We start from the raw sequence: 72,089 nt of genomic DNA, 5'->3' as shown, positions 1-72,089 counted from the left end.
GTACATATATAGAAGGGGTTTTTTTCATGGTTTCTAGTCAATTTTAGGAACCTGTTTCGATTCTAGCTAATCCGCTAGTTGAACAAGCAGATGTGAATAGTGTTTATGTTGAAAAGCCAATACATGTTTGCTAAGTCATGATCATGAATTGTGAGAAACGGACTACATCCGCTAGCGGGTCCTCATAAACAATATTCACAAACTAGCGGGGATCACGTAGAACTAAAATAAGTTTCAAAAACTGACTAGAAATCATGTAAGCTTCTTCAAATCAACTACAAATAAAAAAGTTGCTACATTATATCATGGTATGTCTAGGTCTAGCTAATTAACAATACACAACCATTTAATGGTTCAACCCACCAACAGTGGGGACAAGCTTCTAGCCAAAAGTGGGCCTCGCAAAATGGGCCAAACAATCAATGGGAACAAAATCATCCAGTCGCTTTTGGGCACAGCCCTCATCCAAATACACCAGGCCCACCACCAAACTCCACAGCTAATGGTGCTGGCCCAGCATTCCAGTCCAGTGCGCCTGCTCAAGGCCTGGTCAATGGCCCCGGTTTTGACTTTGCCGGCTTTACAGATTCGAATGCTAACGAGTTCGCTAAAGCCAGGGGTCATATTAATATGAACGCAATGGGGCCTAACCACTTCAATCCAATGATCCCGCATGGTAAATGGACTCATGTGCTTCATCCCACCTCACACCGCCATGTAAAATTATTCCCGTTGACTAATTCATCAGTAAATTCTATTTTTGTTAAGAATGGTAATCAAGTTCCAATTTTTAGATTCGACGACACCCTTTACAACACCCAAAACCAATTATATAAGCTTAATAACATTCTTTACACAGCCTCAATTATCAATAATCTTCTTGCCATTCATATATATTAAATATTGATAATTGGACCTCTACAAAATTTGACTGTTTCGGTTTTACTGTGAAGGATATATACTACATATTATCCAATATATTAAAAGATTATCTATGATTTATATTTAATTTATCATTATCTAGTTTCCATACTAGTTTGTATAGGATTGTATATCTTACCCTATATAATGGGTTAGATTGTTAATAATATTCAAGAAAAATAAAATAATTTCACGTAGAGCACAAGACTGAATCAAGAAATTAAATATAAATCGTTGTCAAGGAAGGTAATACGTTACTGTCACCTTCATAATAAAGTTGTGATAAGATGTTAAAACAATTTCAAAAGATGTTACACGTGGTCGGAGAAAAAGGGCGAAAAAAGAATTATTATATTGTCTGATTTAAAATCAAAACAAAACATTAACTGTCATCAAAAAATATCTCCAACTAAAAAAGAAATAATAATATAATAAAATTATCGTTACAAATATATAATTCATTTTTGCTCCCATTAGTCCTCACAACATTCATGGCATACATCCAACTCTCATTTCTTGCTCTCTACATCCTCCCGGTATTCTTCCTATTCTTTCTTAAACTCATTATTCGCCCTCACCCAATCAAAATCCTAATTAAATCCCGCCATGTGTTTATCACTGGCGGATCTAGCGGCATTGGTCTAGCTATAGCTAGGAGAGCTGTAGCCGAAGGTGCTCGTGTCACTATCTTAGCACGTGACCTCAACAAGCTAAAGGAAGCCAAGAACTCTATCCGACTCACCACTGGCATTGATGTTAACATTGTGAGCGTGGATGTACGTGACTATGAAGCAGTTAAAGAAGCAGTTGAAAGTGCTGGCCCGATTGACGTTTTGGTGTGTAATCAAGGTGTGTTTATAGCTCAAGAGATTGTGGATCAGGATATGAAGAATATTAAAAGCATGATTGATACTAATTTGATTGGGACGGTTAATTTGATTAAGGCCGCATTACCAGGGATGAAGAATAGAAGTGACCGGAAGCCAGTTTCAATCGCATTCATGTCATCTCAGGGTGGTCAGGTAATGCGTGCTTTTCAAGTGACTGGTATATTTAATATTGTTTAAATCTGATAAAAATGATAGGTCCAACCATGTAATAAGGCAGGACAAGTTTGAGTCACTTTCAATACTCGAAAACAAAAAAAATATATATAACAAAAATATTGAAGTATGAGTCACTTTCGACACTTGAAGAGTTGGTTTGCAATCCACAATGAAGCCAACCTAAGCAGCTCAAATTGACCTTTAACTTGTTCTAGAGGATCAACTTTTTCCCTTCAATAAATGCAAAAATTATATGGCGTAACTAATGATTCTATAATGATTTTATTTCTTAATTCACTTCCAACTCTAGGTGGGCGTTTATGGTTATGCTGTTTATTGTGCTACTAAATTTGGCCTACGGGGTTTGGCAGAAGCCCTCCAACAAGAAGTTATTGCCGACAACATTCATGTTTCACTTATATTTCCGCTAGAAACGGATACACCCGGAGTGAAAGAAGGTTAATCTTCCCTCTTAGATATATGGGATTCCATGGCCTTCTATTTTGCATTATCGGGAATGTATAGTAAAGATTACCTATGGGTGGGAAACGGGTCAAGTTGTGTACCATGTTAAACCGGTTCAAATAAAACTATTATGATGAATCCATTATGATGTCAAAATACATTTGACAATTTAATAAAAAACCTTACATTAGAAACTCAAACTTAGACAAATTTAATTGTTTAGAACCATAATGTTAAGTGTTGATATAACTAAAAATGGAAACCATCATCAATCCCGCCTAGTCTCTTGTCACCTAGCTTCTTCATTTCTAATAAAAAAAATTTGTGCGATGCAGTGTTGAAAACGCTGCCCCCATTGACAGCCACTTTAATAGCAGCCTCTGGTGGAATGCAAGCTGATGAAGTTGCAAAGAAAACATTGAATGGCATCAAATCTGGAAGTTTCTTTATTTCTTGCAACTTGAAAGGATTCCTTTTATCTATAGTAACGGCAGGTTTCTCTCCTCAAAGATCATACCTCATGGCATTTGTTGAGGTTGTTTTATGTGGCATATTACGTGTTGGGGCATTGTGGGTTCAACGGACTTGGTACGGTATCATTAAAAAGGCGCATGTCCAAGAGAAATAGAAATGATAAGTGTTTAATAAAGTTGATTATGTCTTAGTAAAATTATTATTAACTTATGGCTTTGGTCCATTTGGTTTGTTCAAAATAAGTTGTATAGTCATTTGATGTTCTTTTTTACTCCATATTAAACTTGGTTTCTCTCCATTTTTCTAATATGTCTTTTTGAAATAGAAAAAAAATGCACATGTTGTTGTTGATAACACAAATATAAATGCACTTATGTAATCATTGGTAATCTTAAATATACCTCTTTATAGCCCAACCAAAAAATAAATGCATACGGGTTATTGTTTTTTTTTTTTTTCTAAACTGTGAATTTTTTATAAACAACTAACGTCCAAGGCCAACCAAACACCAAAAACTATTGTTCTTAAACAAATAAAAATATGAGAAAATTACACAAATGGTTCGTGTGGCTTGAACATTTTGTAGATTTGGTCCCTGGATTTTAAACTTCGTAAACTTAGTCCATGCATTGGTGAGAAGTTTGAATGTTTAGTTATCACTCTTAATCGAGATTTGCTTTTAACAAAAACTGATTTAATGTGCAATTCATATGAGGCTATTGTGTTTTTACAAAATTTAACCCCTATTTAGAAAAAGAGGGGGGCGACACCCACCTCATAATCTTCAATCTCAACACAATCACCCACCTTTTGCCGCCACAAGACTACCACCACCCATAATTGTCGCTAACATAGAAAAAATCAAAATAATAAACTAATAAATTCAAATGAAACACTTACCCATTTGATTAAGTGTAATTGAAACTAATGCAAGTTGCAATGGAGATGATCAACCCTCGTTCTTTGCTTGAACATAATTTTCCAAATGAAGTTCGGCGACTGTTGGCCCTTGGGTTTTAATGAACGCCCGATGCCATTTTATAGTGCCACCGTGAAGATATGAATGATCACATAACTTTACTAATTTCATGTCGTATTTCGTTGCTGTTGAAAACTATTCACAACGATAAATCCAAACTTTGACATCTTCCCAAGAAAATATCGGGGACTCGACTTTTCTGTCTCCACTGCGGAGCGAGTGCCGCCCCTTGAGTCGGCTTCGCTGAAGGACCCATTGAGTTTCTTGGAGGTCGTAAATGGCATTTTATTTTTTAAAATTAAAATATGCACTTTGTTCCCATCTATAGCAACATAGTGTCAATTTTTACGGGTTATAGCTACATAATTATGTTCGTAGATAGTAATAGCTATATATTTTGTTTTATGGTGGTAACACTCCTGTTATAAATCAATGGGCCGATGGTTCATTAGTAACAGTAAAGTCTTTAAATTGAAAAAATTTAACTATAACAAACGACAATAGAAATAAGCTTTTATTTAATAAATTAGAAAACTTTTTTTATAAATAGAACAAGAGAAATATCTTCTTAGTTTTTACTTTGTTATTATAAACATCTTATTTATGCGTGTAGAATTTTATATAGACGCCATAGTTTGACTAATTGGCTGGTGCTCGAGCTTATTTAGGCCATTCCTTTAAATCGTTTATAACTCAAGGTACACAAACGCAACATTTTTAGACTCGATGGTAACCCCATTTTGACTTTTAATTGGTGGTTACTATTGCTATCAATAATGAAATTTAGGGTACTTAGATCATATATAGTGGCCTCGTTGTGTGACGAAAACGAGAAAACTACCCCCCCCCCCCCCCCCCTAGTTGTTTGCAATGGCTCATTATGAGAGATAATAGAGACAAAATATAATGATTACAAGAGGGTTTTGGAGCTTTTTGCCACTACATAACTTTTTTGTAAAACTTATGTGAAGAGTTACCAGTACACATGATCTTAACATCATAATTAATTGATTTTAACATTTCTTTGTAAGACCATGTGTAGAAATAACTATCTACATAGAGGCTTTGTGTGACACGTGACGTCCCAAATATCAATGGAAGAGTTTTACAAAAAGGTGTTGTGGTACAAATCCCCTAATAAGTCACAAAGCATAAATGTGCAACTGTGCATAGTAAATAATCCACATTTGAAATATCCATACGTCGTTATGAACTACCATCACTCTATATCTAAGTGTTTTGAATAAATACCCGTTTAGTGAGACAATATAAATAAACAAATTTACACATTTATAGCAAATGAACGTTTATATCATTAACGATAGTCTGATATCATGTACCACTAGAAGAGATGATGTGAGATAATGTCACATACATACATAGCCAATCTTTTTGTTAACTCTCTCTTAAAAAAAAGATGATTTAATTAAAATGCTACATCTGAATTGGGGATGAGCACGGTACGACTGAAAATACCGATCCTGAAAATCACCAATTCTTGGTACCGGTACCGAAATATTCTGTTCGGTACCGGTTCGGGACGGTATCCGTATTGAAGGTCAAATTTCGGGAAATACTCGTACCGCACTGGTACCGGTACCATACCAATCTCAAAACTCAAAACTTTGATACCGATTCGATACCGGTATCAGTGTCAATCGGTGCAGACACCGAATTTGCTCATCCCTAATCTTAATTGGTAGAAATGACGTGAGATCATGTTAGGCTTGCAAAATGTGATATGCAAGTGCTATTAATGTAGATCGTAGACAAAGGGGGAAGTTTGTATTGTGGCCCGAGATGGCTCCGATCATCTCCGTTTTTTTTGCTTAGCAGTGTAAATTTAAGTCTTTTTGTCTGAAAGTTTTTATACGTAATGTAAATTTACTTATTTTCGTTCGATAGCTTTGAGTCCGATCATCCTGCTTTATGAAATTTTAATACATATTGATTTCGACCACCCTATCATTTTCGTCAAAACTTCGCCACTGATCGTAGAAGACACTATAGGTGACCCTATAATGGTTCGGTTATTGCTTTCCACCGAAATTCAGTTTTTGCAAAATACGCACCCAAACCGATAACCAAAACCCATTCGGTTAATTCGTGGGTTTTCGATACGGTTTCGCTTCCTTCTCGAAGACGCATGGAAAGAAAGTATCTTTTAGATATTTCTTTTCGTGGAAGTTAGGTAAAGGGCAAAATGGTCCTCAAAGATAACCGACCTGTATCCTGGATTGGAGGCGATTAAACCGATGTCCTTTTCCTTTAAATCCAAACCCTCAACTCATCTTTAACTTCTTCTTCTTTCTCTGCACGCTACCTTTGTTTTTTTACAGATCTCAGATTCATTACACCATGTCTTCCTACAGAGGAAAGTATGCTGGTATAATCTCCATCTCCATCTCCATCTCTATCTATATGTATTTAATCTATTCATCATCATGTTCTAGCTTTAGTTTATGTTTAGATCTACTGATCTGTTTTACTTCGTTTAGTTAATAGTGTTTTAATTTCATATTATGGATCTATTATGGATCTGATTTGCAGTTTTAATCTGTTTATGTGTTATTAGATCTAGATCGGTTACGTAGACTTAGATATTATTATTATTATTATTATTTATGTGTTGAATGAATTGCGGTTACTGGTTCTGTTGATTAGTTTTTGTGATTTTACGAAGCGGATATTATGTTTACGTTATTAGGGATTTTAATCTGGTTATTGTTATTGTTGTATTGATTGATATGTGGTTACTGGTTTTGATGGCGTGTTTTGTGAGTCATGAAGTTAATATTTGGTTTATGTAGATAGTTTTTGTGGATCTGATGATTTGACTTTTTTAATACTAGTTTTTACTTTTTATGTTTGTAATTGTTGTGTTATATATATTTTTTTGCTGATTTGGTATATGGTTTGTTATGGTGAGATGTGATAAGTAGAGTCAACTGTTTCGGAATGGATCGTTAGGGACGATTGATTGATATGCTTCCAGTTGTTGATATGATGCAGATTTTCATTATATTAGTAAGATTATTTTTAATCAGATTGTATTTTAACTATTTTCAATTAGTTTAGTTGACTTTGAAGTCTAATTTAGATGTTTGACTTTGTGAATGTGATTTATGATTAATTTATTGGTATGATGATTTGAATGCTCATATTGTTTGAAATAGAATAGTTTGTTTGCTTATATGATTTGAATAGATGATAATATTTTACAACATCTTGTATTTTATAATTTTAATCTTACTGGTTCGTTTAGATGATACTGTTTTGGTTTGTGATTTTGTTAGAAGAAAGTTGTTTTTAAACTGATTGTTGTGTACATTTTAAGTTATACCTAAACTTTGTGAGTTGTAACTGTTGTATCATTTTGTTATTACGTAAGTTAATATCAGAAAACATGTAATAAATCTTTTTTCTTTTGTATCAGATGAGCTTATTGCCAATGCTACTTACATTGGGACCCCTGGCAAGGGTATTCTTGCTGCTGATGAGTCAACTGGTACCATCGGAAAACGTCTGTCCAGCATCAATGTTGAGAACATTGAGTCAAACAGGAGGGCTCTTCGCGAGCTTCTGTTTTGCACTCCTGGTGCTCTTCAATACCTCAGTGGAGTCATTCTTTTTGAGGAAACCCTCTACCAAAAGACTGCTGCAGGTATGCACATTTCTTAATGATTTATAGCACTGTTCTCACCATTTTTTTCCAATATGAATGTGTATATATGCTATTCAACATATTTAAACATCAGGTGCTGTTTATTCAGTCGAATTGGACTCTACTTTTGTTCGACTTTTAACATTCATAAATTATTTTCAGGCAAGCCATTTGTGGATGTCATGAAGGAAGCTGGAGTCCTCCCTGGTATCAAGGTCGACAAGGGTACCGTTGAGCTTGCTGGAACAAACGGTGAGACCACAACTCAAGGTCTAGATGGTCTTGCTGCACGGTGCGCCCAATACTACTCTGCTGGAGCCCGGTTCGCCAAATGGCGTGCCGTCCTCAAAATTGGTCCCAACGAGCCATCACAACTAGCTATCAATGAAAACGCAAACGGGCTAGCCCGATATGCCATCATCTGCCAAGAAAACGGTCTGGTCCCAATTGTTGAGCCAGAGATTCTCGTAGACGGGCCCCACGACATCAACAAGTGTGCTGATGTCACCGAGCGTGTGTTGGCCGCTTGCTACAAGGCTCTTAACGACCATCATGTGCTTCTTGAGGGTACACTTTTGAAACCCAACATGGTCACTCCCGGGTCTGATGCCAAAAAGGTTGCACCTGAAGTTGTGGCTGAGTACACTGTTCGTGCCTTGCAAAGAACCATGCCACCAGCAGTTCCAGCTGTGGTGTTCTTGTCAGGTGGTCAGAGTGAGGAGGAGGCTACAGTTAACTTGAATGCCATGAACCAGTACAAGGGTAAGAAACCGTGGTCCTTGTCCTTCTCATTCGGTAGGGCCCTGCAACAGAGCACACTTAAGGCGTGGGCTGGGAAAGAGGAGAATGTGAAGAAGGCTCAGGATGCGTTTTTGGCTAGGTGCAAGGCTAACTCTGAGGCGACTCTTGGAACTTATCAGGGTGGGTCCGGGTTGAGTGAGGGTGCATCTGAAAGTCTCCATGTTAAGGACTACAAGTACTAGACTGTGGTCTTGTGGGCTTTGAGGTTGGTAATTCTTTACTGAATTGTGTTTTATTGACGGTATGGACGAAGTGGGGTTTATGTTTTGAACCTTTTTCTATGGTTGTTTTCGGATTTTGGTTTTAATAAGAATGAGAAACACTTGGTTGTTTTGAGGTTTGGTTTATATTTCAACTGGTCGAGTTTTTGATGCGTATTTTCTGTACATGTGCTGTTTTGTTTCATATTATGTACTGAATTGTTGCCAGTCACATGTGAAGTTGCCAGGGGGTTTTGTTGCAATAGTGACTTGGATCTTGATTATGATATTCGAAACCAAACTATTATGCCAAGAAAATTGTTTTACTAATTATCGTAAATGGCGGTAAGGCTCTAGGTGTTCATAGTACCAAAATATTTCTGTTACCATTTGCTTTTTACATAGGAAACCATCTTAACGTTTTTGTTTAAACCAGCACAACTCTTTGTAAAAGGCTTTTCATTATTTGGTTATCAACAGTTATTGTTGATGAGTGACCTGTTATTGTCTAAGTTGCTGCCAAGTTATACCAACCACTGGATGCTATTGCTCTCGGTTGGTACCTCTCGCAGCAACGGATGGATTCTTGATGATTACAGTTGCTCCTAATTGTTAGTCCCATTGATGATTAGTAAATCAATGATGACTAGTTCTGACTAGTAAATCAAGGGCTCTGTTGTGGTGCCGAGTGCTGACCCTTCAACAACATAGATAACAACCAAACAAGATAATAATTTTATAGCATGTCCTGACTGAAACTAAGAATGACAAATGAAACCGAATCTGATGGACAAATGCAAACATTTGAGTAGAGTATATACGAGTATGAGATCACGTAAGTATTAGTTTTTGCAGGTAACATGGGTATGGTGTCATGAGTGGTCTGATACATGGATCATGTACATTCGTTTACTTAAACCATACCGTAAACATATCCTTTTTATTGTTATTTTTCATTTGCAATTGGGGTGGTAGATTAGGAATATCAATATACGTCGTTTCTATTTACTTAGATAATTATAAATTAAAATTGTAAGTAAAAGAACTTGGAACACCTAATACTTCATATGGACACTAGACGAGCAAATAATATAAGAACATTGTAAGGCTGAGGGGTGTGGGGGGCGCGAGTGGGGGCGCCAGCCAATAATATTGTGACGTGTGGCAGAGAGAGAAACTTGATAAGATGGGTGTTGGTAGTGGTGCTCGCGCCCCGGGACATGGTGTGGAGGGGCGCGAGAGGGGGCGCGAGCGGTTTTTTTTTTATTTTTTTATAAATGTATTAAAAAAACGTATTATTAAAAAAACTCATAAATTATTTAAAAAAACACACATTAATTAAAAAAACACATTAATATCTAAAAAAAAAATTAAAGTACTAAAAAAAACATTATTCTTATTCTTCGGCTTGGTCTTCTTCGATCAACCTCTTCCGGATACGTTCCTTTTGTTTTTCCATCAGCATTTGGTCGACCGGATTTAGGTTACTGAAGTCTCTTGTAAGGAATTCCAAATCTCTCATTCTTTTTTTTTCCTTTTTGTCATTAGAGACCACCTCCATGGTTTTGTTGAATTTATTGAGGGATTCAACAAGATCGTTGATGTTTACGGCTTCTCCCTCAGCCGGTTTTTTCCCCCTGGCGTCCCTTCCCAATAGCTGCCTCCTCGGCGGTGAAGACGTTTCCTCCCCCGCAACGTTTAGGTCGAATCCAACCCGGCAATCCGACCCGGCGGAAGTGCTGTACGCTCCAGACGAACTAGTTTTAGTCCGTTTCGGCCCTACTTCCGCATCAAGGTCCGGCGCCACCAGCTCAACCCACTTAAAACACCTTCTCAACCTCTCCCACACCTTTACATCGTCCCACGTCTTCACCGTCCCATACCTCCGCAGGCACTCCTGCTTCCACTCTTCGACAGTGAAATTATAAACCGCCAAATCGTCACTGCCACTTGGTCTCATACGACCGGCGTTCCTGTTGAACAGATTAGTAAACAAGCCGACAAATTTTCTGATTTCGGTCCACCGACCCGAAATCATATCGGCGTTCCGCTCTGTACTCCCAACGAGCGAATAGAACGTCTCCCTAACCTTTGTCCAAAAGACCTTGCTCTTTTGGTAGTCCGCTGCAAAATGCATAAATAAATTTGTAAGTCATTTAACTTTTTTATTTAACTTTTTTATTAAAAATCATTTTTAAAAACGTTAAAACAATTACCGCAACGCCGATCCTCAGAAATGACTATCCAAGCCCGACACAGGGCTTCCTTCTCATCCGATGACCACGGAGTGATTTTCCGTTTCGTCCTTCCGGTCGAAGCTGAACCCGACCCGTCCGTTGCAACTTGTTTTTTCCGGTGGACGCGTCTTCTTTGTCCCGCAGCTTCACCTTCTGGTTCTTGTGTCTCCGGAACTACAAAGTTAGGAGACGGTTGTATGTTGGATGGTTGAAAGCCGGATGATTGTTGCGACCCCGAATAAAACATCGCTTGGTCCGGTGCCGACCATAAATCGTCGTAACTGTAATCTGAATCTAGGTTTGGGTACCAATTTCCAGCCATGTTTTTAAAAAAAGGTTTCGAAGATATGGTGATTTTGGTATGTGAGAATGGTTTTGGGTGTGGTATGTGAGAATGGTTTTGGGTGTGGTATGTATTGGTTTATATAGAGGAATATATATGTGATATATAGAGTAATATATATAGAGGAAAAAAAAATTTTTTTTTTTTAATACACATTAATATGAGCCAACGGCTCTATTCACGCTTCCCAAGCCTCCTTCACGCTACCCCCAGCCGCTACCCCTCTTGCGCCTGCCTCTTTTTCCGCGCTCGCGCCCCTCTCGCGCCCCTCTCGCGCCTCGGTGGTGTGGTGCTCGCGCCCCGGCTGTCCTCTTGCGCCCTTTCTCGCGCTCCACACCCCTCAGCCTAAGTGCAAGGCGTTAATGCTGTCGTAAACGCATTGTGTTAGCTGTCACATCGGATTGGACATTTTTATATTAATCCTTACATTCAACATTATAACATTTTAAATTTATTTTTGATATTCAAGTTCTTTTTTACTTCATACATTTATTTTATTTTTGCAATTAATTTTTCTAATTAAATGTAAACTAGGATTAAAGACCGTCTGTTAAATCGAACATAACATAAGTAAAAAAACCATAAACTCGCTGCAAGTCGATGCTAAAATACAACAAATTATCATATGTAGAACCGAAAAACCCAGCACGTTATGGCTGCAAACCAACACAAATTCAATTAGTATCAACGGTAGCAACACAAATTTGTAAACATAAATAGTAAGCCAAAAATATATTTTAAAGGGGAGATATCAAACGTCGAAACGCGAATAGAAATTCATGCGATGAGATATTTTCAAATCATGAAAAAAGTTTCGCTTATTGTAATGACGAATTATAAAAAATATGAAAACAAAACTTAAAAAGATCATTTAACTGACAAACAGAACATGTAAAGCAAACAGTTGTTCAAGTTTAATTTTTAAAAATATAGTTTGTTTAATATTTTAATTAGTTGAAATAAAAAGTAAAATAAAAGATATAAATCTCATCATATTTATTTATGGAATTATAGTTATTATTGGTTATAATTAATAATTAACAAAATATAAAAGAATTTAATAGTTAACTGAATAGTGAGTTTGTGAGGAGAATTGACCTTTTAATATATATATATATATATTACTCCGTAATAGATAAAATTAAGGTTAAAATTTAAACTAAAAATAAAACATTGCATAAACTAGAAAATGAAAAAGAAAAATACAATTGAGTAAACGGAGGTTGGTTTTGGTTTGGGTTCATGATTTTAGAGGATCAATATGTAGAGAATTTCGATTCAAGTGGGATTTTAGGTGTGGTATAATACTAAAATATGAAGTTATATGGTTTGTATAATTGTATATAAGTAGTTTGGACATTTGAAAAGTTACTTTTACTTGTCGAGAACTATTATTAATTAGTTTCATAATTTTAACGTTACTTTTCACTTGAAAGTTGAAATTCAATTTTACCGTTAAGTTAGGTTAAATAAGAACTTATAACTTTATTATCATCGTCGAGTTAAGGAGAAAGCAAAAAAAAGGATTCATATCTTTTTGATCGTTTTGAACATTTGAAAAGTTTTTTTTGCCGTTCAAAAAGATATGAATTGAAATGTTTTTGTTTTTAACTCATGTGGCCCAATCACTATACCGCAAATAGGATGGTTCTCCAAATAGGCAAATACTCATGTACTTTGATGCTGATATTTGTGATGCTCATGCTATGTCATCCAAATGCACCATCAAATGCATTGCACCAGGTTTGGTCTAAGACAAGATATAACATGGCATAGCTAGTGAATTTTCTCTTTTTATACACTACTAGAAAACAAGTTATTTAATTTTTCACAAAACTTTTCTACAAATTTCCTACGACAAGTAGTTTCAACAGATTTCCAACAAAAAAAAAATAAGCTGCAACTTTGCTACAATATTATCTAATAAACATTATGTTAAGTCAAAATAGTTTTTGTAGGAAAGTTGTAGGACTTTTACAACCACATGTTTTTGTAGCAACTTTGTAAGAAAAGTCGTTGAAAAACGGTTGAAAACGATTTTCAAGCATGTGTTTTTCTAACGTAACTTTTTGTTGGAAAACTGTTAGAAACTGAATTTTTCAACAAATTTCATATGAATTTAGTTGTAGAAAAACATCTCTTTCTCTAGTAGTGATATATGCGTACTAAATAAAAAAGTTGAACAAAAGTATAATAGAACAAAATGTGAAAAGTTGAACAAAAGTATAATAGAACAAAATGTGAAACCTTATAAGCTAATAAATAAAGAGTTGTACAAGAGGATAATAAAACAAAGATGGAATGTCATAAAATAATTGAATGGTAGTGAAAGTAAAGTGAAAGTTGGCATTGAAATAAAATGTTAGTTTGAAGAAAGAAACAAAGATGGTTTCCAGTTTTAGGATTCAGAGAAGAGTGAGTTTGTAGCAAAAACAGCAGCTTCACGGTTTGGCCTCATTCACTTGTCAAATCATATTGCATCATCAACTAATAGTATAACCTTATTTAAAGATTCCATTAAGAACCTTGGGAAGACCACATCTGTTTTGTGAAAAAATATAAATAAATAAAGTTCATTAAAAAGTTCAGTAAATTTTATAGATTTAAAAAAGTATTGAACATATGTAAAAGTTACGCCCAAGAAATAAATAGAAAAACAAAAAATAAGCCATAGCTAGTCACACCGGGTGGAGTGTTGGAAATGGATCAGAAAGCTCAACAAAAATCAATAAACAGAAGAAAAAAAAAAGATACACTCAAGAAGAATAGTAAAATCAAAACTCAAGTTTGTGTGTTTATCTTTGTTCAAATCATTTTATTTTATATTTCCAACACTCATAGTTTTCAAAATTAAATACATCTGAGTTTACAATTAAGTATTGTTAAATAGTTTTCAAACTACACCTATCATCATTTTATCTTTTTCGCTTACATCTCGCTTGATTCACACAGATTGCAATTTGTGATGCTTATATATATATTTATAAACTAATTATTGGGCCAGATAAATATACTTGCAATATATTTGAATGAATTTAGTGAATGTGTTTTTAATATATGTATAATGTATCCTTATAAGAGACATGACCCAAGAATCCAAAATAAAAGCAGATAGTCATAAAATAGAACAAAATCCAACCACAAATCTCTAAATTAACACATTAATGATAATATGGTAGCACATGATGCCAGATGCAAGTTTAGGTAATGCAGTGAGTGACATTGACGCTTGGCTGCCACAAGCCAGTTATCCCTGTGGTAACTTTTCTGACACCTCTAGCTTCAAATTCCGAAGGTCTAAAGGATCGTTACTGGTGAGCAGGGCTTCTGCTCCTTATCTTATTTGTGGTTTGGTTATGCCACCAAAAAAAGGAAGGTTTTGTATGGAGCTGTGGAGGTGACAGTAGGTTGTCTATCATCCATACATGCATCACACTTCATTTTACATCAATTTGCATGCATTCCCTGCATCACACCTCTTTCAATCTTTCTCCAACCACAATCAATCAATCTCATACATATATATATACATATACAAGTATACATATATATATACACATGTATGCATATATATGTATGTATGTATAATGTATGTATGTATGCATGTGCTTTCAGGCATGTATCATGACATATTCTCCTATATATTAAATTCTTGCCTAACCATATCCTCATTTTCTTGACAATACAGAAAAGTATATTTGTATGGAATTTACACACTTATAAGCTCTCCTTTAATATGGTATATAATGTTAAGAGGAGAGGTTACACTTGTTAAATTAGTTTAGTGCTTATTAATTTGTTTGTGCATAAATTCTAAGACATGTTAGTGTGTTTAGTAGGATAAAAGTCAAAGGTTGTAGCAAATAGAATAAAAATGTGAATTTGAAAAGGCAAAAAAATATGTACTCTTGAATCTAGTCAAAATTAATCAAAGGGACTTCATTTTCCATAGAAAAGACCATAATAGAAGTATGGGGTTTTGCTTGCCTTACATGTTTTAAGATTGTATTGATGAACACTCGACAAATTGAAGCCCATATTTTCATTAGAGCTCTCTTGGCCGTCTTGGGTTAAGAAACTCACATCATTGAGGTTTTCTTTCTTTATTTTTTTAGAATTATACAATTAGTTATACCTATGTATCTGCCACGAATGTTAAACATTAACAAGTCATAGCGACAAATGTCGGTTTACAAACAATGTATAAGATCTTAAACCCAGAAGTGTGTATATACATGTTCATTTTGAGATATGTTGCTTTTCGGTAATATTCAATTTTCTATTATAGTATGAGGGGAAAATATACTTCATGCAAATCTTGCTTAAATTATGATATGGAGTTTAGATTTACCTAGATATGTAACTCTACAATAGAATATTTATCCAAATTGGCATTGCTCTTGGACAATGTAGAAACAAGTATGAAGTGATTTAACCTATTAATAAAAATTTAATGCACTCACTTCTCAAATATGATCAAACATCAACAATATGATCATTTACCAAACCAAATAATAATATCTTTTAAGTTATCACCACACTAACATCTCTTTTAGTCATGAATTTCCATGTAGATGATATGACTATGATATCTCCTTTACATAATCAAGAAAACACCATCAAATATTTTCTTTAATCTTTTCATAGTAATTCCACATCATCTGATCATCAGCATTGATCATGAGGGTCTGTTGATCGTTGAACGTAACAAATCTTCGATCACCTGCCTGATTAATGTTGTAATTATGGTAACTATCATATGAATTGGAACACCCTTTTTGTTTCTTGTTTCTGGCTACAAAGTTAATGTGATCCCACTTAGCCTTGCAAACCAATGCACTCCTGTTGTAACCCAAAGAAGCCATTGTTAAAGCAATTTCCTCCCATAAAACATCATCCATAAACCCACATTTCTCAAATCTTGTTTCCATGCAACTTCGTAGTTCTATTAGTTGTGTAGTCTCATTTTCTCCCCAATTTGAGACAACTTGGTCTTGATCATTACAATGTGCGGTCCTAGACGCGTCAATTGATGTTGATTCATTCTTGGTTAACTTGTGCAAAGCTTCCATCAAAGCCACCTCTCGACACTTCATCCGTTCCCGTTCGTTTGATCGAAATGTTTTCTCTCTCTCAAACCTTGCAACCTCTTCTTTCCTCCATTGTTTCTCTTTTAAAATTCTCTCTCTTTCCCTTTCTTCAATTGTATTCATCGCCTTCTCCATCCATTTGTCTTGTTTCTCCATAATCGTGTTCATTTTCGTCTCGATAAAGTCTGTTATCTTAGTCTTCCACCGCTTCTTTCCCAATATCCCCTCCGTTTTTGGATGATAATTATCATCCAGAAATGGAGGGGATGTTATATTAGCGACTGAAACCACGTTAGCATTAGCGGTTGTTTCACCACATATAGCTTCTAATTGGTGAAAGAACCGGTAATGTTTCTTGTCTTGTCTTCTAGCTTTCCCTTCTTTAATCTTCTTGTAATACTTGTACAAATTCTCAAACTTCTCACTGCATTTTTTCCCACTTCTTTTATACCCATGCTCCACACACATTGTCCTGAAAATTAAAGGGCAAAACTGAACTAATTAGTAAGTAAGAAATGGTAGGAAGTAAAATTTTCAACTGATGGTAAAACTATTAGTAGAACCGGAGTATAAATGACTCTATTCATGATGACCAAGAAAGGTGAGCCATTTTAACCTCTATTTAGGGTTTTCTACCGTCACAACATAAACTGCGATCTACCTGATCTCGTTAGTTAACAGGGTATTAACGGAATCCATGAGTTTACCGGTAACTTCTTGCTGTTAAAAAAAAACAGTAAAGCTTTGATTTATTAAACATTAATAATATATTAGAACTGAAAAGTTTGTCCACTTTACAGGATACTTTAGGAAAAAGCTGTCAAAACATAAAAAGAACAATTAAACTCTTCAACAATAACATCACAGTTTTGAAGTGATTAAGTAAACCTTGTGTTTATAATTAGTATATAAGAACTGAAAAGTTTCTCCACTTTATAGGATATATAGTTTCCAAGAAAGCTGTAAAAACATGAAAAGAACTAATTAAACCTTCAAGCACAACATCACAATTTTGGAATGATTAAGTGATCAAACTTGTGTTTACATCATAAAATCTTTAGAGTTTAAACTAGCTTATAATAAGAGAAAAAAAAAGGAAAATGAAAATAAGTAATTAGCTTATAAGTTAGAAAGTTGTTAAATTAGGGCTCCATGATCTATAGAAACCCTATTCAAGTGTACAATATTGTTTAATTAATATAATAAAAAATGACCCAAATTATGGATCTAAAACCAATAACATGTTAAGATGAAGAAAATGAAACCTGGACACTTCATCCCACAAATGGCCTTTGTGTTTAGCTTCTTTGAACTTAGAATTAAGCTTTACTCTAATGTCAAGAAGTGCTAGGGTTTCTTCCTTTGGCCATCTTCCACCAATCTCCATTTCTAAACCATTACCACCACCACCGCAGCCGCTACCGCTATCGCCGCTAAGACCTGATGTTACTGACCCAATATTCATGGTAGAATCAGATCCAAAAGGATTAATACCACCACCATTACCACCTAACATCACCATGGCATAATGCAAGTGATCATCAGGAGGTTGAGGTATGGTAGAGTAGACTACATCCATCATCCCGTAATTTTCCATCTTGGTTTTGATCAAGTTTATTATTCTATCAATTCTCAATAGTTTTGAGACATGATGAGTATTAGTATGTTAAAGTGAGGTTGGACCCATGTTGTTATTAAAGGATACATAATTGCATACCCTTAAATAGTTATATATAGGCTAGATGTGTACAATATACAGTATATTACTATGTAAATCACCTATATACGATATACTTCAAATGTATATATCACCTCACATGCATCTGAGGAGAGAGAAGGAAATCAGGCAGATGCACAGACTGGTAAATAATAGTGGTTCTTGTGAAAGACAAATGTTAAAAAAAAGGTGAACATTTTGATCCTTGTTTTTTTATTAAAGACAAATAATTTTAGGAATTGCATACACATGAAAGCAAATAAATTAACAAACACGAGAATTTAATTTAGTTCGGTTGACACAAATAAATTAACAAACACGTGAAAGTATTAGCTTAGGGTATTTTGACAAACTCACACAATTAAAAGTTGAAAGATTCAAAAATCCAATTTGTTAAGGGGATAGCGGCGCAACTTGTTTCACGTTTATCCTTTGTCTAGATGTAGCTCGGTTTGTGTTATTTATAATGACCTATCGAAATCAAAAAAAAGAAAAAAAAATTGTTAAGAAAAACCAGTATTTAACTAAAGTTTAAGTCAAAGTTTTATATTGTATATTCAAATGTATATATTTTATCGGATGTTTGTTCATATATTCAGAATTTACAAAACCTATGTAAAATTCAGAGAAAATCTTCAGTGGTCCAAATTCTTTACTTGGGTTCCAAAGTCAAACATTTTTTTTTATTTTCTACAATCTTCAAGTGTTTGTGATATCTTTTCCGTTTAATGCCAAGTCATATCAAATCAAGAATGTCAACAAATAACTTTCTGTCTTTTTAAATAATTATTATTTTATGTTTTAACTTATAAATTTTTTGATAGTACCTCCAAAAGAAAAAAAGAATTATCCTTCTTTCATATTTTAATTTGGTCGAGTTGTCAATTATTTATGCTCAAGTACCCTACATAATACTAAACATCAGAGGGATCGGACAGAAACTGTTTTGCCATGGCTAGCTCCATCTTTTAATCATTTACTTCTATGTCCAACCAAAGTTAACCTTTCACTTACGGCCTTACGGGTTTCTTTTGCTATTTCAAATCTCTTAGAATACCGAATATCGAACAAGATTTACAAACAATAACGAATTTAAATATGAACGAGTAAGAAAACAATAGAAGTGGATTAATCGTAGTGTCTATATATATGTATCGATTAATCTTGGTGAAGAACACCGCGCATATTAGTTAATGTGTCAGTTATTTTTACCGAACTTAATCTTCAGCTAAAGTACTTTGAAGTTGTCTTTCCCGACTAATTACCGTTGAGATTAGATGTCACTGATTTGTTGAATCCTTTTGACCTAGTTATAATAACAACATGTACTCCAATAGCAAAATACTAAGATACAAAAAATACTAACAAACAAGTTATATATGATCAATTGGTTGTATAGACTGATCCAGGAGGATGGCTGTAGCCAAGGTTAGTGCAAACTAATAGTCCGTGCAACGGTTAGAATCAACCAAACAAAAGCTGCCAACAGGCCCAACACCGATAAAAACGACCAGGGAGTGCTAAAATATGTGTACTTTAATTCGCACATTTTACATGCCACCCGCTATGATAATGTCGATTCGTGTCATCAAATAACCTAGCCAAGTAACACACATCGATATCAAAAGATACATCCTTCCCCATATTGTTAAAAAATGTTGCAACTTCATCATCCACACCTATATAGTTCTCGATAATATTTTGGTCGTATAATAGTCCAACAGCTTTAGATGTATTAACCAAAGAATCAATTAAGCAACGTTGAGTACACACGTGGTAAAGATACTTGAGCATCCACTTTGACATTGTTCAAATGCCACAGCGTTTTAACAAAAACATATACATAGTCATCAATTGTTATCTTGGGCATGTGGATTACACCGTGCTTAAAGCTTATAACCATGAGGAAGCATTCAGGTTCCCGTGATTTTAGCTCTATTCCCAGTCGCTGGAGCTTTGAGATGTTGTGGATAATATGTGGTGGTCGGAGTTCGTCGGGTTTGGTAGAGTGTTCGAGTTCCTGTGGAATGAAACTTGACCTAAGAAGGTCCAACAAGCGTTTGGCTTTAACATTTGAGTATTTCTCTGGAACGTTTTAAGGTCTTTGTATAACTTAGCTAGCGTTGGGGTTTTTGGCGTCTTGGTTAATTAACTCGAACAGACGTTTAAGAACATAAAAGGGGTTCTTATTCTCAAACCAAATTAGATCCCGTAACAAGACGTAACGATCCATGGCGTGTTAATTTACCAATGTATCATTATTGTCAACTTCCACTAAACCACCAAACATTCTAAAAAGTTGAGTAATAAAGCAATCGTCGAGCACCATCATTTCTATGAACTCGTCAATGTTGTAAGGGATGACCACATAGTAAGACTCCAAGGCCGTGACCCCTAGCGGTTATACGGCCATCAGAAAATCTTCCCGGACCATCCCTTTGGCTTGTGTTCAGTTTAGTAACTGACGCAAAGCCACCACTTGTATTCCTCGTTAATCTCAAGGTGTGGTTGAGCGTGGTGGAAGGGTCCGATAAAGACTATGTGTGATTAATTCGTAAGATTTACCGTTGATGTCGATTAGGGTTTGTGGGATTTTGAAAATTGAGCAAGTGGTTAGCATGGTCGTGAGTCTGTCTCGGTTGACTTCCCAAATTGTGATGGTATGTTGATCTTCACAGGTTCGAGAAATGTTAGTTTCCGTCTTTGTTTACCTTTGTTCGTCTACTAAATGAACGAGCATGAACAACTATTTCTATTTGATTAATCAATTGAGTGAAAATGAACAGAGGTTGCCTTCATTTAGTTACGGCGTTCTTAAACGTTTGCCAATGATCTTCAAAGACTTCACAGAGATGGAGTTCTCTGTGAACATATAAGTCTTAATTAGTCTATACATATAGTTTTGTAATTTTTCATTTTGATGAAATATATTTTTTCTTGGTTCTTTTCTTTTCTTTTCTTTTTATTACATCATATTTATATTCACCTAGCATGCCAATGAGAGTAGTTGTATACGTTGGGTAACAAATAAGATAAAACAAAATAAAAGTAAAATTTAAATGCAAAATTATTAAAATTATCAATATATATGGAGACAATACTTCCTAGTTCCTAACTAAAACATTGTTTAGGAAATCGCCCACCCATATTGTTTTGGATTTTGGAAAGCAGTACTTTAGTTATTATAAAATCAATGACTTGGTCAGATGTCTTAAACCAAAAAAAGATAATAAATAAATAAAAATCCTTGCACACATCACTTGTAGCTCCATTTTTATATTAGCTTATTTAGAAAACGTGTTAATGTCATTTGTCGCCATGAAACTTAATAGCCTAAAACAGCCTGCCAACGTCCATGTGATGATAACCACGACTCATACATCAAGGGACCAGAAATCGCAACATTATCCTGCAACTGTGTGGTTCAATTAATTTGCTCGCATTATAGTTATAAACAATTAAATTCTGTGGCAATTATATACCAACAGCCTCATATTAAGTTTACAAACAATTTAATAGCACAATATTTAGCATAAACAAAGCAGAAAATAAACAAGAAACAATCAACTACACAAAAATTAACTAAGTTTATAAATAAAAGTGAAATTGTTCAAACTTCAATCAAACTAACTATTGTTAAGATTGAATATTTATTTATCGTACGGGGCTTGCCCAGTCCTGTAAGATTGGATCCGCCCATGCATGAACCAATCAAGAAGATCGGATATAACTGAGGATAGTGTATACTGTCTGTGCAACGGTTAGAACCAACAAAACGAATGCTGCCAACGCCGATATAAATGACCACGTTGTGTTGAAGTATGTGTATCTAAAACTCGCCCATTGCACATGGAACCCGCTATGATAATGGCGGTTCACATTATCAAATAACCGAGCCAAGTAACAGTCATCGATATCGAAAGAAACATCCTTTCCCATATTGTTAAAAAAAGTTGCAACTTCGGCCTCGGTACCTAAATAATTCTCTATAATGTTCCAGTCACATAATAGCCCCACGTCTCTAGATGTATTAATCAAGCAATCAAGCAATGTAGCATATGTTGTAAAGACTTTTGAGCATCCACTGTGACATTGTTCATATGCAACCGAGTTTAATAAAAACACGCACATGAAATCGTCTATTGTTATAGACGGCATGTGGATTACCCCGTGCTTGAAGTTAACCACGAGGAAGGTTTCGGCTTCCCACGGCTTTAATTTGATTCCCGATCGCCGGAGCTTTGAGATGTTATGAATTATATGTGGTGGAGGGCGGTTGTCGGGTTTTGTAAATTGTTCAAGTTCGGGTGGAAGAAAACTTGACCGGAGAAGGTCGAGCAAGTGTTTAGGTTTATCGTTGGAGTATTTCTCTAGAACGTGTTCGGGTCTTTGTACCGCCTTATTAAAAAAGCGCAACGCTAGTGTAACTAACGTTGGACTATTTGGAGTTTTCGTTAACTCGAACAAATGTTCGAGAACGAAAAATGGGATTTGATTCTCCAGACGAATCAGATCCCGTAAGAAAAAGGAAAAGACCCACGGCATGTTAAAAAGTGGGTCAAAGTCGTCAGCTTTAACCACTTCACTAATCTTTCTAAAAAGCTCAATTATAAAGCAACCGTCGAGTACCATCATCTCGATGAACTCGTCGGTGCTGTAAGGGATGGTCGTGGAGTAACACTCTCGAGCCATGACCTCAAGTGGTTGCACGGCCCTCAGTAGATCCTCCAGGACCATCCCTTTGTCCTCTGTCCGGTCTAGTAACTCACGCAAAAACCTCCACTTGTGCTCCTCAATCATCTCAAGGTGCAGTTGACCGTGGTGAAATGGTCCGATGGAGACGATGGTGGGTTGGTACGATTTACCATTAACATTCATTAGTGTTTGTGGGACTTTGAAGATCGAACATGTGGTTCGGCCAGCCGCAACGCTTAGGAGTTTCGGTGTGTCGGAAAGTTTGTGTTGCATAGCGGTGAGTCTGTCTCGGTTGACTTCCCATATTGTGATGGCATGTTGTTTTTCATGACTTTGAGAATTGATATCCATCTTTGTATTTTGAGGAACCAAAGTTTGATTGGTTTAATGTTATGTAGAATAGAATGGTGTGATAAGAATGTAGGGATAGAGGGAGCCAACACGATAACATGATATTGGTTGATAATTAAGTGTTAACGTGCAACGAAGTATTTAGCTAACGTCATCTCATATCCTGGCCACTATTTTTATTTTATTTTATTTTTTATTATATATTTCATTTCTATGTATGTTTATATTTAATTTTTTGGTTTCAAGATCAAATACAAATTATTCTTAACAGTTAACATGAAAACACTGAGAACCAATTGTTATTATTATTAGGTTTGTTTTGATAAGTGTGTACTGTTAAATTTTTGTTTGTATTGTTTATTTCTGATTATAAAACGTTATAAGTATTTGTTGATTTACATTTTTTTTAGTTATAAGTATTTGTTTTATTATTAGTGTTTTTTTTTTGTTATTATAAAGCAATGTTTAGATAGATTGGTATTATAGTTATTGTTTCTTTTCTTGTTTGTGGTAGATTTGTATTGTTTCATACATTCTCATGTCAAGATTATTTTCTACATAAATTTTCTTTCAAATTAACTTAACTTCTGTATTTTTATAACTTATACACATATTCATGTTTTTAAAATTGCGAATAAAAAATTGTAACGTATTTATCAGTTAAACTTAAACCCATATGACACGCAAAAATTTATTTTCAAAGTATTAACTATTAACATAACCAACCCTTGAAAGCATACACGTGTGTGGATATATAACCACGTACGTAACCAATCTATCGAAAAGTCCACGAGACTAGAGTTTGCTTGACAAAAATGTGCATCATTTATAAATTATAATGTTATTTTATCCAATCCATGAATCCAACATAAATTACTTTTTTATTTAGCCATTTAGGTGAAACTAGTTGATTATTCTCACATTTTGGTGTTTATGAAAAACAAGAAGATATGATATTTTGTTTAATGAAACGCGAGTATTAATAAATAGACTAAAAGATTATATGAAGAGATCGATTCTTGTATTTATGGGTGAAGAATAGATGAAAAATAAAGGGTCATGACTAAAAAATTAGTGTAGTTTTTCATTTTGATTATTAGAATATTCGTAGTCAAAATGCCCTACCTCCAGATATTTCAAGTCATATGATGCTCAAACAGTATTTAAACATTTTGTAAAAAATGGGTTTAGTCATAACTCTCCTCATAACTTTGAAGCAATCATTACTCAAACATTTTATTCTTTTTTGATTTTTTTAATTTTTTAATTAAAACTAAACAAATAAAAATAGATTAATATTCAATTTAATGAATAAAAATTAGATAAAAACGCATAAATTATAAATTTAAAAATACATAAATACTAGAAACAACTCTTTATTAAATAAACGAAATAGATAATAATACTATTCAAGTTCCAACGGCGTTTGACTTTCGTTATGACTTCATACGTGATGTTACGGCGAAAATTAATTTGTCTCGTCATATTTTATCATTTCGAGCACACTTGGTCCTCTGTACAATCACTTTTGAATAAATATTTATGCTGTACGATCACTTTTGAATAAAATATTTTGTACATGTTTATGACTTGGCACGTAAATTGTTAGTATGACTATCCCTTTTGAATAAAATTATTGGCCGTTCAAAAAAAAAAAATAGGTGCAACCAATTATTTTAAATAAATAAAATGACAACTTTAAATGGTTAAGACTTTTCTTCAGAGATGGAGGACTCTAACATATTATATTGAACTTCGTTAGATTACATTCGCTTTATATGACCTAACATATTATACCCTTCCTTGTCCACTTAGACTATGTTGTGACAATATCGACACCACATATTTAAAAAAGACAACATGTGTTTCATTAGTGTACTTTGATTTGCTTTTCATTTGATATATGCTTAGCCTCTTATTGTTCGTTATGTGCTTCATATTGCTTAGATTGTTGATATTTTGATCCCAAGGTTGTCTACTTGTATTTTGAACTTTTTAGGACCAAGCTTCACATTGTTTAGTTCGTTTAGCTTGAGCGGGGAATTTTGTGTAAATATATTGTATTGCATTGGCTATGTAGTTTGTCGTAGTCTCTTAGATTTCCTATCATATTAATTTTTTTAACAACAAATGTTATTATCATTTTTGTCCATATGAGACTCAAACTCTTAACATTTTGTGGTCTCTATCTTATCAAACTCTTATCATACTATAACTAGGGGTTTGCCCCTCGCGCGCTGCGGCGAGGACGCGTATGGATCTCGTCGTTAACTATTGTAACGATAGCAAATATATTTATTTGTTTTCACAATCAACACAGTACGCTCGATGATAACTAAATTATATAAAATCAGCAGAAAAAATATTATTTCTTACGAAATTCATCACCTCTCCGACAAACCTAGGTTTATCATCACCGAGTTATTATGGTTAAGGAGGCTCAGATATGTTCAAAAATATCATCATAGCCAACATACCAAAACTTAAAAAACTTATAATCATCAGCATACACACATGGCAGCTGACACCATCTATGACCAAAGTCGCCGGTAACGACTGTACAACACCCAGTCAGATTGTCATCATCACGTCGTTGTTAACTATGCTCGGGTGTTTGAAACAGTAGCAAATATATTTATTTGTTTTCATAATCAACACAATACGCTCAATGATCAATAAATTATATAAAATCAACAGAAAACATATTATTTCTTACGAAATCCATCACCTCTCCGACGAACCTAGGTTCATCATCACCGAGTTATTATGGCTAAGGAGGCTCAGATATGTTCAAAAATATCATCATAACCAACATACCAAAACTTAAAAAACTTATAATCATCAACATATACACATGGCAGCCGCCACCATAGACGACCAAAGTCGTCGGCAACGGCCGGAAAAATCATCATCGGGTCATAGAAAAGGGTTTAAGCATCTCTCTAGAACCCAATATATTCTCAGATACACCGTCGCTACTAATCATCTGTAACATCACGGGAATTTTGGGCCAAAAACGACAACTCTCCAAAGTTAAGGGACTAATTCTGCCAAATTCAAACTCCAAAGTTAAAAATGAAAATCTGTTTTCTTGTGCTATCGCGCTACGCGATGGGGACAAGGGACAAGCCATCGCGTATCGCGAAGGGGCTTGGTCAAACCTTCTGGAAGGGTCAATAACGATACACGATCGCTGGTTGGACCTACGTCATCGCGTATCGCGATGACGTGTCCTGACACCTCTGGCACAAGACTGCCACGCGTCCACACGTGGCACACCTCTCGCCACGTGTCCCGACACGTGGCAACTCGTGGCACATCGTCCGCCACGTGTTAACACGTGGCACACCGTCTGCCATGTAGCAACACGTGGCAGACCTACGTTGTGACTGTGCGTAGCTACACGCGCTATGCGATGGGTGACTAGGAGCCTATCGCGTATCGCGATAGGATCCAAGATTTTGCCTATAAATAGCAGGTCCGGGGTCTTCATAAACCACATCCAAAATCAGTTCTCAATCATCTCTCTACTCTCTAACTACACCTCGAAATTCGTGCCAATGATCCACCTCGAAAACCGTGCCCCGATTCCTCGATAAACGTGCCATACCTCGATATTCGTACCACTCCCCGACGACGTTCCGAGCAAGAAGGTGGTGTAGTTATTACAACCCGACGACCACCTCGAAGTGTGTGCCGAGAAGAAAGTTAGTGTCTCGAGAAGCGTGCCGAAGTGAAGTGGTGATCAAAGCGAGTGTTGAAAAGACTAAGCAGCGTAGAAGTGCTGCTCGAGTATCTAGGAAATATTAAGCCGAGGAAAGGTAAGGCTTACTACCCGACAAAAATAATAATAAAATATTCTAAAAGGCTTAATGCCCAAAATCGGAATTATACTCGATGTTTATGAAAAGAAGTTATATAACAAAGAAAAGAAAAGAAAAGGGAAATTTAAAAATGTAAGTATATATATGTGTGTGTATGATTATATATATACATAGTTCTTTGTTATAATTATTAATTAAGTATAATGTGTATTCTTAAATAATAAAGAAAAGAATATGTTTCTTAAAGAAGAAGAAACGTCGGGTTTTTATAATAAACTAAAGGTTTATAAATATTGCTTTTAAAACTAAAGGTTTTAAAGTAAAAGAAATGAACTAAAGGTTCATCGAGGTAATAAGACTAAAGGTCTTAAGCCGGATTGTATATCCGACTAATAAAAGTTATACTCGTACTATAGGTGCGAGATAGCAAGAAATATTACGCAAGGACGGTGTTGGAAACCGATCCCGATCAAAGGTGAATACGCCACACTTTTACAAGCTTGTTTTCAAATAAATAAACGTGTTATGTGTAAAACTTTACATGAGACAAAGTGTCTCTAAAAACATTATTAATAAGAGTAAAAGCCTAGCCCTCAGGCTATAGTATACGTTCGTCTGGATCCTTACATATGTGGTAAAATGCGGTGGGCACATCGCACCACGCCTGGTCACGACCTCCAGCCACGATGGGCCGAACCAAAGTATGTTCGAGTGAGAATGACCTTGTGTATATTTATGATACCTAAGTACGTCGGGACGCTGCGGTGTCTTGCTGGGGTGATCTAGGTAGAGGCTCGAGTTTATAATGATGTTTTTTTAACTTTGTTATTCCTAAGCCAAGATGGGCCGAGGCACGCGTAACCCTCGAGGGGTAACAAAGTAAAAGAAAATGTTTTTGCGTTAGCATATTCACCAGCATTCGTTGCTGATGTATTTTTATAACATTTTGCAAGTAACCAAGATTAGAGCTATGGGACAAAGGCTCAAGAATCCGATGGCTCGGATAATTTTTGTTAAATGTTAATATAACTAAAATGGTGGTTTTGTAAACTTAAAACAAGTAAACACAAATGGAACTTGTTTCCATCTTTTGTAATGTAAATATTTTATAACTTTGATCCTTATATTTTATAAGTCTTCCGCTAATTAACCGTAAATATGATTTATTTAAAAATGTGGTACCAACTATCGAGTCACACGCCTAGGCCTAGTATGGGGGTGTGACATCATCCACGGCAGCCGTGGAGTCACCGGAGAAGGAGTGCAGAGAAAGCAATAGGCGTCGCACAATCCGCCGCTACCACAGACAGCCGGAGCCGCCGGCAACAGTGGGGCAACTCCCGTCTCTTTGTTTCCCTCTCTAAAACCACCCTTCATCCCTCTTTCTCTCTCTAGATAAACAACCCTATATCCGTAGTCGTCAACAATATACTCGACAACCATGGACTCGCCTCCACCGCCGGCAAGTAAACGGCAACAGTTGCCGGAAAAGGTGGACCAGAGAGTTTGATGTTTAGAGAGAGAGAAAATGGTTGACAAAAAGTGAAGATAAGATCTAAATGGGTTACAGAAAAAATGGATATCAGCAAATAACACGTATCACAAACGTGTCAACATCTTGATGCATATAATGGTTGTAACCTGTGCATTAAAAACTGTAGCACTAAAACAATAGCCAAATGTGAGTGTAGGTGAACTTCCAAATTAATATATGACAGAATTACAAATTTTGTCCTTTAAAAAAAGCCAAATTACGGTTCGTGTTCTTTTTTTAGTTTCTTTGCAGGCGGTCTACTTTAAACATTTTTTTTCTACACGTTATGTCCTTTACGCTAACTAGGTTAGAAAAACTAGTTAAATACCCTCACGTGAGGCGCATGTGAGGGCAATTTTGTCTTTTCGTCTATACATAATAAAAAAATATAAAACTCTTTCTCTCTCTTCTATCAAACTCTACTCTCTCTCTCCCTGCTTCTCTTTCTTTCTTAATCACCCACCACCACCACCAACTCACCACCACCAGCCACCCCCACACCTGCCCCCATCCAATCTCCGGCAACCACTACCGGAATCAAGATTTGGAGCTCGCCGGAAAATCAAGATCTCCGAGCTTAAAGAATCAGATCTGGAGCTTAAAACCAATAATTGATTAAAAAAAATCCCAAAATAGAAAGCCCAAAACGAAAAAAACCCAGATTTACATTTTTCCCAAAAAAAGATTCAAATTTCAAGAAGTCAAAATTGAAGACTGTAACCACTGAATCCTTCAAGGGTGTTTTTAATTTCAATTTTTTAATGAAAAAAAACCAACACCCACACAAAAAAACCCCAAATTCCACCCCCAAAAAACCCCAATTAAAAACCCACAAAAATTAATCAAATTAACGTAAAACCCAGAAACCAAACCTCACGAATCGTAGCCATTCGCCTCGTTTCCTCTTCAATTCGACCCAATTGAGCTTGAACCCGTTCCCTAACCGCCAATTTCTTCTTCTCAATCTCTTCTTCTTTCGCCTTGAAAGTAGACAAAGCAGACCTAGACATCTCTTCATCTTCCTTGGTAATCAACCAGTTAAAGCTCAAGCTGCAGGAGATTTGACCGGCTTGCATCAGGGTCTGCAGCTGCTCGCTTGATTGCCCCAGATCCATCAAGAATCTGATCCACTACCGGAATCAAGATCTGAAGCTCGACGGAAAATCAAGATCTCCGGCTCGCCGATAGTGGTTGCCGGAGGTTGGATGGGGGCAGGTGTGGGGGTGGCTGGTGGTGGTGAGTTGGTGGTGGTGGTGGGTGATTAAGAAAGAAAGAGAAGCAGGGAGAGAGAGAGTGGAGTTTGATAGAAGAGAGAGAAAGAGTTTTATATTTTTTTATTATGTATAGAAGAAAAGACAAAAATGCCCTCACATGCGCCTCATGTGAGGGTATTTAACTGAGTTTTTCTAACCCAGTTAGCATAAAAGACATAACGTGTAGAAAAAAATGTTTAAAGTACACCATCTATAAAGAAACTAAAAAAAGACACGAACCGTAGTTTGACTTTTTTAAAGGACAAAATTTATAATTCTGTCTTAATATATATATAACTAGTAGACTATGATTGGAATTTTGATCTAGACAGTTATCAACCTGTATCACTTCATAAAAAATATATATTGGGCTCTTAATGTTGTGAATCCCGTTCATATAATCAAAACTCCTTTCAATACGACTACATTACAAGCTTAAAGTTTTACAAAAAGAACCCCAAAATAAACTATTGTCCCAGGCCTGACCCAACACTGTGTTTGGGCTTTTGACTAAGGCTTATGTACCGAAACTAGCTTTGTTTTTTAAGAGCCTCGTATAGTCGTATACTTCTTCCAAGTTCCAGCCTATTAAATGATGTGAACATAACATAACCGAGAACTAGGCCGTTGCAATAACCTTTGATCAATTTGATTCATGAACGTGCGTATATTAGAATGAGTCTTCTACTTTTCTAGGGTAGCATACTATGATACTAGCATCTACTCCTCATCAATTTGGTTGATGAAGCGTAAAAAAGTTTTTAAAACATTTTGTTAAGGAATTAATGGAAGGGCTAGCTTGTAAACTGGTTAGGATCGTGTCAAACAAAGAGTAAATCAATTTGGTTGATATAATGCTAAATATTTATGTTTCCCGTGTATATTTTAATTAATATTTTAATAGTTTTTGTTCGTTTTTAGTCGAGATTTGTATACTACTAAAGTTTTTATGTTTCGTAGGTTCCGGGGTTTGATCGTGATGAAAAAGGGTGAAAAACGAGCTAAAACGAGCCAAAACGGAGATCTGGAACGCGTCAGGAAGAACCGGAACAGAGAACCGGTCAGACCGGGCCGGTCTGACTGGCCCCCATGGAGGAGCACGCCGCGCTGCGCCTAGGGGAAAGGCAAAAAGCCCTAGGCGCGGCGCCTAGGCACAACTGGGCTAAAATTATTTTGTTTTTGCTTATTGTCGGGCCTTGTTTTCACTATTTAAACACTTTAACTTAAACCTGACATATCCTGAAGCCACCAGACGATTTTGGAGAGTTCTTGGAGCTATTTTACGAGTTTGTTGGTGATTATGAAGGCACGAGAACAGCCGGTGAAGAGCTTTACGTTCAAGATCGAAGACTACGGGTTTTATTGCCTTTAATCTTTCGTTTCTCATTATTTCACCATGTTTTCAGTTTGATTTAGACTATATGATGCTAGGCTAAACTTCATAAACTACCTAGGACGTGATGAACCTTTGTTCGGTTTGATTTTATTTGGATTTTTGTTTCGTTATGGATATTATGTTCTAAGTAAACGGTTGAGTTTTATTTAGTTGATGCGTATGATTGCTTGGTTTTGTTTACTTGAATTTATTGTTTCACATTGCCCTTGTTGATTGTTTCATAGGATAGAGCTTTGTTAGGTCATTTACTGTGTGTTCTTGACTAGTTTATGATTGATATGCATTAAAATCATAGAAATAATAAAATCAATTAAATAGATAAAAGTGAGCTGCTAGCCTAGAAAGCTGTAAGGTGATAGGTTATTGATAGATCTTTGTTGGTCAGGATTGCTAGATTTAGTTCTTCGTAAGGAGTCCGTCTAGGTTTGATTGTCAGCTTAGTCTATTAAGTCAATTGAGTCTTCTTAACTATCTTTTGAATTCCGCGCTGTAAGGTAGGTTTTCATCAAAAAAGATACTTAGACATAAGCAATTAAATAACCGTAAGGAAGTTTAATATAAACTGGTGAGTCTTAAAACTTGTTAGAAATCCATAGGCGTCTTCTTGAAGTTCAAGGGTCCTGTTCGGGTTTTCTGCCAAGAGTCTATCTTATGATCCCGGTTCCATAACTTGCGTTTTTCCATTTAAATTAATAACCGTAACTTTGGGGATTCCGGCCTGGGTAGTTATTTTAATCATCTGAATTAATCCAAGTTTTCTAAATTGTTTATTAGTTAAAATTAATTAGGTTTAAGTTTTATTAATTAATTAATAAGTAATGATTATGTTTTATTATTATTTAAATAATTTGGGTTTATTTATTATTTTATTAATTAGTTTATTAATAGTTTAATTAAAGTAATCATTAGTTAATTATCATTAGAGTTTTAATTAATTAGTTTTAAAATCCCCCTCAAATATTATTAATAAATAGTCGTGTCTTGTATTTGAGTCTAATTTGCTAATTTTGTAATTTAAAGAGTCTCATGGGTTCGATATCCGGACTTACTTAGCTGTACTAGAGTCGACCGGTTCACTTGACGGTTAGTAGTTTAAGTTAAGTTTAAGGGTCTATAGTATTACTTAGTGTTTAGATTAGTATAATTTTAGTTATTTATTTTATAACTACTTTTAGCACATCAATGTTGCAGGTACAGCAGCTTGTCAGAATAATAAGTGGGAAGATATAAACACGTGTCAACTCGCGCTCACCATGATGGAGCCTACCAACTTTAATGAAGCAATTCAACATAAAGAGTGGTTAAAGGCCATGAAAGAGGAGTTAAGATCGTTGGAAAGTCACAAGACCTGGTCATTAGCAAGTCTACCTGATGGGAAAAAGGTTATTGGCCTGAATTGGGTTTATAAATTAAAGGTTGGAGCATATGGTAATATTCAAAAGTATAAGGCAAGATTAGTGGCCAAAGGGTATTCTCAGGAATATGGAATCGATTATGAGGAGACGTTCTGTCCGGTAACTCGATTTGAAACCATTCGGGTAATACTTTCAATAGCAGCCCAACAAGGATGGAATATACATCAACTGGATGTGAAGTCGGCCTTTCTTAATGGCCCACTTCAGGAGGAGGTTTATGTCGTTCAACCTCCTGGATTTGAAATCGAGGATCAAGAAGATAAAGTATACAAGCTGCATAAGGCTTTGTATGGGTTGAAGCAGGCCCCTCGTGCATGGTATGAACGGATTGATGGGTATTTACAAACGCATATGTATTTGAGGACTCAAAGTGAACCAACAGTATATATCAAGAAAGCTGGTAAAGAAATCATAATCGTATGCATATATGTCGATGACATAATCTATACGAGTTCGTCTGAAACCCTACTGTTGGAGTTCAAAACCCTAATGCAAAAGGAGTTTGAGATGTCTGATCTAGGTAATATGTCATATTTCCTTGGCCTAGAAGTAATACCAAGAAACGGTGGGATGTTGGTATCTCAAAGACAGTATGCTATGGGCCTGCTTACCAAGTTTGGAATGAACAATTGCACACCATCGCTAACTCCAATGAATTGTGGTGAAAAGTTCAAGGTAAATGATGTTGATGATTTAGCATATCCTCGGGTATTCAGAAGTATTGTTGGTGGACTATTGTATCTTTCACACACAAGGCCTGATCTCGCATTTGCAGTTGGTATAATTTCTCGGTATATGCAGAACCCTACTGTATATCATCTCGGTGCAGCAAAGCGAATACTCAGGTATGTAGCTGGTACAATGGAGTATGGACTATGGTATGAGTATGGAAAGAATATAAAGCTAGAAGGATATACAGATAGCGACTGGGCTAGCTCGTTAGAAGATAGAAAAAGTGTTTCTGCAAGTGTGTTCTCATTGGGTTCGGGGGCTGTATCGTGGAGTTCAAAGAAGCAACCGATTGTTGCTCTTTCCTCAACTGAGGCTGAATATGTGGCTTTAAACGCTGCTGGCTGTCAAGCGGTATGGCTAAGAAAGTTGCTTGGAGAATTGGGATATGAACAAAGGGAGCCAACGACAATTTTTTGTGATAATAAATCTGCAGTATTTCTTTCTAAAAATGCTGCTTTACACAATAGGAGTAAGCATATAGATGTTAAGTATAATTATCTTAAAATTTTGGTGGAAACAAAACAAGTGGAGGTGTTGTCATGTTACACTGAGGAGCAAGTTGCTGATATACTTACAAAGGCTTTGGGCAATGAGCAATTTTGTTATTTGAGAAATCTGATGGGAGTTACAAAGCTTTGAATTAAGTGGGGGTATTGAGATATTAATTCAAAGTATTATTAATTATCTTTTTATTATCTTGTCCCGTAAGTTAAGGTAGTTTGATATTTATCTTGTTATTAGAATTAAGGTTTTTTGTGTCTTTGTATTTGAGTCGGTTTGGTATTGGCTTCCCTATTTAAAGGGTTTATTGATTAATGAAAGTTAAGATTTGTTTTGTTATTCTCCTCGTATTCTTGATTTCCATATTCCAATATGTTGTTCTAGTTCATTGTGTGCATGCATGAATTTGGACCGAATTCACGGTGGTAACCCACAAAAACTACCACTTATCAACGTCAAAATGAATAATGGCATTATGATAAGTAAGAAATCAATGAAGAATTGAGGGTAACGATGGGGTCGTGGGGTATGGTCAATTCTTAAAAGGTGCTTCGTCATGATGTTTGGTATCAAAACTTATGATGAATTGATTATACGAGTTTAATAGTTTATCATGATAACGAGAGAAAAAAATTTGATTTAAGACGGTATGTTTGGCTCAAGCCATAACCATTTTTTTAATCTTACTTCATCTGCTGTTGATTGAACACTGTCTGAACATCAGATAAAGCCACCGCTTTCATATGTAATGGTAATGGTGATGTATAAGTTTAGTAAGAAGTTTTATTTAAAAAAGATAATACAAAACAAGCAACAATCTGGAATTCGCTAGTTGTTTGTGCTTTTGTAATGGTTGATATCAAATCTTGGGGCGCCCAGCAAATTTGACTAATCAAAGTTCTCCTCTTTTGACTCGTGTTATATATCACTTTTTTCTACTTTAAAAGACTTGGCAGCCACAAGAAGGCTTCTCACTAGTCGCTACTAGTGTTAAAAATAAATTCTATAATAGGTGAGTCTTAATTACCTATTTAATTCACATGGAGATATTTGTAACAGTAGGGCCAAAAATATGTCCTTGGGTCACTAAAATCAACTATGTAACTTAATAATATTAAGAGAGTTTATATAGTGTCTAAGGTTGAAGTAAAGTAATACATTTAGGTAAAAAGATTTTAAAGTAACAAATTTGAGTTTTAAGTTTTAATTTTGTAACGAGTTTGGGTATTAACATTACCTTAAGTTAACATTTCTGTTAAGATAAAGACATTTTAGTCTTTTCAGTTTTATAGGACTAATCATGTATAATTGGGTGAGGAACTGATTATATAATTTACTTAAAAAGGATAATATTTGTATATCATCATTTATTTTTGTTTTATATTTATAAGGTATTATAAAAAAATAACATATTTAATACAATATTTATTCAGTCAGGAAAGCCGAAGGTTGGTAAAACCCGAGCACTGGATTGATTGGAAAGTCTACACGAATTCGAGAGAGTCAGCACGATCTATTTGTGTTTATTTTTTTTGTAATAGAAAAAAACAATAACAAAAAAAATTAAATGTTTAAAGCAAAATACAAAAGACAACGTACACTTTAAATAACCAAAAAGGACATTTACAGCCTAGCCAACTTGCCAAGTTGTGTTGTGTTATATGTTGTTTGTCGGACAGTTTCGGCCTTTTTTTGAAAACGAGTATATGTCATGATAACCACGACTCATACATCAATGTACCAGTACCCATGCGTGAACCATACCATTCAGGAAGACCTGGTGTAGCTAAGGACAGTGTAAACTGTTTGTATAACAGTTAGAATCAACAAAACGGAAGCTGCCAATGTGGATATATAAAACCAATTGGCATTAGGTAGCCAGAGTTTTAAACCAGCCCATTGTACGTGCCACCCGCTACAATAATAGCGGTTCACATTATCGAAAAACCGAGCCAAGTAACACTCGTCGATAGCGAAAGAAACATCCTTTCCCATATTGTTGAAAAGAGTCGCAACTTCGGCCATGGTGCCTATATAATTCTCTATAATGTTCATATCACATAAGAACTCCACGTCTGTAGTCGTATTAATCAAGCAATCAAGCAATGTAGTATACGTTGTAAAGGCGTTGGAGCTTCCACTGTGACATTGTTCAAATGCAACTGAGTTTAATAAAAACGCGCACATGAAATCGTCGATTGTTATAGACGGGATGTAGATTACACTGGGTTTGAAGTTAACCATGAGGAAGCTTTCGGCTTCTTGTGGCTTTAATTTGATTCCCGATCGGTAAAGCTTTGAGATGTTATAAATTATATGTGGAGGGGGATGGTAGTCGAGTTTCGTGAGGTGTTCGAGTTCGGGTGGAATAAAACTTGACCGGAGAAGGTCGAGCAAGTGTTTGCGGTTAACGTTGGAGTATTTTTCTAGGACGTGTTTGGGTCGTTGTACGCTTAAATTGAAAAAACTCAACGCTAGTGTAACTAGTGTTGGGCTATTCGACGTTTTTGTTAACTCGAATAATTGCTCGAGAATGAAAAACGGGATCTGATTCTCCAAACGAATCAGATCCCGTAAGAGAAATGAAAAGATCCACGGCATTTTGAAAAGTGGGTCAAAGTCGTCAGCTTTGACCCCTTCACTAATCTTTCTAAAAAGCTCAATTATAAAGCAACCATCGAGTACCATCATCTCGATGAACTCGTCAGTGCTGTAAGGGATGGTCGTGGAGTAACACCCTCGGGCCGTGACCTCGAGCGTTTGCACGGCCCTCAGTAGATCCTCCAAGACGATCCCTTTAGCCAATGTTCGGTTTAGTAACTGATGTAGGAACCGCCACTTGTGCTCCTCGATCATTTGAAGGTGCGGTTGACCATGGTGGAAGGGTCCGATGGAGACGATGGTTGGTTCGTATGATTTACCGTTGATGTTTACTAGGGTTTGTGGGACTTTGAAGATCGAACATGTGGTTCGACCAGCTGCCACGCTTAGTAGCTTCGGCGTGTCTGAAAGTTTGTGTTGCATAGCCGTGAGCAGGGGCGGACCCACATAGTGGGGATCGGGGTCCCGGGACACCAATGTTTTTTAAAAATTTATTAGAAGCGGTATATTAAATTTTTTGAGGACCCCATAAGATTTAATACCTGGAACCCATACTATTAATGTTGATGTGGTCTGGTGGAAAGTCCATTGTTTTATCTTTGAAAGGTCATGGGTTCAAGTCTTACAAGGCTCAGTTTTTGGTTTTTTGTGTTAATTTTTAGTGTTAATCAATCATTTGATTGCTAATGTTGCAATGATAACTTTGAAACATTCAAACACCTCTAAAATACATATCATTGTTTTCAACTTTATGCATGGTTTTCTTTAGAAACATTTAAACACTTTAAAATATCAGTTTTATTTTTCACTAGTTTAAGTTAATGGTTTTCAACACATGCTTATGAAAGGGTGGATCTAGGTTCTATTTCAAAAATGTTTAAGAAAGGGAAAACAAAGTGTTTATGTGTCAACCCGACCCATTTTGACCCGTTCAGGTAGTGATGATTGAAAAGAAAGTTTTATTATGATATTGTTTTTTATTATGTTCTTCGCCTCGACCCGACCTGAACAATGACCGACCCGAAAAATTTGAACACCGAAAATATGGGACCCCATTGGCAAAAAATCCTGGGTCCGCCACTGGCCGTGAGTCGGTCTCTGTTGACTTCCCATATTGTGATGGCATGTTGTCTTTCATGACTTTGAGAATTGATTAGGGATGGCAAAAAAACCCAAACCCGATGGGGAAAACCGAAACCCGCCCCGTTCGGGGCGGGTTCGGGGACACTTAATCGGGGACGGGTCCGGGTTCGGGTTTTCCCCGTTTAAGTTAATCGGGTTCGGGGCGGGTATGGTATAGCCTGTACCCGCCCCGTATACCCGCCCCGTATACCCGTTTAAAACCCGTTTAATTAAATATAATTTTTATATTTATATATAATATATTATTTATTATTTATTTTCCCAATAAGGCTGCCTAACCCATTTTCCCGTATACCCGTTTAAAACCAGTTTCCTACTTTCCCATTTGGCCATTTACCCTAACCCTAGAACAACCTCCGAGGCATATTGCCAAACTATTGAATATGATTGTGACGATGGTATTGAGGTAATACATATATATATGGTTTATCGTTTACATTTTAATATGGTTTAACATTGATTCTTATATAGTTTCCAATTAATATGTTAATGTTTGATTATCATAGCAATCCGGCGTGACAAGTGTTTGAATGGTTGAATGGGTGCGGTATGGACGTGTAAGAAGGATCAATCATGAAGTTAATTTCCGTTGTGATGGGAGAAATAAACATTTTTATGTATTAATAATGTCTTTTGTATGTGTAATGTGTTTGGATATTGAACTTTTTGTGTATTAATATTGTATTGTAATTTTGTATCATTTTCTTACAATCGGGTTTTAAACGGTGAACCCGACGGTTAAATGGGGATCCCCACGGGGAATTTAGCCCGTTTAAAAACCATTTATGCTAGACGGGTTCCCCGAATACCCGCGGTTTTCCCCGAATCCCCGATGGGGATTCCCCGTTTAGTCCCCGCGGGTTTTTAGACGGTTTTGGTAATGGGTTTTATAAACCGGGGCGGGTATGGGATTGGCATTCCCCGCCCCGAAACCGCCCCGTTGCCATCCCTAGAATTGATATCCATCTTTGTATTTTGAGGTACCAAAGTTTGATTGGTTTAATGTTATGTAGAATAGAATGGTGTGATAATTAAGAACGCAGAGGTAACGTGCAACGATCCTTATATACATTGTATCCAATATAACGAACGAAGCTTCGGATTTTTATTAATTTACACTCAATATGTTACAATTTCAAAGATGCTTGACACAAGTGTTATTTTTAATGTTATTTTAACCTATCCAACTTGTATCACTTTTTTATTTAGACATCTTGGTGCAACCAATTAATTAAAATGAAACAAAAATGACAGGTTTAAAATTTAAACGGTTTAAGACATTTGCAGATATGGGTGCCTCTCATAAAGTCATAATTAAGTAGTTTTAAGTAACATGTAGATGGTATTATAATTTTATTTAAGCAATATACACACGGTACATACCCAACAAGGCAACAAATCACTCGGGTCGTGTTCAGAAAACGAAGTAATTTAAGTTTACTGGAGAGAAATGTATATGTAGTAAACCTATATGACATACTCTACATAGTGTCACTCTTTATGTTCAATCTTCTAGAAAACTAGTTGAAGTTATGGAGGCTACAATTTCTTTGTTGTCGCCACCTTGGTGAACATTTTTTTTTACAAGACAACTGTAAATAATAATTTCTTTATATTTCTTGCCTAACTATGATTAGAAGTATTTCTGGTTATCAACAATTTAAGCTGTTTGCTAGCGTATGCAAATGCAATACAGCAATAACCTTTTACAAGACATATTGCGTATGGCCGGCCCACTTCATAAGAACATATATGTTGGGCTACTAAAGTAATTGAGGCCTGCTTAAAAAAATATATACATATTTAAAAAAGCCCAAAACCAACTATTGGCCCAGGTCTGAATTCAAATTCAATGTAACTGGGCTTTTGACTCAGGCTTATGTACCTAAACCGAAACTTCGGATGATAATTGCTTTCTTTCTTAAGAGCCTCGTATACTTCTTCCAACCCATGAAATGATGAGAACACAAAGACATAACCAGAATTGGCGACATACGACTGAATGTAGTAACCTATGAGCGATTTGATTGATGAACTTGCATCTATTAGAATGAATCTAGGATAGCATGTGCTCCTCATCAATTTGGTTGATGAAGCGTAAAAACTTTTACGTGTTGTTCTTTAATGAATTAATGAGCTTTAGAAGGACTAGCAAGTACGGGTTTTGAAGAAAGTGTCCATGTTTTAAACATGGGATCCATAGATCGGGGTTGTTAATTGAAGCCTTGTGTGATGCAACATTGGCCAGCGGGGCGTAAAAAATACAAACACTTCTGTTGTACAGCTTTACTTTGCATCATTGAAAGATTTTCAAGGATTAACCAGTACACCCAAACAATTCAACATAAGTTGCATAAATGCAGTCTTCAAAACACTTGACATGTTACACATAGATAATGAATTGTTTTTTCTTCCTGATAAAATCATTTTACATTTTATTTAGTAATCTAAAGCAATGAAAAAAGATAAGCCTTTACCCAATTAACCACAATCATTTTGGTTATAAAGCCCTATCATAACTTTGTTATTAATAAGATTTAGTAAGTACGACGATGAATGTCTTATTAGCTTTTTACTTGTTTTATATTTTCTTAATATTACCGTAGTGATTCCTAATCTGAATTTGACTCAAAAGATCCACCATATCTTACTATATTAATAAAAGAAAATGTTGAAGGTTAAGTGTCAAACATATATTTCTTCTAATTTCTAATCTCTCATCTCATTCTTTCTAGCTATTCATGGCTCATGGGTCAAAACCATTTTGTCAAGTGAGTTATAATATAGTGTGGATTTTATTCATTATGGAATTAAGTATCAATTTCATACTTGAGATTTGCTCAACTACGCAACTTTAGTACATTTTTTAAACTTCTTGCAAATCAACACTTTGACGTTTTCATTGAAATCAAGCTATTTTAGTACTTTTCGTTAACCCCGTTTGTTTTTTCCATTAAATTAATTTATAAATATTTTGAAAATCACAATTGAAATAACGAACCTTATTTATTTGTATCATTTGACATATCTTGTGTAATACACGGGTTCAAAAGCTAGTATACATTAGACCTTTTAAGTAATAGATCTAATTAAAAACTTAATAATAAATAAATAAGCCAAAACATAGTATGTTTTGTTTCTTAACACTTTTCAGAATTAACAATTTCGAATTAACTTTATATTTATTGGTATTTGGTGTCATATTTTCTAGGTGGTGTAAAAAACCGGTTCATGATCTTGTCAAAAAAGTAAAAATCAGTTCGGTCCAAACCAAATAAAATCGATCATACCCGAGCGGATCAGTTTTGAAACGATTTCCACTTCAAACCGGTTTTAATATCTGATCTTATGTATACATATACAAAATGAGTTTGAACCAGCTGATCTGATCTAAACGGGTTTCACCTATACCGGCTCCGGATCATTTTTTGATCCGATTGGTTGTGCACCACTATCTTTTCTGCAATTGTATTCATACTTTCTTTTTCGAAATTTATATTTGTTCACACTCATATATGCAATAATTTACACATGCTTAAGTCTGAAAATAGTCAAATACCCAAAGTAGATATATATATATATTTATACTACGGAATTCAAATATTTGTGGTAGTGGTCTATTTTCAAGCTAAGAACTATACATGAGTTTTGGATGGTTTTCTCTTTAAATATTTGATGAGTCCCGAGGTTAAACGATATTTTCAACTAGCGTAATTTAAATTACAAATTAATAATAATAATAAAATAAATTAAATTAATAATGCCTCTATTAATGAAGTTTTTGATGAGCTGTACTTTATAATTTTTTGATATTTTCTTCATATTTTTTTTAACAACATTTGAATCTATTTCTTAATACTTAAGTCTTTCTGATAAAGGATGTTAATCTTTCATATTAATTTAGACATCAAAGGCACACACTCACCCGATAACATTATCAAGAAGGAAATCCACCACAATGAGAAAAGCCACTAAGTCATGTTTCGAACCACAGACTTCAAGTAATTCTAAGTCTTAACTATCAGTCTCATGCAATTAAACCAGAAGGCCTATTGCTATTTTTTTTTTTTCATTCTAGTTCAGTTAACTTTAAATAAACAGATTCAATCCTAATTAAAATCCGAGTATTATTATTTTCAAATTATTAGAATACTCCTTTAATACTTAACCAATTTTGAAAGAAACCCAACCTAAAGGAAAGCTGGAAATATGGACCCACGTTGCACTAAATTCATAATAACTACTACCACCACCACTTATATCTTTTTAACACGTACACACAGATTCACTCGTTTGTTATCAAACACTCATGATACATTACGTCTAGCATTCAAATTTTAATAATGTAGGTGATTAATAAACGGGTGGGTTGATGTATAGTAATGATGACTAGTCGTACATAGCAAACCGCTCGGTTAATTTGATTCATTTAAGACATATGTTTATTTTATCTATTTAATATTAACTTTTACTCTTTTGGAATGTTATTCTTGTTCTCTCTTATCAGTTAAAATTTAAAAAATGTATAAGTGAGTCGATGCCATAATATATATGGTGGTCTATTTTCAAGTTCAAGAACTATGCATGAGTTTTTGGTTAGTGGTATAGTTCAAAGTCAACTAACAAATCACAACTAAATTTTGTTAACTACTCTATCCGAAAAAGCTTTAGGTTTTAATTATAGTAGAAAGCTATCATACGAACTAAAAAACTGTACTAAGCATGCGAATCAAATAATGTAATTATATATACAAGCGGTATAATTATGTAATTACATTGTATTGTAATTACATTATACTATAATTACACTATACTATTATTACACTATGTTGCATATATAATTACAGTACTTGATTCGCACAGTTATCATGATAATTCAATTTGTATTTGATTACACTCATAATTATAAGAAAACAATGTATACGTTAAAAATATCAACTCAGTAAAAATAAATGTGATAAAATGGATTATAATTTAAAATATTAATTGGCTAGGGTGGTCATAAAGGGACCCTTCTATGGAGAGACTAATATGTGTTGTTTGTCTTATATAGGTCCGAAGAGTAGCAACCGAGGAGAACCATTAAAGATTCTTGTATCATATAGAAATCGTGAATCGAAATAGACATTGTATCGTCAAGGTGTCTGGCTATAGATAGGTTTAATCCACGGTGATATTATGGACTATCTACAAAACTGGTCGAGTAAAGGTCGCCCGAGAGTGATTGAAGAAACAAAATGCGGCCACTTAGGATTGTACTCTAGGAGTTGGGTATTATTTTCTTTTTCTTTTAATTTGAGTAAATTACATGGATCGGATCAAATGGCGGATGTGATGAACTTTCTCATCACACACCTCACGTCCTCACCTAATCAAATGGTGTCACATCACCAACCCCAAATCTATCACATGTGATGGTTTTTTACTAGGGGGTGGTGGTGTGGTGGTGTGTGATGGAATTTTTTTTTTGTTTTTCTTTTGCAACTTAAAAAAATAAAACAATATTTTACTAGAACTTAAAAAATAAAAACAATAGTTTACTAGAACATAATTCAACTTAAAAATTAGAAATAAAAAATAAAGGTTACAATAAACGTCTATTCCTCGTCTGAATCCGGAAATTCCAAACCTAAAGAACCTCTAAGCTCAACTAGATCCCATCTCAACCGATGATGAATATCTTCATCCCACAAATCTAATTGGACATCATCGGGAACGGGAACTTGAGTCGAATGATCCGGTATCCAATCTGGAGAAATTGCATTTCCATCTTCTTTTATTAACATATTGTGTAATATGATGCATGCATACACGTAGCTAGAGATCGTGGGTTTTTCATTGCACGAACCGGTCGACTAAGTATGCACCATCTACCCTTTAAAACACCGAAAGCTCTCTCGACATCTTTTCTTGCCGATTCTTCAAACTTCTTGAACGCATTTTCATTGGTCTCGACAGGAAACGAGAAGGCTTTCACAAAAACATACCATTGCTGGAAGATACCATCGACAAGATAGTAGCCACGTCTGTAATATTTCCCGTTGACAAAATACGGACAGAAAGGTGCGGTGCCATATGTTACGCTCTGAAACAACGGTGATGTGTACAGAACAGTGATGTCTTTGTTTGAGCCGGGAACACCAAAATAAGAATGTCAAATCCATAAATCATTTGACGCAACCGCTTCTAGTGAGATGGTCGGTCGTTTGATATCACCCCTAACATACGCCCCTCGCAACTCCCGTGGACAATTCCTCCATTCGATATGTGTACAATCGATGCTACCGAGCATCCCTGGAAAATACCATCTAGCCTCGTGCGCGGCTTAAAGACGTGTAATGTCGTGTCTTGTTGGTTTTCGTAGAAACTCTTTGGCATACAATTTTATAATCGCGTTACAAAATTGTAGACATTCACGTGAAGTTCTCTCAGACATTTGTAAGTATTCATCGAATTGGTCGGGTGGGTTACCTGTCGCTAGTTGACGAATAGCGGATGTGCATTTTTGAAGCGCCGTAAAACTTCGTTTGCCCCTCGCGTCGTAAGATTCTTGAAACCATTCTTCGTTTGCTTCGACGTCGGCTAAAATCTTTAAAAATAAAGATTTCGGCAAACGAAAGCGTTCCCTAAACGTCTCATCATTGTATTTCGGCTCCTCCACAAAATAGTCGTTCATTAGCATGTCGTGGGCATGTATACGATCACGCTCCACCACTTTTTTCTTTGGACGGCTCGGGCCTTCAAGTTCGTTATATAGCAACGAGAACCATTAGAGAATGTCATCGTCCGAAAACGAAGAGCTATCGGTGTCTAAGGGAAGCGAGTGATTCGGAAATGCCATATTTTTTTGTTGTGAATGAAGGGGAAGTTTGAGAGTGTTTTTGAGTTGGATTTGGTTTATGTTTTGGTTTTCTATTGTTTTTTTTAATTTAACCCCCCCCCCCCCCCCCCCCCGGCTCCCAACGGCTACTTCCCCTCCTCAACGGTCATTTTTTCCTCGAAAAACCCACCATCACTTGCTTGATGGCCATCACTCAACATTGTCATCACGCGCGTGATACACCACCGGCGGCGGTGTTGAGTGGTGCCATCACGCGTGATGGCTCTTCTTCACGCGGTGCTCCGGGTCCCTTATGTATGCAAATCATTTTACAGATTCTTAACAGTTTTTTAGTGAAAGTTAGTGCTAGATGCCAAATTTGTTACAAAATGAAACCACAGAACACAAGTATGCAACCTTTTAAAGTTTGACCTCAAATTTATGACATGAACTACTTTTGTAATATATCTATGATCTTTTATCATTCTAATAGTGCAGTAATAATAATAATAATAATAATAATAATAATAATAATAGAAAACTTAGATGTGTGAATTTCTTAAATGATGCAATATAAGATGAAATCGCAAGTTTGCATTTAATAATGTAAATATGTTTGGATCAATTTACAATTAAACCTACAGGCACGTTTACTTATATTAGCTATGTTTAAATAACATTGTCAAGGTAATGTTTTAGTCTGTTCAAGAACACGAAGAACGATTGAGAGTGTTTCTGTAGGCTGCTGGTTCGTGAGTGTGTATTCTGTTCTCTCCTCCTGTGAAATTTCCCAAGTAATTTGTTTAGTTTTATATCTTTAAGAAGGTTTTTATGCTATAAGATCAATTTAGCGAGTATTTTAAGGGAAATTTTTAACAATTTTGACGAAATGAGTATGAAGTTTCGAATGCAATTTTTTATATACATTTGTATATTTTTTCTAAATTATAATTTTAGAGTATCGATGGAAAAAAAAGTGTTAGGTAAATTTTGTTAACCAAACACAAAACTCGTAATTTGTTCAAATTAATGTATATGCAAGATTTTTAAGTTCGAGTTATGTATGAATTTGCAACAGATTCACGGTGTTAACACATAAAAACCACCATTTATCACACATCTAAATTAAAACAAATAATGCATGTACGAATTTGGATCGAATTCACGACGTTAATCCATCAAAATCCAAAACAAATAATGACATCACGATGAGTTAGAATTCAATGAAGAATTAGAGTTAGGGTAATGTGGGGTTTGGTCAATTCTTAAAAAGTGGTTCATTAATGTGACTAGTGCCAAAATTGATGATGAATTGATGATACGAGTTGAATAGTAAGGCTATATGTAGTGGAGAGGTTACAAATTGACACGGGTTCACATATATATAAAAGATGGTGAGTAATTTTTATGAAAATTGTATTAAATAAATGTATAAAACTAATTACTATTTTCATTAAAAAAAATTGTCTACGTACTTGTAAGATGTGATTGATTTGTATAAAAGGATGGTGCAGTCGGTCACAATTTTGTCTTGTTTTGTGATTTGATAAGCTGGAAAAGTGGTTCGTCATTACCGGAAAACGTGATGACTAGTGACTCCTTGTATCCTCCGAGAGATCAAGATGGTTGAATTCCCTTTGACCAAAAGTTGGGCTAGGCTCGGATCCTTAGTTGAGTCAAATTGGTGTAACCGTGTAAGTTTATGATTGATTAGCCGGGTTTGGGTAGAGGTTGGTATTGTTGTTTCCTTTTTGTTTTGTTTATTTGTTGTTCTAGTGTCTTGCTAGTACGTTGGTTTATGAGTTTCCGTCTTATGAAAAAATAAGTTTTCTTTATTAATTAATAATTGATTGGTTCATTTACAAGTAAATTTATTTGTAAGAATTTCAGGTACGTTTACAAGTACAATTTTCCAACAAATTGTATTCATGTAACCTTTTTTAAACTAAAATAGTTGTTTGCCTAACATTAAATAAATTAAAATCAATGCATTCAATAGCCGAACGGAATTAGGAAGATATTTTTTGATCAATTTTCACCAAGCACTATGTTTTGTCTCACAATATTGGGCATTGGATGAGAGCAACCTCGTCCCAATTTTAAACAAACTTTTGCCCTTTTTCACAAAGTGGAGCCACATCACTTCAAATTTTAGATAGCTATATGTTGTAAAACACACCAGAGAAATCAAGTATTAAGGGTTTCAATCGAAGTTTATTATCACGAAATCAAGAAAACGAAATGATTACAACTGAATGAAAACGGAAAGTTACAATGAACTGAACTAACTAAGAAACCCTAATCTTCCCCTATTTATCCCCAATTTAAGTTGTTAACGACTGTTAACAAACTTACTCCAGATATTTACATAACCAGCCCTCCAACTTTAAGACTAGTTATATTGTTGCAGAAATATAACAACTATTAAAACTTGACAGTTTCAGCCCCTGTAACCAGCCCAAACAGTAGACCAAACTAACTTGCATTAACATGATTTGTCTTTAAATCTCCAACACTATATGTTTCACATACAAGAAAATAATGAATTATATAGAAAAATATGATGTTAGGTTTGTCAATTATTGGGTATAAGAATATAGTAATCCTATTAGTTATCAATTAAATAATTATAACATATATTAATTGTATTAATATTAATACTAATAACAATAACAATAATAATATATGTCACTATTGCTACTGCCAAAAATAATAACCTACTATAATAATACTTTCATCTAAGTCATTTGGTTTTATTAGAAAACAAGTTCTTGAGCTAATTCCTCTACCAAGAACTCGAAGATCGCCATCTCTATGTCTATCCCCGTGTCTCTAATCGTTTCTTCATCACACCGCTTCCACCCTTCACTTTTGAAATCGGTTTCAACTATCATATCAATTGTATACAAATCAACCACTTTCCACAATTGCAACCGATTGCATACCCTTTGCACGATACTATCGTGTTCTTCGCTATTCCTCTCTTCTTCAATGAGGTCAAATACAAGTTTTTTCATGTACCATGGGATTTTCCCGACACCTAGATGGTTCATTACCTCCCTAACACACTCTTCGTTGGTCATCTCTTCTCCGTTCGCTGAAACATCTTCATCTTCGTCGTAACATTGTTCTAACATGCGGTTTTCAAGTTGGATCGGATCTATCCCTGCAAGCCGCTCAAATCGTTTAAGCTTTTGTAATAGTTGATGTTTTGCTCCTACAATTTTGACGAAAATATTTAGGATACAACATAAATGAATAGATTTACAAACAAATGAAATATGTCATTTATGATAGTAATTCAATAGGTCCCACAAATAATTTGTGTTTCCACTCATTGCAAATAAATTATAGACCTTGATTAGGACTTTAATTAAACTTTTTTTTTAATAATCAATATGGCCGACACAAGTCCATCAGCCACAACAAGTTAAAGAGGTCAATTAACATAAATAGATGCTTTCTCCTAATGTGCATGTAATGTACAAATGTTAATGCTTGACATACAACTCACTATACTAAAAACAAAATCTATGGACCAATTAACATCTATCAACCAACCAAACCAATGCACGACAACAAGCATAAAACATATACAAATGAGTAAAGTATCATAGATGAAGTTGACCCCTTAACCGATTCCGATTTAGAAAAGATGTGACGATGTATAGACAAATTCTTTTAATCAGCAACTTAATCATGCTATGAAGACTAATATAGCAAGACGTGTTTTACAACTAGTACACACCAGTGAAACAAGGGTCTACTGACTCTTTGGTCACCGTGTTTCGTCAAAACTTCTTTTAAACTTTCATTAAGGAAAGAAAGCAAAATTTGGACTATTGAAAAATAGTCTACACATGAAAAAACTTATTATGGACTCATTTATAACGATTTGCTTCTATAAAGAGTAGTGAAAATATCAAATTAGTCCTATTAGCACTAAAAATTTATATGTATAAATATACAATAATTAAATATTGTCACTTACTTTGTACATTCGCATAACTGCATTCGACATCGTAACCATCCTCTTCTATGGCCCCACCATCATGTTCTTCCTCGTCGTCATCAAACAAGGGATCAAGTACAGAAACCGGGCTAAATTGTTCTTTCTCGTCATCATTTTGTCCAATAATTTCTTCCGGACACGCAACTTCAAAACTTTCTTTGTCCTATAACGTTTACAAAATTTCATCATATTGATACAAGTTGATAAAACTAAACACATTTTTATGTATTTTAACATATTTTCCTATAAGATTACAAATATTCTAAAACTTGGATGTTGGAAAGTTGACCATTGGCCTTTTTTAGCTTGTTCCATGGACAGCTATACGACCTTACAGGTATATTACACGTGTGGTTATTGGATTGATTGGTATTTAATACTAACAAGGTTCCAAAATGTAAATAAGACAAACTTGGTTTTGTCCATTTGTGTAACATTAATATTTTAACAATATTCATTAAAAAATTCACATGGACCTAAATACATTTAATATGCCGTATATTGTGAAAGATTAAAAAAAAATAGTAAGTCCAACAATGAAATAACTAGAAATTACCTAACACCGCACCAAATTGGTTTTAAAGAATGTTAAGGACATAACCGTTTTCAGTAAAAAAACCACATAATTACCACTTATGTTTTAATGTCAACATCTGGTTAGAAAAAATTCTCTACTTTAAAATCATTTTTTTTAAACTCGTGATTTTTACTGACAAATTCAGTAACAAGACAAAAACACCTCTTACATTGTAATTTAACATATTAACTGAAAATTAAACCAAAGGTGTTTTTGTCATCACCCTTTATTGGGTAACTAGATACTAAAGATGGGATTGGTACCACACTAAGCGATAACGAATCTAAATATGCTAATACCGAAAACGATTGAAACTATAGATTTCAAATATCTTACCGATTATTTCGGTTCAGTACCGATACCATTAAAAATTCAAAAGTACCATAATCACAGTGTACGATGCTGAAAGCATGAAAAAGGTATGTATAGTTCGACACTGTATTGATACTGATATTAAAAAAATTGTTCATTCCTACTTTGTACTGCCAACTGAATTGCATAAATTAAAACAAATTGTGAACAATTAAATTAAAGAAAAATTAGTTTTAAATAATTTCAATTAGTTCATTCCAGCAAATAACAGTCTCTTGACTTCACACTTAGTTAGTAACGGTTCAAACAAAAGGTATTTTTGTTTTTACAAAGGTTCATGATTAACGGATTGTTAACTCCTTTAATCTGTTGCTTACATGGCACGTCTAACGGATCGTTGAAAAAAAAATACACTCTTAGTTAGGATATTATTATTTAAAACTAATTTTTCTTGAAATGAAAAATATGATTATTGCTACATAATGTTATCACATAGATGTTTAACATAAATTGGATGTAACATAATGGTAGAGCACTTACTTTACAAGTGAGAGGTAGAGGGTTCAAACCTCACTATCACCAATTTACCCGGCGTTACTTAGTTGGTCGTTAAAATAAAAAGATGTTTATCGAAAACTAAGTGTGTCGTCTCTTAGCCCTGCTTGCGGTGCGCACATATGATGTATATATGTGTGAACCCTCGGGTGGGCAAAAGTGAAATTGCACTAATTTTGACTTTATTTTACTAATATCGTGAAAATAACGTTAAAAGTGACGGACGGTTAATCAGGCATCATGTAGTGGCGTTGATAGCTGAAAGATAAGGGTACATGCACCGATCAGCCGGTGTCCCGATGATTGAGTGCTATGTGCCTTATGTCCAAGGCTTGATGCAAAACTACTATCGAGTCGGGGGTCTCACCGGAAGCAGCCTCTCTATCCCTATGGGGTAGAGGTAAGGCTGCCTACATCTTACCCTCCTCAGACCCTACCATAGCTTTGCTATTGGTGGTATATACTGAGTACGATGATGATGATAAGTGTGTCATCTCAAGACTCGAGAGACCGTCGGCAAAAAAATACATTTAGTTGGGATTATTATATGATAATATTAAAGCCAACTTTCCTAAATTTAAATAAAACAAAAATAAAAAGGGAAAAATTCCCTAAATGACCCTAAAGAAGAAAAAGAAAAAAAAGATCCTATTTCACTCAAGATTCCCAAAACAATCCAAAAATATGTACTGAGGCAACATCTTGGAGAAATAAACGACGGTATTTGTTAACCAAACAAAAGCTGACACGTGTAAAGATTCTGACACACCAGACGAGATTTTTAAAAATCTCGTCTGTTCCGACCCTTTTTTTAACTTAATTAACTTTTTAAAAAACCGTCTCTCCAGACGGTTTTTTTATGTTTCTCGTATGTTCCGTTCATATTAATTTTTTCTTGAGATTTGAGTTTTTTTAATTTTGTCTTGGTAGACGCATTTTGATTGAATTTCGTCTTCCAAGTTCATATTCCAAAGTTTCTTATCTTGTAAGTTCAAATCCTCTTTTATTCTCATATCTATATCTTCATCTTCTTATATCTATAACCATCTATAATCCATCAATCTCATTACCACACTTTAGCGAAATGAAGTATAAGAGAGGAGATCGAGTAGAGGTTGCGGATTTGGGTCCCGGGTTTTTGGGATCGTACTACGGCGGTAACATAATTTCCACGTTTGGAGATGAATATTATCAGATTCCATAAAACTAATTGAAAGCTAACTAGAACTTGAAGATAAAAAGGAAGAACATGAAGAGATGAAGATGAATCAAATACTTGAAGAAGAAAAATGATAGTTTAATTAGGAAAGTGGAGTCTACCTAAAAATAATTAAAAATACCGTCGGATTAGACGGAATAATAAAATACATGGTCGGTCAAGACGGAATACGAAAAATCCTATCGGTCCAGACGATATTTAAACTTTTATAACCACCAAATAAGAAACTTTGGAATATGAACTTTGTAGACGAAGTTCAATCCAAATGCGTCTACCAAGACGAAATTAAAAAAGCTCAAATCTCAAGAAAAAATGAATATGTACGGAACATACGAGAAACATAAAAAAACCGTCTGGAGAGACGGTTTTTTAAAAAGGTAATTAAGTTAAAAAAAGGGTCGGAAAAGACGAGATTTTTAAAAATCTCGTCCGGTGTGTCAGAAACTTTACACGTGTCAGCTTTTGTTTGGTTAACAAATACCGTCGTTTATTTCTCCAAGATGTCGCCTCAGTACATATTTTTTGGATTGTTTTGGGAATTTTCCAAGATAATAATAATAATAATAATAATAATAATAATAAACAGAGTGGAGACAAAACCTGTTGGAAGTGTTGACTGGGAGATTCCGCCGGCGACGAAGAATCCAATTTCCGGAGAGTCGGCGACGGACTTCTATGCAACGAGAATCGAAACGGGCTCGAAGGAACCGAACCAAAACCCACATTTTCCTCAAATGCATAAACTGATCTCAAACTACACGAAGCTTCCAACACCGAACAACTCGCCGGAGATTTACCCGGTTCAATTTCACGGCGTTTAGCCCGAACACTCTGATCCTTCAACCGCTGGAGCAAAGACCCAAATAACCCAAACCCGATTTGCTTCGATTTGGACCCGGGTTTCGAAAACGACGTCGTGTTATTATTTTTGGACTCCGGTGTCGGAAAATCAAGAAACGGTGATTTTTTAAAGGCCGGTGAGTCGGTTGAGGATAAAAGACAGACGTGGTTGATGCAGAAGTTGCGTACGGTGGTTGAAGATGAAGAATTGATAATGGGTTTTGGTTTTCTGGCAACTAGTGGTGATTTTCTGACGCCGGTGCCGGCTGATTTGAGCTGAGTACGGCGGTCGGCGATGAAGGTTTTGAGGTGGAATGGTTCTTGATCTTCTTTGAGTAACTCGTGTAAGTGTTTTTGAGTCATGGTAGTGATTATTGATTATTACAAACTTACAAGTGTTGTGTTACAAAATGTTTTTATTTTTGGGAATTTATGATATAAATTTTATGAAATAATAATAATAAGTGGATTTTGAAGGGAAGATTGGGAATTGTGAAGTGGAAATGGTGAGAGTGGGAGGTGTTTGTAGTTTTAAATGTGGAGGGACATACACGCCGCTAAGGGTTGGGTGAAAATATACTTTATTAATGTTTCTTGTCTGGTTTTATATTATATTATTATTATGGTTATAATAATGTATAATGTATGATACTTGGTTAGAGGTTTGGATTTTCCGGCAGAGACTCAAGTTTAGATCTCATTTATGTTGTATTTGCAGTTTGAAAAAAATTTATGTTGTATTTGGATGGATATTAACAATGAATGATTTGAGTTAGACCTTATGTAAAGGTTGTCTGTTCAAATCCTGAGTCACCCGGGTTTTCGTCCTACCGTGTGTTAGTGTTAAACCTTAGACAAGTGAATCAAGAACACCAAACACGATTTGCATAAAACGTTTATGCGACTCTTTTCATTAATAAGAAACAAGAACAAACTACTTTATACTCTCTTCTACTCTAAACAAAAGGAACTTATGATGGGTTTATATAACACCAACAATTCTAATCCTACTCAAACTAGGAAACATAATAATACTAGACTTCTAATTTATTTAACAATAAACAAAAGATAACTATGACACCAAGTTATTCAACTTGGTCCCTGAACTTTGGATCTCCACCAAACCGCCTATTAAGATCTTCCGTACCACCCTTATACTTATCGTATTAACCATTCGGGTCCTTCAAGTTGGTGTTGCACCAAGTTTTACAGTTACGCCAGAGAGTTCTGCTCTTGTTGTGGCACAACGACTGTTTAGTGGCAGTCGACAATATGGTTTCTTGGGGGAACGGCCAAGCCAAACTCTGAAGTAAGCGTGAGTCCGGTTAAGATAACATAATCTTGCCAGAGTGGGACATCAGAGGCTTTTCAAATTTGAAAGGTGTGATAGCTAAAATATAAGGAAAGTAGCTGTTATATAAAAAGAAAACTTTAGGTATATTATTATACTAGCTTTTGAACCTGTGTATTACACGAGATTTGCCACTGTTTAAAGGTAATTATAAATGTGAAATTTACAAATCTTTAAACAGTGTAGAGTTAAGTGCCATTGTTTGTTTATTTTTTTTTTGTTAACAAAAGTGAATTGGTTCGTTTATTTTTGCTAACAAAGTGACTCGGTTCATTTATTTTTGTCAAAAAAGTGGTTCGGTTTGTTTGCATTTTCAAGTAGTTCAATTCGTTTATTTTTGTTAAATAAGTAGTTCAGTAAGTTTATTTAAAAAAAAAAGTGGTTCGGTTCTTTTCTTTTTGTTAAAAAAAAGTGATTTGGTTTGTGTTTTTATTAAAGTAGTTTGGCTCATTTGTTTTTGACCAAATGGTTAAGTAAATGAGAGAAACAAAAACTATTTTATTCCTAATGGTAAAACAAAAAGGTTAACAAAAAGTATTAAAATATCATGATTTCGGAAACGTCGGGTGTATATTTGCATGAAATTTAAAAAAATGTACTAAAGTTGCATAGTTGGTCAAACCCCGGGTATGAAAAGACACTTAACTCAATGATGAATAAAATCCACATTATGTTATAACCCAAGTAATAAATGATTTTGAACCATGACCATGGATATCTAGAATGAATGAGATAAGAGAATAGAAATTAGAAGAAATGTAGTATTGACACCTAAGCTTCAATATTTTCTTTTATTAGTATTGTAAGATAAAATGCAATAAGAATTGGAAAAGGTATTGTATGTTTAATGTAGTGTTAATTATGTTTTGATTAGTTTATGACATGTAATAATGCAGCTATTTTTGGCCACATGGAGGCCTTTAGTGAGCTAAAAGAAGGACTAAGGTGTAAAGAGTTTTCAACGAAAACAAATAGAAAGTTATGAGTCTTTAATGCAAATAATTAGATGTAATTGATATTAATATGATTAGCAATTATTTGGTTTGTGTTATGCTAAGTATGAGAGACATTTAAGACAGCTTAATACCTGAGTTTCTTGATGACATATCTCTTATTCTTTCAACTATTCAACTAAGGTAACTTCTGAAGATATTTGAACTACTAGAACATGAGAGATTTTGTATGCTCTAAAATCACACACTTTTTCAAGCAACCAAAGACATACAACAAAGGTGAACTTCATGATTGATGGTCTACTCCACTAGTATTTTTGTTTTACTTTTGTACCTTGAGATCCAAACATTTTCAGGGGAGATGTGAATCTCTGTTGAGATAATAACCATACCAAACATGACCCTCAATAAATCTTCTTTGACCAATTCTTTGTATTTGTTTTTATTTCAATTGTAATTCTTGGTATCACTAAAAATTAGTTGTTCATAAATGTTTTGAAGTTATTGTCCCTTTACCTTTAAAATAAACTCTTGTTACATAAGAAATATTCCAATCCATGACAAATGCCTGTTATGACCCTCCTTTGTAACAAAATACATGACCAACCATCACCATTCACCAAACATACCTACAAACACACCTAGCACCGTATATACCTACCAACATATATGTATTCAAAACTCTTACTAAAAAACACAAACCACGCCTGAAATTTTGTAAAATAAACGTTTTTTAATCATGAAAACAATCTTAATATATTAAAAAAATCACTTAAAATTTTCTACCAAATTTGTTAACCAGTAGATAGTCTTATATTCTTCGATATTAAAGATTTAAGGCTTGTCTTTTAGATAAATTTTATGTCATCCCTAAGTTCATGAGATCAATCCAACTTTTGTTACTTCATCGGCTCAGCGCCTCATCTCATGTTCAATGTACACTTTGATTAGTTTTTGTTCGTCAACATAGTTACATAAACTAGATAAATCTTTCCTATTATGTAATGTTCGTGGTACAAGATCTAAGTTGCTACATGTTATTTGAAATCGTAGTAGAATTTCTTCATCTTACACTAATTCTACTATAATATCTATCTCAATCAATAAAACATTATAAAATCAATCAATTAGTTATATACTAAGATTATTTAGGAGATGAAAAGGTTAATTAATAAACATACAATGAAACGGACTATTGAATTTTAGAGTATTAATATTTTTAGGCAAAATCATTATATAAATAAGTAAATAACTTAGAGCGCCATATCGTGTCAAATGACAAATGACACCATCTCTCATCTGCAGCGGACTCAAGCCAGAAGCTTTTACTCCGTCTATCTTTCATACTAGGCTGATGACGACTCGGTTAGAGACTGTCTTACATACTAAAAACCTAAATACAAAGTGTTATTTACTTCACAAACACGTTTTAAGCATTTTAATTTTGTCATTAACTTTTTAGTGCTTTTTTTACTCTTAGAATTTCGAGGAAAAACATAAATATTACACGCTTAATTGTGAGGTTGTAAACACGAATATTGTTTTTAATTATCACTTTGTTATTAATCTATTGACCGTATGTCTAGTATCGATAATTACGGTGTGCCTCTCCCTTGCCTTCAATTAGCAAACACATGACTATTAAATAATGATTTAAATTTTGGTTAGAATCGGTAGGTTAGACCGGTTTGTCTTTTATACAATTATAAAAATTCAAATTGTCTTAGGAGGGTGTTTGTTAAGCCACATATTTTAATCATAAAAAAAAAATTGAACATTACACATGGATTTCATTTCATCTATCTTGGATTATTTTTTTCTATGTTTTAATGATGTATAATTAGAAGCTTAGCTTTTATAAGATAATAATTGCTTTTCTTTAACTTGTCATTTTGTTTTATATAATTATATACCTTAAAAAGACTATTATAGCTTTTACTGGTATACCTTAAAAAATGGCTTTTAATAGCAAAATCACAACCTCCAAAACCTTAGTCGATAACTTTTACCGAATTAAAAAACACTAGACATAAGGTAAAAAGAATATCTAAGCCTTTAAGGCTTACATTATACGGAGTACCTCGCAAGGATTTGATCCAAAAGCAAACGTCAAGTCAGAATATTAATCTTCCTCGGAATATATTTGTTCCATCTCGTTGGAAGTAAACCATCCGGCAAGTCCCACCGATCAAGAAAATCTCTAACATATATTATTGAGAAAACATCAACAAAATTCAAATCTCATATTTATTTAACCTCAGTCTCAGTTAAGGAAACTGAAAAAAAGACCGAAACCATATTTTTTAGCTGAGATTCCTCCACCTCTTCTCTCGGCCTTCTTCTCCAATTCCACACCGACTCCGAATTACTTAGTTTCTCATTTAGAAAACAGCCTTTATGTACCTTCAAATTAAATAATCTGAGAAAGGTTTTGAAAATGAAGAATTATTCAAATTGCATCTCATCCTCGTCGAATATTTTCTATGTGGTTACAGATATTTGACTTTATAACTATAAATTAATTATATTATACTTATAAAAATAAAGTGCTGGTACCAAAAGCAAGTATAAACCTTTATACGCTGAAGTTGCATGCAATGTTTGTTTTGTGGCCCAAATCCTTAAAAGAAGAAAAGAGTAGATGTGCATTTTTATGCAAAAAGTGGAGCATGTCAACTTTACCACAAGACAAGGAAATATATAAAAGGTCGTACTTTATTTCATTCCGAAAATTTGAACAAAAGCCTCTTTGCAAATGTCCTATATATCCTTTCTTTCAATTTAATATGCATATTGTTGATAAAAGAGAATATATGTATAACTCCCGGGCATTTGATTTCTTAACACGTTACAAGTAGAGTCGCTTGTGAGTTATTCGAAGACAGCTTGTTAAAAACTTAAGTTCATACTATTAAAAGAATAAGTATTTGTTATGGATTTTGTCTGTGACTAGTAACTTTGTCGCTAATCGGTTTTGTTATGTATTTGTCTTTGGTTAACACATTTACTACGATTTTAGGGGGGAAGTTCGTCGATGTTTAGATATGGAATTTGCTATGGAAATATTGTTTTAGGTACGATTTTTGCTACAGTTATCTTTAGTTAAAGCTATTTTAGTTGCTAATCAACACCAATGTGGTCTTACATCGTAACAATTATAATGCTCAAGCTCTATATATAGTGATTTTCTTCCTAGCTTCATTATATTCTCTTAAACAAAACAAACAACATTGGACGTAATTTCGGACTCTAAGTCACAGGTCGATAAACTTGAGAGACCAACATTGACAAGTAGGTCATAGTTGATTATGTTTCCTAACTTTTATGTAATTATAATAGATAATATCTTGTTTAGTAAGTTATGTTAGTCTATATAATTCATTGTTAGACATTAGAACATATGTGAGATGCAACCGACTTAAGGTTCATCTAGAGACACATGTAAACTGCAACTGAGTTAGGTTAATCTAGATACACACACGAGATGTAACTGGGTTAGGGTCATCTAGATGCAACCAAGTTAGGATTCATCAATAGTTAAACCGAGTTGCAATTAGGCTTTTGAGTTAAATTTTCTGATTAATATAAACAAGAGTTATTCGTTTAGTTCATGTTTATTTATCGATCGGGACTTGACTCTTAGCGAATACAAACGTTTTTCCAATCGACACAATTAAGAAATATCATTCTTAATAGCCCACTTTCCCCACCGAAGTTTGAATACCTGAATGAGATTTAACACTTTAATTTAAAATATTAATGTATTAAAGCATCCAACAACTACTATCCAAAAACAAATTTACATAAAACAGTATTGGTAACAAATAATGTCTTAAAACAATAATATACTTAGGTAGGTGGTCCATTAGAATAATTGTGCTTAATAATGTTGCAACTTCATAACTAATCTTTTCAAGAAATGTACAAATTTGGAAAGTTAATACGACTGATTTATACGGGGTACTAGACTACCTAACACCTATTTTGTATAAAATCTATTATAACTGTCAAAGGTAGGATAACTTAAAACAAGTTTACCGGTTCACCTTTTTTACTTTATAATATTAGGTCTACGTGACACTTTCCACGACCAATTTCCACATAATCGCGCCATATTGTCTTAACACATATGTATACCACTAGAGGTGTTAATCAAATTGGTTTTCGTTTGATTTGTATCATGTTATTTACACATAAAAACAAGTTTGTAAAATTTTAAATTAAAGAAAAATAACTTAAAAACAGAATCCAATGTGTATTATGAAATGACAAGAATACCCTAGGATGTACAAACTCTCACGTCCATAAATCTGTCTGAACGGTTAAGACCTCCGAGAAGCATTCGTATCGGAAACCACTCACCTGGACCGGGTTCGTACCCTTTTTCTGACCCTTACAGTCCACTGTAATTCAAAACTGTTTTATGGTAAGAGTACATTACTACATTTATTTATTTATTTATTCATTGTATTTCTTTTTTTTTCTTTAATCCCATTTTTTTGTTTTTTTTTAAATTTATTTTTCTTTGAAGTTTGTTTTAGTGGAACTGATGAAAAGACAATTCCTATCGTTACCAGTTTTACATATTTATTACAAATGATTATATTTTGTACTTTATTTTTTTTTAATTACCTTATCATGTAGATTTTATGATAATCAGAGTTGAAGGTCGGTGAAAATGATGAAAGTGCATATCAGTTTGTAAAAAGGAGTGTGGAGTAAGTTTTATTGTCTTAATAAATTTCTATAAATTTTATTGGTTAGCCGTTTAATTTGACGACGATGCTGTGAGGACAACTGGTAGAGATGGTGACCAAAAATGGAGACGACAATGTGAAAGTACGATGATGATTACTATATTAGTTATTTTAAGTATATATGTGCATGCGATCGCTGATATGACTTGTGACAAATGTGTATTGCCCTGACCCAAATGGTATTGTGTCCAACCCTCTCAGAGATATGAGGAGTGGTGTAGAGTAAGATGACTATATTAAAGCCGTCAAAAAAATTTATACATAGTACACATTCATGCTATACACATAGATGTATATGCATGTATGAATATTACTTTTGGTTTCTTTAAAAATAACCAATCTTTAAAATCAGCAAACCTATAATATTAACTAATAATGGTAAATCTTCTTATATATTTTATTAACAACAATAAAAGAATCCAACTACAATTTATATGGTTGCTTACATGATAAATAGTGGCGTCACGTTACTTTTTAAGTTCTAAACTTTTAAAGCGCGTTTTACATTAAGTGATAATAAATTATGCGTTTTACATTAAGTGATAATAAATTATGTAAAAACATGATACTTCTCATTAAATTATTAGGTTGTAACGAAAAATAAAGCAACTCTTTTTATAACGTTTTTATTATTTTACATGTCTATTTATATGAAATTAACATTAACTTGTTTCTTAAATTTTCTTTTACAAAGTTTAAAATGATTTTGCTTATAACCTTTTCTTCTACAAAATATAATATTTTATGCGCACGTTTGGTTTGAGAATAACACATGGGTGCATGGACGGTAAGACAATTAATGACCATAAAGTAAAAATTGCCCCACCCGTTTTATTATTCACTTTATTATAAATTTATAATAACAAATTAAGTAAAGTTTGATCTAATGTATAGCTTCATAATTTGGCAATTGATGTCTTAAATATTTATGGTGACACAAATAATTGTAAAATTTATTTAATGTAATTTATAAGATAATTCAAAATACAAAAAGTTGTACGTTTTAAATAGCAAGCATTTAACCTTTGTTTTTCAAGCATGTAAAATACTATCATCAAATTTAAAAATATATATTAAACCACTCTATTGATCACTATAAAGGGTGTCTTTTACATACATTTATGCTTATTCAATAATTATTATATGTTAGTGTATTGTAACCGGATACTACTTCGCTATATTATGCTCTGAGTTCTATAGTAATCTCAAGTTCTCAACTCTCTCTCTATGCATAAACATAACTCTTTCTCGTCTCTTTTCACGAGTATTAGTATTCGAATCGAATTGTATGCTTTCAACCCCTACCCAAATTGGTAGGGGTGGTGTTGTTGGTAATTAACTACTATCCACAAGGGGTACCCGAAGTACGCCCCTACTAGTCTAGTCTACCGCCCTTACCTTTTTTACTTCTTCTTACCAAAATTTACATGAATTTCATGTCAAGTGATGATCAATCCCCTAAAAGTCAATAATTGATGATTATCACCCTTTTAGTCCCTCTTTACCAAAGTAGGTTTACATGAATTAGATGTCACGTGACGGCCTTTATATAAAAGTGAACAATTGTAATACTGAATTATATGGTAACACATTTGTTATATCTTCCATTCTGTTTGCTGGGTAAATCTAGTAACGTGTAATGTGTAAAATATGTTAAATATAAGTGCATCAATGTTTAGAAACATGTTTTGTAGATAGTTGCATCAAAACTTGAACAGAAAAAAAAAACAAAACAATACTCTACAATTTATATGTTGTTTTTAGCAAAAAAAAAAAAAAAAAAAAAAAAGTTGCGTCACACAGATAAAATGTCATTTCCTTATACGATATTCATTGTGATTCAAAAACTTTAGGAAAGAAAACATATAACTAAGAAGTTTACGTTTTTGGTCATTGAAAGAATTATTAAGATACTTTAAAGCCGTACGTTCACGGTGTTTTTCTACATCTTATATCAGAAAGTTAATGTACAAAGTGATTTTTGCATTTGATGCATATAAAGTGTCCAAGATGCAACATGTGTATTTTAGGGTAAGGGTGTATGGATTCATTTAATTAAAACTGAATATTTAGACGCGCATTTGTAATTAACGCGCATCATTGTAATTCCACAGTTCGTTCATGTGACGCAGTGACGGACATGAATAACTTAAATTTATTAATTTAAATGAATTTTGTTGTAAAAATGACTTTATATATTATAAATGATCTAATACATATGGTAGATATTGGAACGTGAAGATATTGAGCTTAAACAAGGACTAACCAACGTCCAATCATCTTCAAACAACATATATAGTTTTACGAGACATCAGACATATTGGTACACATACAGGAATAAAGAAGCAAACACTGTAGCAACAACATATAATGAGAGTGAAAGGTGACATATAAGTGAACATAGCATGAATGTATGGGTCCTCATGCCATCAAAATTTAAACTATTTTTCACATAAAAAAGACAAAAATTCTTAATTTCGTACGTTAGTGTTGACCCAGACAATAATATTTAATGAAATGGAAGTTTGCAGCATACATGTATGGTGATACACTCATACACACACACATGCACAGTATGTGCTTCCAGGGTAGACAAGAGAATCCTAAGTATCTTTTTTTTTTCACCATTAGTTGTTTGTTTCCTGTAATAAATTTAAGGAAATCATATCTGAGCGACTTGATTATTTTGTCGGTGTATAAGTGTAGAATTTGAACTTAATTTTAACCTCTATGCCTCTATGGTAAATAAGGCATTGACAAATTTCCATATACTATCATGTTATAATTATGCGTTATTCTTATATGTTTACGTTGTGATATCAACATCCTAAGGACCCTTTCTAATCGAGTGACCAGGCTCGTTCCACTCTAAGCTAGGACTACGAGAAATGACTTTGACTTGACCGTCAAGATCACCTACATCCGGAAGAAGGGGCCGTTTGAGGTTGCACCAAACAATCAAAACGGGGGTAGGCCATCAAATCATAGTCCCTACGTTTTGTTGATCTTTTGTGAATTGTTCGTCGAAAGGTTAGTGTATGTTGTTTTAACTAATAACAAAACAAATATGAACAAAAATTTTAGTCACATAAAATACACGAACAAACATCAACATATCTCATGCTTGTTCATTTATGTTTGTAAATGCGTGTTCAAAAAAGTTTGAGTACCTAATTAAAACCATCGAACGGGTCCGATCCATATTGTTGTTTACTTCTAAAAATATTATTGATGTTATTCAGACGACGCGCGCAAATGGTATAGCAGAAGCACAAACTATTGCTGAGATAAAGTTTTAAGGAAGCTGATATATTACTAAGTGAAGGTCCTTATTATAAAGATTTATATATTTGGTAAATATTGTTGAAATTTTGAAAATTACAAACTGCCTAATAAATACTTAAACTAATGTCATAAATTACCACATAAATCAAGAAAATTAGGGATTTACTCGTTTGGACAAAAAAAAATAAAGAATTGAAAGGTATTCGGGTCGGACATTTAAGCCAAATCATCTATGGCGATGGTCGCATGATTTGTAAGACTTTTTCGTTCGCTAACTTTACTTTTATCCTTTAATGTTGGGCCCCTTTCTATGCCGTTCCCTCTATCTTATTTGTCCAAGTGGAGTCTAGCCGCTCTTGGATCAACTCCTTATAATTAATTCGACTTTAGTTTGAATATTGGTGTTCACTTTTTATTGGTGTTCACTTATGTTTGTTTTATTTTAATCAAATTTATTCGGTTTGGTTTTATGTAAAAAAAATAAATGACTAAACCAAACCGTATTTACAACATCGTGGGCTACATTAGCATTTCAAAAGTCTTATATTACACCTTTTATGGTTCTTCAAACTAACTAGAAATTAGAAAACATATGTTGGCTAATTCTGGGATGAAACCGTGTAAATGCATGGAGCATCGTAAAGACACGACATTGCTTTATGGCATGGCGTCCGCACGTGGTTGAGATTGCATATTAATTCGCAGTGTGCACGCAACGACTAAGTTGTCGTTTGTCTTGTCTTTCTCCTTTGGAAGCTTTTCCTACATTCTTTGTCTCGTCTTTCCCCTTACTTTTTATGATTTGAAGATTTTGTCACCAAATTTTGTCACTATTGTTGAAGTGGTCCATGTTATTAACAAATAAGTTCTGGTGTACATATTATGAATGTTTTTATAACAAGGTTATTACACCGGTCGCTTACGGGTCACGAGTTGGCGTAGTTGTAAAAGTTGTTATGCGCTATTAGTCGTTCGACTGAGAAGTTGTGAGTACTTGGTCTAGTTGGGAGTACTCGGGAATTACTCACTGAGTACTCTGCCTCGACGGGGAGTACTCAAGGATAACCTGTCGAGTACTCAGTCGTCTAGACTGATTTTTACTAGACAATGAGGAGTTGTTTCAAAAATCGAATAACATTATAAATAAGTTAATAATCATTGTTTCAACTTTGGCTACGAAACTATTAGACTTTTACAGATTTGTCACAAGTAAATTTTTTCACTGTTAACCCCAACACTTTTCACTTTCATATCTGGTCACGTAATTTATTTATTTTTTGACAATACGTAACGAACCAAGCAGATGCCGACCGAGTTCACGCCACATGTCTGCCGCAACGGGTGGGTTTAAAGCAACTTGTTTATAATATATATCAGAATTTAGGTTATTATATATATATATATATATATATTAAAATAGTGGCTTTATAAATGAACCGGGAGGGAACTTATTTTGGCTTGTGCTCGGCTCGTTTACAATTAAGCCAATTTCGAGCATTTTGAACAACCATATTTGGCCCAAAATGAAGTGGTTTTAGAGTATTCAACCAGACCGGTTGTGTAGGCGGTTACGTCGATCCGGTTCTATAAAATAAAGGCTAATTATTTATGGTCTCGTACCATTGTCATTACCTTCACCATCACTTTTCCACTCCAATATTCCAATATGCTCATTATAATCATTTAAATAAGTACAAGTATGAAAATTTCTAACTTTTAACATGAGGACATTTGTTTTAAAAGTATGAAGAATCTAAGTGGGCCGGTTTAGTATGTATGAACGACAGATCTTCCACCATCTTTTGTATGTGGACACTCCATGTATATATGTGACAAAGATATGATTAACTATGACAACCGACCCAACTAGATCTTGTATGTCTACACGGATTAATCTTATACACGAAATTGCATTCATACCACACATATGTATACAAAGACTGATTGTCGTTTGTGCTGTCTTTCTTGTTTTAAGATTTTACAACAAGTTTTGTTTTTATTTCAATTTATTCCTTTAACTTTATACAAAGCGATTCATCCGTTACTTTTACTTTGTTGCCAGCTAGTGATGATTGCAGTGGTGATGGTAGCAGAGCGCTGATAGTGGTGTTGGTGGCTGCGACATTGAGTGATCGACCGAGGTGCATGTGGAGGTGATTTAAGGGAGATTATGTTTCAATTAATTCATTGAAATATATTAATTAGAATATAACCTCATATAATATTAACCAAAAGAAACATGATAAGCATGTTCATATCATAGTCCCAAACAAACATAACCATCAACAATCATGTCCTAATTATTATGGTAGTAGTCTTAATTTATGTCATATCATTCTAACCCAATCTTCAACCTCATCAACCTGCATTTGCATCCAAGCCTCCCTATAATTAATTGCATTTTCACAAAATACAACTAGGCCATTTTATGCAAAGGGTTTTATCTCTCAACAATCTTAAAAGACGGTCACATTTTTATTAACTATTTGTAACGCCTTCGATATGTATTCGATCCCCAAAATATTGATTCTTTCAAACCTTAAGTCTTTTTTTGTAGGTATCTGAACTTCGGTATCAAATGAACAATTTGGGTTTAAAATTAACCTTTTGTTCCTGAGTATCACTTAAAATTTGTGTTGTGTTTCGTTGATATATGCTTGGGATATTAAATCAAGATGGCGGCCGCAATTAGCCTTCTGGCTCAATGGCATGAGGTAATGGTTAAGACTTGGGATCCTTGAGGTCTCAGGTTCGAAACCTGACTCAAGGGGGTTTTCCCACAATGGTTGGTTTCCTCCTTGATTGTGTTTATGGGTGAGTCAGGCATGTAACGTCAAAATAAATATGGATGGTTGACAATCCGTCTAAGGAAGACTCACTCGGGTATTGATGGTGGATCCAAGCGTTATTAAAAAATATCAAGATGGGGGCCCACACAACCACCCCATTAAAAGCCGAAAAGGCGTGCACAAAGTTTAGAAAGATGTTGATTGTTGAAGGCCTATTTGAGATGGACTTTCAACGAACTGGGCTATTGGGCTTGTGCTGCTGTATTGGAGACTACCGGGTCATGGGCTGCACCCAAAGACTAGGGATACTGGATAGTACTCTTCAACGATCCTATGCAATTAACTAATTATTCCCGTATTTAAGATTTTAAACAACCCATAACCGAAATAACCCATAAACTGAACCCAACCCAAACCCAAGACCGGTGGTTTGGTTTTATTCATTTTAGACACCGAATTTACAATTCTGTTTCGGTTTTACGTGTACTAAAAACAACAAATCTCAAATGGGCTAGGCTTAATAACAAAAAGCCCAACTCGACTAGCCTGATCTCGGCTTGTTTAAACTTTAAACTACTAGAGCGTGGGCGCTGATGATTTAAAACTCTATTTTTTAAGTTCGAACTTAGCTTGAGAATTGAACATTTGAAAAAATTGAATTTTAAAACCAAGTTATATAAAATCTAGCATATTGGCATTTAACTATAATAAATCTTCCGTTACATAACGGATGATGATAATTTTGTTTTCAAATTATGAATTTATTACATTTTTTAATTTTTAATAGCATTTCGTATTGACTACTACATACATTAATGATATAAGAAATGTTTATAATTATATGACGGCACGTTATTTCAAACCCTTAACAAATTCAATGCATGACTATATTAATTTGACTATATTTAGACGTAGCAAGTACATAATATGTAAATTTTAAGTAGCTTGTGTAGTTGTGTCGTATTACTACTATACCTTAATAGATATTGATGGTGTTTGAACCGTAAAATTATGATAGGATAAATAATTGATGACACAACACGACACGACTTTTAGCGTATTTATATGCAAAATATGTGCGTTAGACTAGAAAACGTAACAACGCAGCACTAGAAATGAAGCTCATCAACATGATTGGCATCCTTATGTTATTAATCATGGCCTCGGTTACAAGTGTTATTTTTTTAAATATTTTAGTATCTTTATCTTTTGTTATATATATGACATGAATTAATTGTTGAATATTATTATTTATAGATGGTGATGCGAATATTTTGAGAAAGATAAAAAACAACGATTGCAAGGCCTGCTTTCAATGGTTTGATCATGATTGTACAGATGAAGCATGCTATGCTCGAAGTAAAGCCTGGGAGGAGACATCAAACGGGGAATGTGCAATTGATAGTTCAAAATGTTGTTGTTCATGGTTTAGTGGATAGCTTACGACTTTTCATATTCGAATCCTATGATTAAGTATCTATGCCTGACTCTTAATGTTGTAATTTCAACTAAGTTTTATAAAATTATAATAAGGATTGACATTTGTCACCTGTTTATGAAATACAACATTTTACATTTGTTTACTTTTAGTTATGACATCAAAAAATTAATTTCGTATGACGGTAAAAGACTGATTAATTTCCATTCAATATAGAGTTACAATATATAAAGAAAAATACAGAAAAATTACTGCATTTCTTTCTCCACAATGCTCTAAACCACTCTTTTTATTATAAAAACACCACTCATGTAATATGATATGTAGAATATAATGCTCTTATACCTAAATAAAACATTTTGATTTAATTAATTGATTGCTTGTCGTTCAGAATAAAAATACATAACAGCATTAATTAGCTATAGTTTCTCAACAACGTTGTATTTAAAGTTGGAAGGCATAAACCTCAATGTTTAGCAAAGCAACATTGAAAATGAAGCTTATTAACAAGATTGGTATCCTTTTATTACTAATCACAGCAACAACTACCCCAATTACAGGTGATATTTTACAAACAGTTTTGTATATAAATATTCTTATTTTTTATTGCGATTTATTTTAATATATGTATGTATGTATGTATATACACACATATCGCATGCATGTTAATGTTTTTTTTTCTATTTGAACAATTTTTTTTTGTGAAAGATATCACATACCCTAGCACTTGCAAGAATTTGAACCTGGTATCATACTATCACATTCGTAAAGAGGAAAACGCCATACCACTAAACATTCTAGTATTATTATATGTTTTAGGTGAAACGAATTTGGAGACGAATATAGTTTTCAAAGTTTGTGAAGGCGATTTTCTACTTCCTGGTTGTACGGCTTCTCCTTGCAATCTTGGTTGTTGTAATTGGCAGGGTAATTACGCCAAGGGAGAATGCAGAGGTGATAATTGTCATTGCCAATGGATTTGTCACTAAATACGTTGTATAATTTTAAAGAATAGTTACACGTATAAACATATTATATACGTGAAGCTAGCTATGGCAGAAATTTACTTTTAGTCACATATGACATATTTGATTTTACGTTCAGTGTGTATTGAACTTTAGGTGTTAAAATGAAGATAAATATAAAATATACAGCATGCTTGTTTACTACAATGATATCTGGATGTTCAAATCAGAATATAAATTTTGTTGAGAGCTACGAGAACTACACAATACATGTACATATTTTATTTGATGCTTTGATTGTTATACATGAGACGGCTACATAACCACCACATTTTATCTCTCCCACTACCTTATAACAAAGGATGCTAGGGGAGTACAGTGATGAAACCGCGTGCGACCTATTGAATTTTGTCCGGACTCCCTTGATGCTTGGAGGTGCCCGAGTGAATTTTACAATGAAATTTATTGGGTATCCTTGTTTTCATTGAGGTTTTCTTTATTCGCTAATTTTGGAGTATTATAAGTCAAATATCCGTTTTTTTTTTGTAATTTCCCCTTAATACTTTTAAATGTACTCGTGCAATTTCTCGTCTATAATTAAATAATGAAGTGATAAATAATATGCGTTTTATATAAACGGAAAACAATCCATCACTTGTTGTCTAGTGGTAGTAGGCTTGGGTTGTCAAGGGGAGACCCAAGTTTGATCCCCACTTGTGTTAGTTTTTGTGGATTACGATAATTAAGAATTTAAGCTAGGCCTTGTACAAGGCTGGCGGTTCAAACCCGAGCCCACCAGGATCCAAATTTAAAGAGTGTAGTAGCCTTAATACAAGAAAAGTTTTCGTTCTAAAAAATACATTTGCATATAAAAGTGGGAAGAAAAATGAGGATAAGATGATTGGGCCCGTCAGCCCAAATAAGTTGTTTTAGAAAGTAGCTGTTTTAGAAATTAACTGTTCCATATATGAGTTGTAGTTTATAGTTATTCGAATTGTTTCTTAAAATCTCGACCCACCATATGGTGCATCACTGCAATGTACTTGTATATACGATTGTTCATGAGCCGAGCCGAACCAAGCAAGGGTATGCTTGTTGCTTGGCTTGTTTCTAATCGAACCGATCCGAGCGGCTCAAATTCGAACTGAGCCAAGATTGAACCGGGCCAAAATCGTACCGAGTATTTTTCGAGCATTTTCCAAGCGATATCGAGCGAGTTCAAAGCACCACTTTTCTTTTTTTCTTTTTTCCCTTTTAATTCTTTTATAAGAAACAAGTTTGAAGTTGAATATGATGTGCATTAAAATAAATTAGTAGTTTTTAGAAAAACTAGTAGTAGCTTGAAGTTTTTGATAAAATTGAAATTTAAACTTGGATATAATGTAATAAAACAATTAATAATTAAAAAATAATTATTTATATAAATATATACGTATAAATATATAACTTATTTTTATAATTATCTTTAATATTAAAATTAAAATATTAAAAAATAAATATAATAATATTTTTATATTTAAAGTACTAGAAAATATTAAATAATTAAAAATATAATATTTAATATTCAAGATAATTATTAAAACCAAAATATATAATTATGAGTATATATATATAGATATAGATATATAGATAAAGGATCCAATACAATAATCCCTAATCGTACATTACGTACGCGACTCGCATCCCAGTCGATTTCGAATAACACGCGGTGGCAATATTGTAATTTTCATCAAATCGTTGCTCCCATCGATTTCGTCCACCTTTAACATGACCGTTCAGCAATCCGTCACCATCCAACGATCCTATCCACCGTCCACCATCCAATGATTCCGTCCACCGTACACCATCTTCCTCCGTCACGACCTGTTGATAAAAGTGACCAATTGAAATTGAAATTGTTGAACTAATTGACCAATTAAACTTTGAAATTGGTCCAATTAATCATCAATTTGAAGTTTCAATTGATCAATTTTGAGTTTTGAGTGATGGGTTTTAACTGAACGTTTAAAGTTTTAAGCGCCATTTGCAGAAACCCAGTTGCAGACGTTCATATTTTGTTCATATTATCGAATCGATGATCAAATTGATGGTAAATTGATAATTATTTGATGATTACGAGATTATATGGAGTGAATTGAGTGTTCAATTTCATGTTACAGGTGTTTAATTTTTTTTGTTAATTTAGAAGTTCTGATAAAGTTCAGAAGTTCAGAACTTCTAAACTTTTTTGAACACCCAGAACTTCTTAGAACTTCTAAACTTTTTTTAACAACCTGAACTTCTTAGAAAGTTAGAAAGTTAGAAGATGTTCATTGTTTTTTGAACACCCAGAACTTCATTGAACGTATTAGAACGTTTAAAGATACTCTTTTTTGGTCAGAACGTTTAAAGTTCTTCAGTTTTGTTTCAGAACGTTTAAACATAATATTTTGAACCCTCTTTATCATAACTTCTAAACTTTTTTTAACAATCTGAACTTCTTAGAAAGTATTAGAACGTTTAAAGATGTTCATTGTTTTTTGAACACCCAGAACTTCATTGAACGTATAAGAACGTTTAAAGATGCTCTTTTTTGGTCAGAACGTTTAAAGGTCTTCAATTTTGTTTCAGAACGTTTAAACATAATATTTTGAACCCTAATCAGAGCTCGATTGAGTGCGTTATTTCTGCAATTTCATAATCGATTGATGATTTTAAAGCCTCTTACACATCAATTCGATTGATTAAATCATTAATTATGGTGTTTATTTTGGTCAGAACGTTTAAACTTTGAGCAGAACGTTTAAACATGAACCATAATCATAGCTCAATTAAGTGTGTTAATTTGTATTTTCATAATCGATTGATGATTCTAAAGCCACTTACACATCAATTCGATTGATTAAATCATCATTTTTTGATCAATTTGAAGATTTTTAATGTTCAGGGACGTTCTATTTCACTTTTGGTTTTTGACTTTAGAAATTTCATACTTTAAGCTGTGATTAGAGTTTAGAAATTGGATTAGATTGAGCGACAAGTTCCGAATTTGGATCAGAGTTGATTTGTATTCGGCGAATTTTGATCGCGAACTATTGTTGGGTTATTTACGAAATTGCCACCGAGCGTTTTTTAATCAAACGCTCTGGAATGTCGCGTACCTAATGTATGATAAGCCATTATTGTACGTTAACCCACCCCTATATATATATATATATATATAATGAATTAAAGATTTTCGAGCCGAACCGAACCGAGAGGACCTCTGCTCTTTGCTTAGCTCGTTTATAAACCGAACCGAGCGAAGCCGTTCGTTTACAATTGTGTCAAAAAAACGAGCGAGCATTTTCCGAGCGAATTCCGAATGAGCGACGAGCAAGTTTGAGCGACGAGTGGTTTGAACAACCCTACTTGTACATACACAAAAATCGCAAGGTCAATCATCCTTCTAGGGTCAACCTACCTACTACAAGTGTTTGCGGTTTGGTACGATTTATTCTCTAATTACCGGAGAAAAACAACATGGCCAAGAATGATGTTGAATGATGGGGGAAAACTGACGTGGCGCTGGCGTAATAAATGAGCAGTGTCCAAAGGACTACACCATTTGGAGTAGTGATGTGGCAGAGAGTGACGTCCGCTACCCATGGTTTCAGTGGAAAACAGTTTGTTTAAAAAAAATTCAACAATTTCTGCCCAGCTTTAAATGCAATTATCACTGCATTAACTAGCCATATTGTCAACAACTTCTTTTAATGCATAATTAGGTGATCATATGCCTATTTAACCTCTCTGTTAGCATCAAAGTTGAAGTAGAAACCTCAAACTTTAAAACACAAACAACACCAAAAATGAGGCTTATTAACATGATCGCCACCCTTTTGTTACTAATCACAGGCACAACGGCCACAATTAAAGGTTATGTTTTTATAAACAGTTTCTTAGCCTTTTTTTGTTTATTTATTAATAATAATGTTTAATAATATATGTTATAGGTGACATGATGAATTTGGAGACTAACAAATTATGTCATGAGACAGTTACATTGTTTGTGTGTTTTGATCCAGACTGCCAGATTACTTGTGTTAATATGCATGGGGATGGTGCCATAGGGAAATGCTATAAAGACCCTGATTATTTGTTGTGTCATTGCACATGGAAATGCTAATTAATAGATTTTATAATTTATAAAGTTTTATTGATTTTTATGCTCGTTTTCGATTTTATGTAAACGAGACTAACAAGAAGCTAGACAAAACAAGAAAACAATTATAAAAGGTTTGCCGAAAAACAATGCCAATCCAACCGTAAAATATTAAACCTTTGAGCTTTAAATGAAACCAACCATATATAGATGGACTCAGATCCCGGAAATTATCAAGAAGATGATTAATAAACATACTAATACTAATATTAATTTGTCTTTAAAAAAAATAAAAAAAATAATAATAAGCTGTAAGTGAAAAACCAATAATCAATACATTCAGTTGCAATTAAATGTATCTATTTGCATTAATGGTATTCAATAACCTCGGTATGTATATACTTTATATTTATTTTTTAACAATCAATGAATAAAAGCCGGGGTACCGCCAATGAGCTGGTGGAGCGAAGAGAGAGAGAGAGAAACTTGATGTTTTATGTGATCTAGGTTCGATCCTCTTTCAATAAGTAGTTTTGGCGGCACCAGGTAGAGGTGCACACAGAAACCGGTTAACCGGTTTATAACCGGTTAGTAACCGGTCCAACCCTAACCGGTTACTAACCGATCCTAACCACAGGTTGGTAACCGGTTTGTACTTTTGATTTCAAAACCGGTTATAAACCGGTTAACCGATTTTTTTAATTATTATTT

The 72,089-nt window shown here is 34.3% G+C and overlaps 5 protein-coding genes and 2 pseudogenes across 6 annotated transcripts; 2 read left to right on the top strand and 5 right to left on the bottom strand.

Annotated features, from left to right (window-relative positions):
• The first annotated feature begins 1,339 nt into the window (after nt 1-1,339).
• Nucleotides 1,340-3,153, top strand: LOC143622831 (3-dehydrosphinganine reductase TSC10A-like). The gene is made up of 3 exons (XM_077093872.1): nt 1,340-1,943; nt 2,278-2,425; nt 2,768-3,153. Exons 1-3 carry the CDS (start codon nt 1,413-1,415, stop codon nt 3,058-3,060), a joined length of 972 nt encoding a protein of 323 aa, XP_076949987.1. The 5' UTR covers nt 1,340-1,412; the 3' UTR covers nt 3,061-3,153.
• A 3,028-nt stretch (nt 3,154-6,181) lies between these two features.
• On the top strand, nt 6,182-8,686 carry LOC143623004 (fructose-bisphosphate aldolase 6, cytosolic). Its single transcript, XM_077094010.1, has 3 exons — nt 6,182-6,271; nt 7,322-7,549; nt 7,712-8,686. The coding sequence occupies exons 1-3, from the start codon at nt 6,244-6,246 to the stop codon at nt 8,530-8,532; spliced, it is 1,077 nt and encodes a 358-aa protein (XP_076950125.1). The 5' UTR covers nt 6,182-6,243; the 3' UTR covers nt 8,533-8,686.
• A 7,030-nt stretch (nt 8,687-15,716) lies between these two features.
• Nucleotides 15,717-18,078, bottom strand: LOC143622830 (trihelix transcription factor PTL-like). Its single transcript, XM_077093871.1, has 2 exons — nt 17,486-18,078; nt 15,717-16,692 (listed from the first exon to the last, which is right to left on the bottom strand). Exons 1-2 carry the CDS (start codon nt 17,815-17,817, stop codon nt 15,750-15,752), a joined length of 1,275 nt encoding a protein of 424 aa, XP_076949986.1. The 5' UTR covers nt 17,818-18,078; the 3' UTR covers nt 15,717-15,749.
• Nucleotides 18,079-19,366: 1,288 nt separating this feature from the next.
• LOC143622906 (UPF0481 protein At3g47200-like) lies at nt 19,367-20,266 on the bottom strand (annotated as a pseudogene).
• Nucleotides 20,267-21,292: 1,026 nt separating this feature from the next.
• LOC143622829 (UPF0481 protein At3g47200 pseudogene) lies at nt 21,293-36,665 on the bottom strand (annotated as a pseudogene). Its single transcript, XR_013151786.1, has 2 exons — nt 35,398-36,665; nt 21,293-21,310 (listed from the first exon to the last, which is right to left on the bottom strand). The product of XR_013151786.1 is annotated as a UPF0481 protein At3g47200 pseudogene (transcript).
• Nucleotides 21,649-23,152, bottom strand: LOC143623003 (UPF0481 protein At3g47200-like). Its single transcript, XM_077094009.1, has one exon. The coding sequence runs from the start codon at nt 22,981-22,983 to the stop codon at nt 21,649-21,651; it is 1,335 nt and encodes a 444-aa protein (XP_076950124.1). The 5' UTR covers nt 22,984-23,152.
• A 10,214-nt stretch (nt 36,666-46,879) lies between the features above and the next one.
• LOC143623002 (uncharacterized) lies at nt 46,880-52,123 on the bottom strand. Its single transcript, XM_077094008.1, has 3 exons — nt 51,478-52,123; nt 48,194-48,377; nt 46,880-47,419 (listed from the first exon to the last, which is right to left on the bottom strand). The coding sequence occupies exons 1-3, from the start codon at nt 52,078-52,080 to the stop codon at nt 46,959-46,961; spliced, it is 1,248 nt and encodes a 415-aa protein (XP_076950123.1). The 5' UTR covers nt 52,081-52,123; the 3' UTR covers nt 46,880-46,958.
• Between the last annotated feature and the right edge of the window lie 19,966 nt (nt 52,124-72,089).

This window comes from Bidens hawaiensis, unplaced genomic scaffold (genome assembly GCF_021521415.1).
Source record: "Bidens hawaiensis isolate Kalapana, Puna unplaced genomic scaffold, B.hawaiensis_p1.1 tig00003244_1, whole genome shotgun sequence".
Lineage (NCBI taxonomy): Eukaryota > Viridiplantae > Streptophyta > Magnoliopsida > Asterales > Asteraceae > Bidens > Bidens hawaiensis.
Note: the sequence above shows the minus strand (reverse complement) of the source record. Positions and strands in the feature narration are given on the sequence as shown.

Bases quoted from the DNA above. Each gene is read 5' to 3' on its own strand.
- LOC143623002 (XM_077094008.1), bottom strand. From the start codon at position 52,080: ATGACTCAAAAACACTTACACGAGTTACTCAAAGAAGATCAAGAACCA. The intron at 48,378-51,477 runs GTTTTGTCTCCA...TAAACGTTATAG, and splicing joins CCAGTCAACACTTCCAACAG to GACAAAGAAAGTTTTGAAGT. The intron at 47,420-48,193 runs GTAAGTGACAAT...TCAAAATTGTAG, and splicing joins CAGTTATGCGAATGTACAAA to GAGCAAAACATCAACTATTA.
- LOC143623003 (XM_077094009.1), bottom strand. From the start codon at position 22,983: ATGGATATCAATTCTCAAAGTCATGAAAAACAACATGCCATCACAATA.
- LOC143622831 (XM_077093872.1), top strand. From the start codon at position 1,413: ATGGCATACATCCAACTCTCATTTCTTGCTCTCTACATCCTCCCGGTA. The intron at 1,944-2,277 runs GTAATGCGTGCT...TTCCAACTCTAG, and splicing joins TGTCATCTCAGGGTGGTCAG to GTGGGCGTTTATGGTTATGC. The intron at 2,426-2,767 runs GTTAATCTTCCC...TGTGCGATGCAG, and splicing joins TACACCCGGAGTGAAAGAAG to TGTTGAAAACGCTGCCCCCA.
- LOC143622830 (XM_077093871.1), bottom strand. From the start codon at position 17,817: ATGGAAAATTACGGGATGATGGATGTAGTCTACTCTACCATACCTCAA. The intron at 16,693-17,485 runs GTTTCATTTTCT...TTTAATTTTCAG, and splicing joins TTGTGGGATGAAGTGTCCAG to GACAATGTGTGTGGAGCATG.
- LOC143623004 (XM_077094010.1), top strand. From the start codon at position 6,244: ATGTCTTCCTACAGAGGAAAGTATGCTG. The intron at 6,272-7,321 runs GTATAATCTCCA...CTTTTGTATCAG, and splicing joins CTACAGAGGAAAGTATGCTG to ATGAGCTTATTGCCAATGCT. The intron at 7,550-7,711 runs GTATGCACATTT...AATTATTTTCAG, and splicing joins CTACCAAAAGACTGCTGCAG to GCAAGCCATTTGTGGATGTC.